The sequence below is a fragment of the Microcaecilia unicolor genome, chromosome 3 (assembly GCF_901765095.1).
Source record: "Microcaecilia unicolor chromosome 3, aMicUni1.1, whole genome shotgun sequence".
Lineage (NCBI taxonomy): Eukaryota > Metazoa > Chordata > Amphibia > Gymnophiona > Siphonopidae > Microcaecilia > Microcaecilia unicolor.
This window is the reverse complement of record NC_044033.1, coordinates 341,575-402,522: the sequence shown is the minus strand read 5'-3', so window position 1 is coordinate 402,522 and position 60,948 is coordinate 341,575. Positions and strand designations below refer to the sequence as shown.

At 43.6% G+C, this 60,948-nt stretch overlaps 1 protein-coding gene across 1 annotated transcript; it reads right to left on the bottom strand.

The window, feature by feature from the left end:
- Positions 1 to 787: 787 nt before the first annotated feature.
- CNPY3 (canopy FGF signaling regulator 3) lies at positions 788 to 36,588 on the bottom strand. The gene is made up of 6 exons (XM_030195680.1): positions 36,408 to 36,588; positions 35,399 to 35,522; positions 25,834 to 25,930; positions 21,195 to 21,317; positions 15,676 to 15,793; positions 788 to 2,966 (listed from the first exon to the last, which is right to left on the bottom strand). Exons 1-6 carry the CDS (start codon positions 36,502 to 36,504, stop codon positions 2,740 to 2,742), a joined length of 786 nt encoding a protein of 261 aa, XP_030051540.1. The 5' UTR covers positions 36,505 to 36,588; the 3' UTR covers positions 788 to 2,739.
- Between the last annotated feature and the right edge of the window lie 24,360 nt (positions 36,589 to 60,948).

Here is a 60,948-nt window from a genome sequence, read left to right as displayed (position 1 = left end):
CAAAATTTGCATGCGTCGCTATAGAATGTGGCCCAGTGTGCATAAATCTACGTACTGGGAATAATGCTATTTTTTATTAGTGTAAATGGATGCACGTAGTTGCATTGGGATATTAACTAAGTGTATTCTATATACCATGCCTAAATCTAGGCATCCCTTCTAGAATATGCTTAGGCAAAAATATTTACTGCGTGGATTTTTTAGATGCCATATATAGAGTCTAGCCCATAATGTCTATTAGACAGAAATTCTTTAAACCATTGTAAAACACGGTCAGAAATTCCAAAAGAATTCAGCATAAAAATAAGAATATCATAATTCACTGTATTGAATGCAGCTGTGAGATCAAATTAGAGTAGGATGAGAGCTGTACCTCTGGCCAGAAAAGACCTAGCATTTGAAACTAGGGAATGTAAGATCGAAATGAAAATGTAATGAACTTACAACTGTTTATATCCAAATAAAAAGTTAATTGAGAGGCCACAAGAGCCTGTAGGAGTTTAGCCACCGGTCTAAAATGAATTGGAAGCGTAGGATCTAAATTAAACCACTTAAGAATAGGGGTAAGAATGATTCCACCTAATTCAACAGAAGAAAGGCCCTGTTGTAATAGAGAATGTACTAAAGATGTGAATGGATACTATAGCGTAAATAATAAACGGACATTTCATTTAGTTAGTCGTGTGTTTATCTGTTTACCCACCGCTGTTCCCCAGTAGTCAGGAAGTGACCATCATCTTGCTGATCTGGGAACATCCCAGTCATGGATGGTACAATTGATTTCTTGTTTTGAATTCTGAGCCTCATCCGAGACCAGCAAGACATGTTCTCATTAATTGCCAGCAGCTTAGCTCATGTTTATCTATTAACTGGCTGTTAAATTCCATCTAAAAGAATAAATCCTGTCACCTCACTGCCTATACTGTTTTATTATACCAATTAATTAAAAATCCACCCCAGTACCTGTTCATACAGCTCATCTCAAAAAAAAAGATACAGTGGAAATAGAAAAGATTCAAAGAAGGGCAACCAGAATGATAGTGATGAATGGATCTCTCATGAGGAAAGTGTGGATATGGAAAAGAGAACAAGAAGCATCTTAAAATCATGTGTGGACTGGAAAGGGTAAAGCATACAAAGGCAAGTGGTAGTACATTTAAAACAAATTAGAGACAGCATTGTATTTCTTTTTCACTCAATGTAAAAGTAAGCTGTGGAAGATGTAGGTTTAAAAAGGGTCTGGAAACGTCCATAAGCCATTATTAACCATGTAGACCTGGATAAAGCAGCACTTCTCTCTGCGTGAACAACAATGCATAGATGTACTTCTCAGGATCTTTGCCAGGTGCTTGTGATCCAGATTGGCCACTTTTGGAAATAGAACGCTGGGATTTACTAAGCTTTGGATCTGACCTAGGATGGTGCATCTTCTGTTCTTATGTAATTATTTCAGAAACCACGAGAGAGCCATACAGTACATCAGCATGGGCGGTAGCAATGTCATCCTAAGAGAACAGGAGTCTACTCGCCCAAACTTCCAATATTACAAAAACAATAGAAATACTGTTAAATACAGAGAAACCTCAGCTACATGAAACATACTGAGAAAGAATCTGACGAGTTAGGAGATATGAACAATGTAACGCAGGGAATAATCCCAGGATATGAAATAAGGGTGCCAAGGAGGGTCAGGCCAATGTTCTAATGTATTTATTTGTTAGGATTTATTTACCTAACGTCAGACAGTGGCCATTACTGGTCATCTGTTAGCTGCTGCCATATCCAAATGCTGAATCCCAGAAATAAGAAGGGGGGGAGGGGGGAGAGATTCACAGAGCCTTTAAGCGGAAATGTTACAGTGCAGCAGTCAATTAAGAGAAAACACAAAAAGGATTATGGCACATGGATTGTTTTGCCTTCCTTTTTCAGGGAGGGAAATACAGAGCAAAAGTTACTGAGAAGACTAAAGGTGCATGTAATTGAAAACAAAACCAACTCTCTTAACCATTAACTAGTTAGACAGGAACTGAAAGTATTGTAAACAGAGCCACAGAAAGAGCAGTGGTTCCTGGCTGGTAACACAGAAGCTCAGAGCCAGCATAAGTCAAGAACCTGACGGGGAAATGCTGATTTATGAAACCAGTCTTCCTGGCTAAACAGCAAGCGAGTCAGTCAAGGGTTAGAAATGCTAGAAAGGAAGGTGGTCTTGGCTTTAGGCTTTTGATTTCTCTCCTTACATTCTATCCAAGCACATGTACTAGGAAGAAACTGTTCTAAAGCAGTAAAAAGTAAAGCCATGAGATCGCACACAACCTAAGTGACAAAAGAAGCTTTTCCCCAACATACTGTCCAACGTCATTTTTGGGACCAGCAAAATTTTAAAAATGAAGACGGTCATGTATTAATGACAACACAAAGATCAGTTCGCCCAGCTGTCTTCCTCTCGGCACATGAGCACATAATTTCCATCTTTAAACCCACATAAAATCTCTTACTTGATGTTACAAACTTAAAAGCTGGAAGAAATATCCACAGCGCTGCCTGCCACGTGGGAATGAACTTTTTTAGTGCACAACGCGGAGGATGGCAGGACACGCTCTGCAGAAGGGATTACGTCACCACACAACTACTTCACTGTAGCTGCCTGGCTACTTATTCCGAAGAGCGATTAGACAGCGCACAAAGCAAAGGTTGCAATGCTGGGTCACATGATCTTGTGAGCAGTTCCCTTTTCCCTTTTTATAGCTCATCATTGGGGTCATGGAGGAGAGGCACTTTCTTCTGCACATCTTCTTTCAAGGTCTCTGCCCTAACCACACTGTCTTCTGCCTTCCCAACTTTTGCTTTCTTGGTTGCCCTGTTTCCTGTAGTCTCTCCCTCTTGGTCTCTCTTTTTATTCTTTTTCTTCTTCTCATCCACAGAGGCCAAGTCACCTTTCTTGCCTTGCCATGATTCAGTCAGGCAGCCTATGAAAACCAAAATAAAACATACAGATCAAAATATGTTACACAGAAGGCCCCAATTTTCCATTTTTTTTTAAATTGGATTTTTCCCCCAAACAGGAAGGAGATTAGTGCAGTACAAGGACTAAACTTAGTGCAAGGACTAAACTTTCTGGACAGATAGAGTTGATTGTCATGAAGAGATGTATGAAACACTGCTCAGCTTCAGCGAAGTTACTTACCTGTAGCAGGTATTCTCCAAGGACAGCAGGGCTTATATTCTCACGAGTGGGTAATGCAGCACCGCGTTGCTCAGTCCAGGCTTTTGTGGAGCATGAGACACGTTCCACCGTGCATGCGCAGGTGCCTTCCAGCTCGTGTGCGGCTACCGCAGTTAAATACTACAGCAAGAAAAAATAAAAATAGGAGACAACTCCTAGGGGAGGTGGGAGGGTTTGTGAGAATATAAGCCCTGCTGTCCTCGGAGAATACCTGCTACATGTAAGTAACTTCGCTTTCTCCAAGGACAAGCAGGGCATTCATTCTCACAAGTGGGGTATCCCTTGCATCCAGGCTCACAGAAAACAACAAACATTGGTCAACTGGACCTCACAATAGCAAGCACATAACTCAGATCAACCTGAAACTATATACAAACCGAGTGTGTGTGTAGCCTGGAACAGAATAAAACGGGCCTAGGGGGGCTGGAGTTGGATTCACGACACCAACCAGATTCTGCAAGACTGTCTGCCCAAACAGACTATCGCATCGGGTATCCTACTCAAGGCAGTAATGAGATGTGAATGTGTGGACTGAAGACCACATTTAAGCCTTGCAAATTTCTTCAATGGAGGCTGACCACAAGGGGGCTATCGACGCAACCATGGTTCTGACATTATGAACCTTGACATGATCCTCCAGTGTCAGTCCAGCCTGCTGCAACCTGCCAGCCAATAAGAGATTGTGCATTTCTCGATGGTGACCCCCATCCTGTTGGGATCAAAAGAAACAAAAAGCTGGGTGGACAGTCTGTGGGGCCTTGTCCGCTCCACATAGTAGGCCAATGCTCGCTTGCAGTCCAAGGTATGCAAGGTGCTCTCGCCAAGATGGGCACAAGGTCAGGGGAAGAATACTGGCAAGACAATCAACTTATTCAGATGGAACTCCCACTACCTTTGGCATGAACTTAGGGTGCGTGCAGAGGACTACTCTGTTGTGATGAAACTTAGTATAAGGTGCATCCACTACTAAAGCCTGAAGCTCAATGACCCTAGAAGCTGAAGTAACAGCCACCAAGAAAATGACCTTACAGGTCAAGTACTTCAGATGGCAGGAATTCAGTGGCTCAAAAGGAGCTTTCATCACATGGATGAGAATAACATTGAGGTCCCATGAAACAAGAGGAGGCTTGACAGAGCTCTTTGACAAAAGCAAACCTCTAATGAAGCGACCAACTAGAGGCTGTCCAGAGATGGATTTACCCTCTACAAGTTGATAAGAACTAATTGCACTTAGGTGAACCCTTAAGACCAGACTCAGAAAGATGCAGAAGGTATTCAAGCAGGGACTGTGTAGTACAGTAAACAGGATCTAGGGTCTTGCCCTCACACCAGATGGCAAACCTCCTCCATTTTAAAGAATAACAACTCTTGGGAAACATCCACCGACAGACCGAGAGAAGCAAATTCTACTCTCTCAACATCCAGGCCAGAGACTGAAGACTGGGATGTAGAAGAGATCCCTAGTTACGCATTGAGGGTTGGAAAACACTCCAATCTCCACGGTTCTTCGGAGGATAACTCCAGAAGAAGAGGGAACCAAATCTGCTGAGGCCAGTAAAGTGCGATTATGGTCCCATGGTCTTGCTTGAGTTTCAGCAGAGTCTTCTGCACAAGAGGAATGGGAGGATACGCATACCTGACCCCCAATGCAGGAGGAAGGCATCTGATGCTATTCTGTCGTGGGTCTGAAGCCTGGAGCAGAACAGAGGGACTTTGTGATTCAGTTGAGTGGCAAAGAGATCCACCAAGGGGATGCCCCACTCTCGGAAGATCTCCGGGCAATGCCCATACTGAGAGACCACTCATGCGGTTGTTTAACCTGCTCAGTCTGTCGGCCATACGGTTGTTTTTGCCTGCCAGATAAGTGGCTCGGAGGAACATGCCGTGATGGCGAGCCCAGTACCACATCCGGATGGCCTCCTGACAAAGGGTGTGATCCTGTGCCTCCCTGCTTGTTGGTTTAATACATTGCAACCTGGTTGTCTGTTTGAATGAGCACAATTTGGTTGGCCAGCCGATCTCTGAAAGAGTGTTCCAGATTGCCTGGAGCTCCAGAAGATCGATCTGAAGACCATTTCCTGGAGGGACCATGCAGCCTGAGTGTGAAATCCATCTACATGAGCTCCCAAAGCAAGGAGAGATCCATCAGTCATCAGCACTTTTTGTGGCTGAGGAATTTGGAATGGAAGTCCCAGGGTCAAACTGAATCAAACAGTCCACTACAGCAGAGTGTGAACAAGGTCTGGAGACACTCAGATGACATCTTCCAGCTCTTCCGTAGCTTGGTACCACTGAGAAGCTAGGGTCCCATTGGGCTGATCTGATGTAGAGGTGTGTCACGGGTGTTACATAAACTGTGGAAGCCATACAACCTAGACATCTGCCAAGCCATGACTTGCTGACAGGCTCAAACCTGAGAGGCCAATGCAACTAAAGTGTCTGCCCTCTAACCTGAGAGGAAGGCTTGAACATTCTGCATATCGAACAGGGCTCCAATGAATTCCAATTGTTGTACAGGGTGAAGGTGGGACTTGGGGTAGTTTATAACAAACCTAGTAGTTCTAAGCACCTGAATAGTTCTCCTCATGGACTCCCAAGCACCGTCCTCCGATGTGCTCTTCACCAGGCAATCGTCGAGGTAAGGGAACACATGGACTCCCAGTCTGTGTAGCGACTCTGCGACTACCACTAGATATCTGATAAAGAACCTGGGAGCTCACGTGAGGCCAAAAGGCAACGTGCAGTACAGGTAGTGATGTGTTCCCAGCCGAAACCAAAGATACTTCCGGTGGGCTGGAAGAATCAGGATGTGATTATATGCATCCTTTAAGTACATAGCCAATTGTTTTCCTGAATCATGGGGCAAAGGGTGCCCAGGGAAACCATATTGAACTTTTCTTTGACCAGGAATTTGTTCAGGGCCCCTAGGTCTAGGATGGGGTGCATCCCCCGTCTTATTTTGCACGAGGAAGTACCTTGAATAGAATTCCTGCCCTTCTTTCCCTGGTGGAACAGGTTCAACCGCATGGGTCTGTACAAGGGTGGAGAGTTCCTCTGCAAGTACCTGCTTATGCTGAGAGCTGATGTAATGAACTCTTGGTGGACAATTTGGAGGTTTTTAAAGTCAATTTAGTGCGTATCCGAGACAGACTATTTGGAGAACCCACCATTCAGAGGTGATAAGGGGCCACCTTTCGTGAAAAAACTTCAGCTTCCCCCCGACTAGCAGGTCAATTGGTACAGACACTGACAGCGGCTATGCTCTGCTGGAGCCACTCAAAAGCTTGCCCCTTGTTTAGGCTGGGGAGCAGCAGGGGCCTTAGGCGCACACTGTTGACAAGAACGAACATGCTGGTGAGAAGTGACATACCTACCTCTCTGTGAGTAGGCACCCCTCTTTAACTTGCCAAAAGACCTCCTAGCTGAGGAGGCTGGTGCAGCAAATGCCCGGGAGAGAGAAGAGATAGTATCAGTATACTTTTTGATTTGGTCAGCGACCTCCTCAACCTTCTCTCTAAAAAGCTTATCCCCCCAGCATGGGGCATCCGCCAACCTCTGATGAACTGACTGCTCCAAGTCAGAAACATGCAGCCATGACAGTCTGCACATTGCTACTTTGAGCAGAGATTCTGGAAGCCATGTCAAAAGTGTCATAGATTCCCCTAGTCAAAAATTTTCAAAATGCCTTCTGCTGCTTGCAGTAGCGTACTAAGGGGGGGGCGGTCCGTCCCGGGTGCACGCAGCTGGGGGGGTGCCGCGCGTCTGTCGGCAACTCTCGTTCTCTGCTCCCTCTGGCCCCGGAACGGGTTATTTCCTGTAAGGAGGCAGAGGGAGCAAGGAACGAGCGTTACTGACAGACGCGCGCCGCCACCCCCCCCCCCCCCCAGCAGGTAAAGATGCACCGGGGGGGGGGGGGTGTCGTTTCGCTGGGAGGAGCTGCCCCTTTCTCGTCCCCTGTCCCGCCCCTTCCACGCCCTCACCTCCCCCCGTCATCTCTCCCCCCCCTCCCCTTACTCTGCTATCTCAATCCCTGGTGGTCTAGAGGTACCTCTTCGGGGCAGGAAAGAGCCCCCTCTTTCCTGCCCGGAGCTGCTAGCTGCCCTGCATCCTTCTGTCCTGTGGTGAGTCCGGCTCTTGGCGTTTCAAAATGGCCGCCCAGAGTTGAGGTCTCGCGAGGCTGCGTCAACTCTTGGCGGTCATTTTGAAACGCCGAGAGCCGGACTCACCACAGGACAGGAGGATGCAGGGCAGCTAGCAGCTCCGGCCAGGAAAGAGGGGGCTCTTTCCTGCCCCGAAGAGGTACCTCTAGACCACCAGGGATTGGGATAGCAGAGTAAAGGGAGGGGGGATAGTTGCGTTTCGCCGGGGGGGGGCACTCGGCGATCCGCCCCGGGTGTCAGCCCCCCTAGTAACGCCACTGGCTGCTTGGCCAACTGGCACACTGACTTGGCCTGCTCCAGTGGGAAACAAACGAAGCAGATCGCAAAAATAATACAGTAATTTATTATTAAAACCTGAAGTTATATATACATAAATAGCCCGACACAGGCCGTGTTTCGCCCGACAGAGCTGCTTCAGGGGCTACAAAATAAATATAAAACACTTGAAACAAACCACATATATTGTTTAAATATAAAATAATACCAAATAACAACATATAAAAAAATAATAAAATAATATATATCATCAATGACTACATATAAAAATGTATGTATAGATATCAAACTTAATTATAAATGCATTAAAAAAAAAAAAAAATATATATATATATATATAAACACATATGATACCAATATCCCATGATAAAATTAAAAATAAAAATAAATTCCAAATATAATATATGTTATACCAAAGTCCCACAAACAGAATGATCACTTCTAAAAGATTGAAAGATATATTCTCTATGTATATTAGCCAAAATGATACAGGAACATTTCACTCAGGATATCTGTGCTCAACTATAAATACTATTAAATAACATTCAATAACTAAAACCAAATGAAAATTAAAATTGAAAGACACCCACCTATACAACAATCCTTTACTCACAAGTTTAATTGATAATATTGGATATGTGCTGAGATGAACTGAAATTTCCTTAAAAAATGAAAAAATGATGAAAAAAATATTTTAAACAATGATGGATGAATGACAGAAATCACCAAATTAAATATTATATATATATATATATATAAAAAAAAGAAGGATGAGTACTCACATACATAGGAGATCACCTTGATTAATTTAGAAAAACAGCTGTATCAGAGATGCCAAAAGAGTATTGACCTAAATGTAAATATATATAATATATGTGTAGTGGTGCAGGATAACTCTCTTACACTACCAGTTCCCCTTAGCTGTGGAAATAGAATGTTTACTCTTCAACACCTAAGAAAGCTATAGGCTGCCTAGTGACTTCACCACAGCTTTTTCCTCTGTTGATGTATCACATCTGACAGATATATAATGATGATGTTAGCACCTCTTTTTGGTATACATGATACATATATATTATCTATATTAATAAATCCCACCTTGAACATTCTGAAGCTCACTCCAAGGCAGAGAAGCACAAAAATCCTGTAGTCTTCATAGGCTAGGACCAGTCACCCTCACTCATAGACCCGCCCTCAGCCACGCCCCATCTGTACATAAAACGCTACCTCAACATTCTGAAGACAACCTGCTGAAGCCATCTGCAAAATCCCTAAACAGTTCGTAAGTTCATGGTGGTGAAGCCATCCAACTCACCATGTCTCTCTGCCCCGCCCTCGAGGGCGGAACACAGAGAGTAAAGGGATCCATAAAGGCACCCCTCCCAACTGGCAACCCCCTCCAACAAACAACGACCCAGGCAAGGGGGAGTGTTTCCGTACTCCTCCCCCTGCCTAGGAATCGCTACAGACTGCTGGAAAACTCCCCAACCACACGACCACAAAAGCCACCCGCAACCCCCCCCCCCCCCCCACACACACACAAACAAACACACACAAACGCATACACAAACACACACACACACAAACAGCCTCGACGGTGCACCTCTAAGTGCCCCCCTGCCGCATCGCCACAACAACCCGTGCAACGGGGCATCAGAAAGCCCCTATCCCCCTTCCCTCCTCGCCGCATCACCCAACCCCTCCCCTGCCGCTTCACCAAGCCCCCCCCCCCCACATCGACTGCCTTGCCACCCGCGACCGCTAATACAAACTCTGTCCGGCGGCTGCTGCTGCTTCTATTCAGCAGCAGCAGCCCGTACATAAAGAAAACAAACAAACAAACAAAAAAACAACCTCCTAAAACGCACCTCCGTGGAGAACCATCTCACATTGGCTGACGTCTCTGCAGCCGCTCCTCCTCTCCCCTCAACGTCAGAGGGGAGAGGAGGAGCGCATGCTGAGACTTCAGCCAATGTAAGATGCTTCTCAATGGAGGTGCGTTTTAGGAGGATTTTTTGGGGGGTTTTCTTTATGTACGGGCTGCTGCTGCTGAATAGCAGAAGCAGCAGCCACCGGACACAGTTTGTATTAGCGGTTGCGGGTGGCGAAGGGGTAGATGAGGGGGGGAGGGGCTTGGTGATGTGGTGGGGGGTCGGGCGATGCGTGAAGGGGGGGACAAGGGGCTTTCTTTGGGTGCTGCGCCGGCTGGGGGGGAAGGGGGGGTCACTGCACATGGGTGGCTGCAGGGGGGGCAGGGAACAGGGAGATAGGGATGGGGCTCCACACACCACATGGGTGCCTGCAAGGGGGACAGGGGATACAGAACGGACACTGCAGGGCGGGCAGGGGGACAGAAGGGTTGGTGGTCATCAGGGGGGACAGGTGGGTCGATGGACATGGCTGGCCACAGGGGAGGAACAGGGAAAAAGGAGAGGAGTGTCCTCAGACATGGGTGGCTGCACAGGAGAGGCGGGTCGCTGGACATGGGTAGCTGCAGGGGGGGCAGGGGGACAGAAGGGTCGCTGGACATGGCTGGCTGCAGGGGGGACAGGGGATAGAGGAAGGATGCTGCACAAGCGGGCCTGCAGGGGGACAGGAGAGATGCTGAGGGGGGGGGGCCTGAGACCACATGGGTGGCTGCAGGGGGAGCAGGGGAGACAGGAAGGACGCAGCAGGGGGAGAGGAGGGTTGATGGGCATGGGTGGCTGCAGGGGGAACACGGGGAGAGGAGGGTCGCTGCACATGCCTGGCTGCAAGGGGGCAGGGGAGAGGGAGGGGGTGAGGGGGTTCCTCACACCACACACGCAGTCACTCATTCTCTGTCTGCCACATACACTCTCACACTCACTGTCTTTGTCCCTCTCTCTCACACAGTGTCACACAGAAACACAAACACTGTCTCTCACAAACACATACACTCTGTCTCTCTCTCTCTCACATTGTCTCTCTGACACACACGCTCCATCTCTCACACACGCTGTTTCTGAAACATACACTCCAAGGAAAACCTTGCTAGCGCCCGTTTCATTTCTAACAGAAACGGGCCTTTTTTTACTAGTATATATATATTTTTACATTTAGGTCAATACTCTTTTGGCATCTCTGATACAGCTGTTTTTCTAAATTAATCAAGGTGATCTCCTATGTATGTGAGTACTCATCCTTCTTTTATATATATATATATATATATATATATATATATATATATATATATAATATTTAATTTGGTGATTTCTGTCATTCATCCATCATTGTTTAAAATATTTTTTTCATCATTTTTTTCATTTTTTAAGGAAATTTCAGTTCATCTCAGCACATATCCAATATTATCAATTAAACTTGTGAGTAAAGGATTGTTGTATAGGTGGGTGTCTTTCAATTTTAATTTTCATTTGGTTTTAGTTATTGAATGTTATTTAATAGTATTTATAGTTGAGCACAGATATCCTGAGTGAAATGTTCCTGTATCATTTTGGCTAATATACATAGAGAATATATCTTTCAATCTTTTAGAAGTGATCATTCTGTTTGTGGGACTTTGGTATAACATATATTATATTTTGGAATTTATTTTTATTTTTAATTTTATCATGGGATATTGGTATCATATGTGTTTATATATATATATATATATATATTTTTTTTTTTAATGCATTTATAATTAAGTTTGATATCTATACATACATTTTTATATGTAGTCATTGATGATATATATTATTTTATTATTTTTTTATATGTTGTTATTTGGTATTATTTTATATTTAAACAATATATGTGGTTTGTTTCAAGTGTTTTATATTATTTCATATTATTTATTTTGTAGCCCCTGAAGCAGCCCTGTCGGATGAAACACGGCCTGTGTCGGGCTATGTATATATAACTTCAGGTTTTAATAATAAATTACTGTTTTATTTTTGCGATCTGCTTCTTTTCCATCTTGGAGCTTGCAGACCGTTTGCCCTTGTGTTTTCTTGGACTGCTCCAGTGGGAAACAGTCTGTCAAGTCCATTAACTTGCGCAGAGTCCTGCAGATGCTCGTAAACAGCTGGTACGATTGTATATGGGACACATGCATTGAGGCCTGGAACATCTTTCTCTCAAAAGAGTCCAAGGTCCTAGCTTCTCTGCCTGGAGGTGCCGAGGCATAATCTCCAGAACGACTGGCTCTTTTGAGAGCAGACTCCACCTCCATGGACTTGTGAGGAAACTGAGGCCTATCAAAAACAGGTATACTGTGGATCCGGTACTGGGTGTCAATCTTCTTGGGCATAACAGGGACCAACCGAGGGGACTCCCAGTTCTGATCGAATACTTCAAGTAATTTGTGGAGAGGGACAGTCACAGCCTCCCTAAGAGATGTGTAGTCCAGGACCTCGAGCATCTTAGCCCTGGGCTCGTCCTCCGCTTCCAAATGAAATGGAATAACCCCAGCAATTTCCTTTACAAAAAGAATGGGACAAAAGGCTTGATGGAGGAGCCTTTCAAGTGGAGGGAAGGGTTCAGAGGGTATACCATAGGACTCATCTGAGAAGTACCATGGATCCTACTCAGTCTCCTACGAGCATTTCTCATTGGTGTCAAACTCCTTGTGGAAGGGTTGAGATCGAGCCTGCCTAGACTTTGAGGAGCTATGTCACCGAAAGGGGCATCGAGGAGTCGTATCCCGCCTTGACTCTGGCGAAGCTTCCTCAACAGACATTAAGGGGGTAGCGTCTTGGGTGGCAGTCAGTACCAGGGCCGCACCGCACCCTGAGGGCCAGGTGGGGCCATAGTGGGCTGTACAGCAAGCACTTCTGACATCGATGCACAACACTGCAAGATGCCATCTAGCAGCTCAGGGAGCAAGGTCCAGATACACTCGTTGAGGGCTGACACTGGGAAAGACTGGGGTGTCCACTCCGAGACAGGCTGCAGAACAGATGGGGCCAAAACAGGAGTCGGGTCCTGGGTGCCTGGAGACAGGCGGACTGGCAGCTCCAGGATAGAGGGGGAGCCCTTGATGCCCTGGTGCTCCCGGCACCACTTGATGAGGATGACCGATGCTAATGCATCTTGGCCTTCGCCTGAAGTTCAGTGTCGAAACTCTTTAGTGCCGATGTTGAATCCTCATGTCACCTCGGGGTCGGGTCCGACACTGGCCGGTCCCGAAGGCCCTGTCCAGCAGTCAGCATCAAGATAGGTATAGACTCACTTAAACTACTGCTCCCAGTGTATCGAGGCAGCCATAGGGACCAATGCTCCTGGTCTTTGACGTAGCTGGCCTCGATGCTGATGCCGACACCAACGACCCGGACTTGGCTCCAAAAATCTTCTTGTTAAGTCTCTCGGGACAGCTGCGTCCTTTTCTTCATATGAAGACAAAGGACATAATTAGCAGGGCTATGGCTGGGCCCTAGAAACTGCAGATGGGTGTCCGTGCCATAGACTGACCGATTACACTGGGTACAGCATTTAAAGCCACTGGGAGCTTTAGAGGACATGGACGGAAAAAATTCTGATGCTAAATCAAAAGACATGATGGTGCCTTTAAAAATGGGGCAAGGCACCAAGAAATAAAATGGGAAAGACCTGACCGGAGACCAGGCCTAAATGCGGCCTAGTGGACTGAAAAGGAAACTTAAAAACTGGACAAAATCAACTAAAAAGGCATGGGAAGAGAAGGGAAAACAAATGTCCAAAAAGGCACAGCGAAAAACCGCTGAAAAACCGACAAACGGCACCAAAAAACTAACTCTTCAGACCAGGCATGAAGAAGTCAGAAATGGAGTCTTCTCCTCATCACGGAAATTTTTTTTTACGGTAGCCACGCACAAGCGGTGGGTGGGAAGGCACCTGCGCATGCGCGGGGAGTGTGTCTCGTGCTCCACAAAAGCTCTTATGGCTTGTTATAAAGCCCGGACTATGCAACGTGGCACCGTGTTACCCACTTGTGAGAATTAATGCCCTGCTCTGCTGCTGTGCTCCTGTAGACATGAAAAATTAGGATATCTTAATTGCACTACTTCAAGCATGTGCAAAGTTCAAAGAAGGAGAAATTAATCTTATCTGATAATTTTCTTTTCTTTAGTAAGCAACAGTGTTATCCCTTCTTACCAGCATGTGGAGGTAGAGAAACCTGAATTCTGTCAGTGACATCAGCAGCATAAGAACATACTTCACAAAAGTGGCGATAGAGAAGAAGCTGGAAACTACAGGCCGGTAAGCCTCACCTCGGTTATTGGGAAATTAATGGAAGCGATGCTGAAGGAAAGGATAGTGAATTTTCTGGAAACCAATAAGTTGCAAGATCCGAGACAACATGGTTTTACCAGAGGGAAATCGTGCCAAACGAATCTCATTGAATTCTTTGATTGGGTAACTGCAGAATTGAATCATCGACATGCTATAGACGTAATCTACTTAGATTTTAGCAAAGCTTTTGACACGGTTCCCCACAGGAGGCTCTTAAATAAACTAGATGGGCTGAAGAGAGGTCCCGAAGTGGTGAACTGGATTAGGAACTGGTTGACGGACAGACGACAGAGGGTGGTGGTAAATGGAGTTCGCTCGGAGGGAAAGGTGAGTAGTGGAGTGCCTCAGGGATCGGTGCTGGGGCTGATTCTGTTCAATATATTTGTGAGTGACATTGCCGAAGGGTTAGAAGGTAAAGTTTGCCTATTTGCGGATGATACTAAGATTTGTAACAGAGTGGACACCGGGAGGGAGTGGAAAACATGAAAAAAGATCTGCGGAAGCTAGAAGAATGGTCTAAGGTTTGACAGTTAAAATTCAATGCAAAGAAATGCAAAGTGATGCACCTAGGGAGTAGAAACCCACGAGAGACTTATGTGTTAGGTGGTGAGAGTCTGATATGTAATGGGGGGGGAGGGGGAGGAATCTTGGGGTAATAGTATCCAAGGAACTGAAGGCGACAAAACAGTGTGACAAGGCGGTGGCCGTAAGTAGAAGGTTGCTAGGCTGTATAGAGAGAGGTGTGACCAGCAGAAGAAAGGAAGTGTTGATGCCCCTGTGTAAGTAGTTGGTGACGCCCCACCTGGAGTATTGTGTTCAGTTTTGGAGGCCGTACCTTGCTAAGGATGTAAAAAAAAGCGGTGCAAAGAAAAGCTACGAGAATGGTATGGGATTTGCGTTCTAAGACGTATGAGGACAGACTTGCTGACCTGAACATGTATACCCTGGAGGAAAGGAGGAATAGGGGTGACATGATACAGACATTCAAATATTTGAAAGGTATTAATCCGCAAACAAATCTTTTCCGGAGATGGGAAGGCGGTAGAACGAGAGGACATGAAATGAGATTGAAGGGAGGCAGACTCAAAAAAGATGTCAGGAAGTATTTTTTCACAGAGAGAGTGGTGGATGCTTGGAATGCCCTCCCGCAGGAGGTGGTGGAGAGGAAAACGGTAACGGAATTCAAACATGCGTGGGATATACATAAAGGAATCCTGTGCAGAAGGAATGGATCCTCAGAAGCTTAGCCGAAATTGGGTGGCGGAGCCGGTGGGGGGGAAGAGGGGCTGGTGGTTGGGAGGCTAGGATAGGGGAGGGCAGACTTATACGGTCTGTGCCAGAGCCGGTGGTGGGAGGCGGGGCTGGTGCTGGGCAGACTTATACGGTCTGTGCCCTGAAGAGCACAGGTACAAATCAAAGTAGGGTATACACAAAAAGCAGCAAATATGAGTTATCTTGTTGGGCAGACTGGATGGACCATGCAGGTCTTTTTCTGCCATCATCTACTATGTTACTATATTCCTCCCAGTATTTGTGACCTGGATTGGTCACTGTTGGAAACAGGATGCTGGGCTTGATGTACTTAACTACCTTATCAGGCAGGCTGGATGAGCCACTTTGATCTTTATCTGCCGAATGCTACTATATTACTATGTTATCACCCGCTAGTGGAACCGATTCATCCTGCCATGGAGAACAGATATTACTTAACTTCCCATAAATGACTGTACAAGAAATTGGGATATATTTATATGGAAGTTACTATGCAGAATGAAATAGTTATACCTTTCTCAGATTCCTTTAGCACATGTTTGGCACAGAGAAAGCTGGTCAGGTCCTCCTCCTGGTGGTTTTTATACCAGTCTTCAATGATCTCTTCATATTCTTCAACCAAAACATCACACTAAGAAAAAAAACATTGTACAGTAGCTGCATTTTCTGATCACATACAGCTAGAGGTGTGCAATTCAAGAACATAAGATGTTTACTGTATAATTAAAGCATTTTGAAAAACTGTGGATTTGGTCAATTTACTATTATGTTAAAAAAAAGGTAAGTTTTATGTCAACCTGTACACTGCCTTGGGTGAATCTCTTCATAAAGACTGCTAATAAATCCCAAGAAATAAATAAAATATAGACATGTACAGCAGTGGCCAAAAAAAGCAAATATTAGGATTATGTAGAAAAGAAATAGAGAATATATTATTACACTGCCTCTGTATCACTCTGTGGAGGCGTGGCCTAGTGGTTAGGGTGGTGGACTTTGGTCCTGGGGAACTACTACTACTACTTAGCATTTCAATAGCGCTACAAGGCGTACGCAGCGCTGCACAAACATAGAAGAAAGACAGTCCCTGCTCAAAGAGCTTACAATCTATTAGACAAAAAATAAATAAAGTAAGCAAATCAAATCAATTAATGTGAACGGGAAGGAAGAGAGGAGGGTAGGTGGAGGCGAGTGGTTACAAGTGGTTACGAGTCAAAAGCAATGTTAAAGAGGTGGGCTTTCAGTCTAGATTTAAAGGTGGCCAAGGATGGGGCAAGACGTAGGGGCTCAGGAAGTTTATTCCAGGCGTAGGGTGCAGCGAGACAGAAGGCGCGAAGTCTGGAGTTGGCAGTAGTGGAGAAGGGAACAGATAAGAAGGATTTATCCATGGAGCGGAGTGCACGGGAAGGGGTGTAGGGAAGGACGAGTGTGGAGAGATACTGGGGAGCAGCAGAGTGAATACATTTATAGGTTAGTAGAAGAAGTTTGAACAGGATGCGAAAACGGATAGGGAGCCAGTGAAGGTTCTTGAGGAGAGGGGTAGTATGAGTAAAGCGACCCTGGCGGAAGACGAGACGGGCAGCAGAGTTTTGAACCGACTGGAGAGGGGAGAGGTGACTAAGTGGGAGGCCAGCAAGAAGCAGATTGCAGTAGTCTAAACGAGAGGTGACAAGGGTGTGGATGAGGGTTTTGGTAGAGTGCTCGGAAAGAAAGGGGCGGATTTTATGGATGTTGTAAAGAAAGAAACGACAGGTCTTGGCAATCTGCTGGATATGAGCAGAGAAGGAGAGAGAAGAGTCAAAGATGACCCCAAGGTTTCGAGCTGAGGAGACAGGGAGAATGAGAGAGCCATCAACAGAAATAGAAAACGGGGGGAGCGGGGAGGTGGGTTTGGGGGGGGGGGGGGGGGGGGAATGAGAAACTGAGGAACTGAGTTCGATTCCCGGCCCAGGCAGCTCCTATTGACTTTGGGCAAGTCACTTAACCCTCCATTGCCTGCCGCATTGAGCCTGCCATGAGTGGGAAAAAGTGCGGGGTACAAATAAAAAAAAAAAAATAATAAAAAAATCACTCCATAGTGGACCTCACTAGGTTTGTAATGTGTGCAATTCTGAATCTGGAATTACAAGAGGTGCAAAGAACAACCAAAATGATTCAGGGACGACTCTCGTATGAAGAAAAGCTAAAGAGGCAGGGGTGGCCCAGGTCAAGGAATGAGCCGCCGCCAGTCCCCCCAAGGTGAGCAATAAGCTGCTGCCTCCCCCCCCCCCCCCGAATCAAGGTATGAGCCACCACTGCTGCTCTCCCCCCAAGGCAAGAAATGAGCCGCCGCTCCCAAAAGACAATAAATGAGCCGTTCTGCTGCCTCCCCCAAAGCAAAGAATGAACCCCTGTCGCCGCCCCCAAGGCAAGGAATGAGCCACCACCGTCCCCCCAGCAAGGAATGAGCTGCTGCGGCCACTCCTCTGCCATCTTTCCCCTTCCACCAACCTACCTTTTCTTTCTTGTTTTTCCAAAGGCGACAGACAGAGATTCCCAGAGGCTGCCCTGCCACTATTCCCTTCTCTCTATTACAGCCCACCTCTCTGATGTAACTTCCCCTTTCCTTGGAGGTGGACCACAGTAGATAGAAGGGGCCTCTGGGAATCGCTGCCGCTGCCTTTGGAAAAATGAGAAAGAAAAGGTAAATGCTAGGACTAGGGGACATGCAGTGAAGCTACAAAGCAGTACATTTAAAATGAATCCGAGAAAATATTTCTTCACTCAACGTGTAATTAAACTCTGGGATTCGTTGCTGAAGAATGTAGTAAAAGCAGTTAGTTTAGCTGGGTTTAAAAAAGGTTTGGAGAGCGTCCTAAAAGATAAGTCCATACATCATTATTAAAATGGACTTGGGGAAAATCCACTGCTTTTTTCTAGGATAAAACAAACAATTGTGCCTGTGCTCTGTCGAGCATCAAAATATAACAAAATGTTTAAACACACATGAATACAAGTGTATTGCTTCTTCAGCTTATTGAGAGTGGAGTAGTCTCATATGTAACACACGATAAAGATTATTTGATTTTTCACCCAATGACTGGGTGTATTATCTGTGTGTATTGTCTAATCATTGACTGAACCTCCACCACCCTTTGCTAATCTTATATATAAAGATATATTTCTGTTTGTCAATATGCTAACATCTAATTTTATGTAGCACTTAGCTTGAACAAGTTGGTGCTCTTAAAACCCCGACAGGTCCCCAACTTGTTCAAGCTAAGTGCTACATAAAATTAGATGTTAGCATATTGACAAACAGAAATATATCTTTATATATAAGATTAGCAAAGGGTGGTGGAGGTTCAGTCAATGATTAGACAATACACACAGATAATACACCCAGTCATTGGGTGAAAAATCAAATAATCTTTATCGTGTGTTACATATGAGACTACTCCACTCTCAATAAGCTGAAGAAGCAATACACTTGTATTCATGTGTGTTTAAACATTTTTCTAGGATAAGCAGCATAAAATACATTGTACTGTTTTGGGATCTTGCCAGGTACTTGTAACCTGGATTGGCCACATATATAAAAAACAAGGTATAATTTGTAGATCTGGAGGCAAGTGACTGATGAAGTTGAAAGGAACTTGGATTTGAAATAGCTTTGTGCTATAAGAGATCCAATAGCTCATTTATATATATGTATCTGATGCCTCCAGGCTTTTTCTTCTTTAGCAATTTATAGTTGAGTATTTTTGAAAAAGATTATTAGAAGTTGTGAATAAAAATAAGTTACTTGCTTTTACTGCCATGTTTGTCCTACTCCTCTTTCTCATTTTCTGATATTAGCATCTGGGGACTAGTCCTGGTTTCTTTTCCCCCTTTTTTTAAATTTGTAGAATCCCAAGTAGTAGCATTATTCATGCTACTGATCCCAAGACAAGCCCATGTCTATCTCAATAACAGACTACGGACCTTTCCTCCAGGAACTTGTCCAAACCTTTTTTTAAACCCAGATATACTAACCGCTAATACCACATCCTCTGGCAACGAGTTCCAGAGCTTAACTATTTGAATGAAAAAATATTTCCTCCACGTTAAATGCAGTACCATGTATTGTTCAAATAATTTTTGTCTTGATTCTAATAAAACTTCTACAAAAAAAAAAGTACTACCATGTAACTTCCCCGAGAGTCCCTTGGAGGGGCATTTTTGAAAGAAACGTCCAAGTTGCAATTTGGACGTCTTTGCAAAACATCAAAATTCAGGGGCGGGGGGAAACTGTATTTTCGAAAAAAGATGGACATCCATCTTTTGTTTCAAAAATACCGTCAGAGACATCCAAATCCTTAAATTTGGACATCCCTACAAATGGACGTCTTTGACTTACGGCGATTTTTGAAACCAAAGACGTCCATGTCAAAACGTCCAAATGCAAGCCATTTGGACGTGGGAGGAGCCAGCATTTGTAGTGCGCTGGTGTCCCCCCCCCCCCCCCCAAACATGCCAGGACACCAACCGGGCACTGCAGTGGACTATATATGGGTACAGTGGGTTTGTGGTGGGTTTTGGAGAGCTTGCCGTTTCCTCCACAAATGTAACAGGTAGGGGGGGTATGGGCCTGGGTCTGCCTGTCTGAAGTGCACTGCAGTACCCACTAAAACTGCTCCTGGGACCTGCATGCGCTGTCATGGACCCGAGGCTGGCACGACATATTTTTAAAGATGTTTTTTTGAGGGTGGGAGGGGGTTAGAGATCACTGGGGGAGAAATGGGAGGTCATCCCATCTGGTGATTTCGGGCACCTTTTTGTGCTGTATTTGTAAAAGAAATCATGTCTGGGTGAAAACGTCCAAGTGTTCGTCAGGGACGTCCTTGCTTGTTTCGATTATGGGTCAAAGACGTCCAAGTGTTAGGCACGCCCAAGTCCCGCCTTCGCTACACCTCCGACACGCCCCCTTGAATTATGGACGTCTTTGCGACGGACTGCAGTTGGAGACGTCCAAAATCAGGTTTTGATTATACCGATTTCAACGTTTCTGTGAGGACGTCCATCTTCCGATTTATGTCGAAAGACGGACATCCTTCTCTTTCGAAAATGAGCCTGCAAGTCTCTGTACTTTTTGAAAGCGTAAAAACATTGAATTACGTTTACCTGTTCTACACCACCAAGTATTTTGTAGATCTCTATCATATCCCTCCCCCCCACTCAGCCATCTCTTCTCCAAAATGAAGAGCCCTATCCTCTTTAGTCTTTCCTCATATGAGAGGAGTTTCATCCCCTTTATCATTTTGGTCATTCTTCTTTGAGCCTTTTCTAATTCCACTATATCTTCCTTGAGATACGGTGACCAGAATTGAATGCAATTCTCAAGGTGAGGCTGCACCATGGAGTGATACAGAGACATTATAGTATTCCTAGTCTTATTTGCTATCCCTTTTCTAATAATTTCTAGCATCCTGTTCATTTCTTTGACTGCCGCCACACACTGAGCAGAAGATTTCAGCATATTGTCTACAATGACACCTTGATCTTTTCCTTGGGTGCTGACTCCTAAGGTGGACCCTAACATCAGGTAACTATGATTTGGATTATTCTTCCCAATGTGCATCACTTTGCATTTGTTCACATTAAATTTCATCTGCCATTTGGATGACCAGCCTTCCTATTTCCTAAGGGGTCTTCGCAATCTTCCACAGTTTGCATGTTTTAACAACTATGAATAGTTTCGTGTCATCTGCAAATTCAACATCACTCATTGTTCTGATTTTCAGATCATTTATAAATATGTTAAGTAGCGCCGGTCCCAGTACAGATCCCTGGGGCAATCCACTATTCACCCTCCTCCATTGAGAAAAGTGGTCATTTAACCCTACCCTCTGTTTTCTGTCCAAAAACCAATTCCTAATCCACACAGAACACTGCTTCCTATTCCATTCTAATTTTGAATAAGTTATTGAAAGTGCAGTTTGTTAACTTTTATTTATTATCATGCTACTCCCCATACCTGATGCTTCAGTTTTGTTTACCCCATTTGCTCCCTTTACCTGTTTCTTCAGGTCAGCCACTTCAGCAGATGTCTCATTCCACAGCTCATAGGGAATGTCCATCACCACGTTTACTCCTTTATGAACCAGGTTATGTAGCGTTTCAAATGTCTCCGATATTCCCTGGTGGATAGGAAAGCAAATGGCTCATGTTGATGCAATAGTAGAATCCTCCACGATTCCTACTTAATCTTCTGGTAATAAATACAAGTAAGAGAAAAGAGACAATGGTGGCATGGTTGCACTTCATTCACAGTACAAGCACAGCAACAGTCATGAACGAAATTCAACCACAAGAGTCAGTCTTGCTTACTACTGGTGACCATCATGCCATGAACAATCTTAAGCATTGTCAGAGAACGGCAATAGATTGGTGTAAAAACATCCAACTTTTCAGACAATGTGGGATGTGCTCATATACCTCAAACATTGCTTTGAATTTGAAAAATCCAATTTTGTACTCCTAGGGGAATACCAAATAATTTCAGGTGTATAGCTAGAGGGAAGAGAACGTGTGGTGGTTTATAGAAAGAGCTGATTTGAGGATGGGTCAGTGGTCTCTCTGAAAGTCAAAGGGAATCCTACTCCCTGGCAGTGGGGGGTCTGGATTTTTTCTTATGTTCTGAGTTTTATTTTTTTATCCATATCTTTTTCTTCTTTTAAATTAACCGCTTTATATATTACCTAGCATATAAAAATTGAAGACCACTTTTCCAAAACTCACTCAATCCAACAGTAGCAGTTTTGAGAAAAATAGGCAGCAGTTTTTGAACTGAATGAGTTTTACATAGAGCATTCAACACAAAGTCATTAAAATACCATGGACTTAGTGAGTTGTAGCACAGGAACAAGCTACAGTAAATACATCTTGCCTTGATGAATAAAAATTAATTGCATAAGCCAAAACTGACAAAAAAATGGATTGTGTTGGAAAAGTGCTCTTCAATTGTACTGCTAATAAAAGTTTCTTAACATTGAATGATGTGCAGCCAGCACTGAAAGGGGGGGGGGGGGGGCTCTCTTTCAAGGATGGGGAAGGATATGAGGTACAACCAGTACCTTGGGAGAAGAGTCCCTCCATCAAAGATATGGGGGGGGGGGGGGGGGACGGGTGCTGCAGCCCTGTGGAAGTGGGTCTCCCCCCTCTGGGGGTGAGAGTACATGGGGTAGATTTGGAACTGAAGGAGAAGGGATCTTTTTAAGTCTGGGGAAAAAGAATTTGATACAGCCAGTGCTAAGGAAGGGGCTGTTTTAGGGTTGCAGGATGCAGTGAGATGCAGCCAATACTACTACTACTACAACGTAACATTTCTAAAGCGCTACTAGGGTTACGCAGCACTGTACAGTTTAACAAAGAAGGACAGTCCCTGCTCAAAGGAGCTTACAATCTAAAGGATGAAATGTCAAGTTGGGGCAGTCTAGATTTCCTAAATAGAGGTATGGTGGTTAGGTGCCGAAGGCGACATTGAAGAGGTGGACTTTGAGTAAGGATTTGAAGATGGGCAGGGAGGGGGCCTGGCATATGGGTTCAAGGAGTTTATTCCAAGCATGGAGTGAGGCGAGGTAGAAAGGGCGGAGCCTGGAGTAGTCTGTGTCAGTGAGACAGGCTGTAAATTCATAGCAGTACACCACTACTTCAAAAACAGCACTGGTTATGTTCTCTGGACTTAGGATGCTTATACTCATATTTAGATAGATAAGTCTAAGTTACAGGAACTGAGAAGATTTGTCATAGGAAAATACTATCATCAATTTTGCATACTGCCCTTTGGTTTTGAGTCAGCTCCTCACATGTTTACAGAATGCCTGGTGGACATAGCAGCAAATCTATGTAAACAGGGAGTGCATGTATTTTCCTATTTGGATGACTGGCTGGTAAAGCACGCATGAGGAGGAGCAGAAGGAACAGTGTGCTTACTAATTCTGGTGCTGGAGTTACTAGGGTTCATCATAAATTATCCCAAATCTAAACTATGCCCATCTCATCAACTGGAATTCATAACAGCCCTGCTAGACACAACCTGAGTGTCATCTTTTCTTCCACAACAATGATAGCTGCCTCAGTATCCAATGCTGGAGAATGAGGGTGTATCCCTTAGGGTTGGAAATTGGGAGGAAGGAGAAATGAGGTGCAGCTTGGCTTGGGTCGGTGTGCTTCTTAGGAATGTGGTGCAGCCAGTGCTGGAGACTTCTTTTGCAGGTACAAAGAGTCGGTTGGAGGGTCTTGGAGAAAACTGTGTCGTCAGGCTTCTCTATCAGCAACCCCTCTACCAACGTCTCTTTACTGGCTTTTGTCAGGTTTGGCACATTATCCAAACCCTTTAAAAAAAATACACAAAAAACAAACAAAAAAAGAATGCATTTATGGCTGGGCTCTTTGATTTGCTCTACTTTTTGAACATTGCTGTGTACTGTTCAGTCTTAGAGGCCAATATAATAACCATGTGTTAGAAGGAAAAATTAGTTAATTACCTGATAATTTTCCTTCCTTTAGTCCCAATGGATCAGTCCAGATAAATGGGTTGTGACTGTCCACCAGCAAGTGGAGATAGAGAACTCCGAGCTGTGCCTCAAGCTCTTGCACTTAGCAACCAAGCCAGTCTTTGATAACAAAACAGTGACAGAGAGTGACTTCCAGAGAAAAAGCTCCAGACTCTAAATAGAAAAAGAGCTATAAAATAAAGGGCAAAACTTGTACCTCAGAAATAACGGAATCAGAATGTAAACACAGTCAGAATACACAGATAAAACTTCCTTCGAGTCCCAAGGAGGAGCATTCTCCAAATACTGCGAAATTGGAAAGTTTTTGTTTCTTAGGAAGCTGCTCCTCAAAAGCAATGTAAGGGGAAGGAGGAGAGGCAGCTTGAGCAGACTTTAATAAAAAGCCTGATGTAATAAAAGAACAGATTCAGGCAAAAATGGCAAGGTAGAGACTTCTACCCCCGCAAAATCAACATCCTGGGACACGGTAGCAAGCGAGGAACCCACTGACAAAATGGCCACCGAATCCTCGCGGACTGTAGGAGCAGCTATCCCATCTGCTGGAGATAGAGAATACTGGCTTGGTTGCTAAGCAAAGGAGCTTATAAGGCACAACTCATTAGAGTTCTCTATTGCCATCTGCTGGCAGATGGTCACAACCCATTTGTCAGGACTGATCCTTGGAACGTAATGGAAGTGCGTATTAAAGCTCAGTACATGGTTTCCTATTGCATGCATTAAAAAAAAGAAGAAAAAAAAAAAAAGAATATTTACAGCCAATGGTGCAAACAAAGGATAGCAAGCCGGTCAAACAGGCATGCATTAGCAGCAGAACTGAGCATTATGCATAGACTATGCTTTCACTTAGAGAAGCTGCATACGCAGACCGCGAGAGTAATTGTATAACAGCTATGGCACCTACTGGAAGCCTATTGTGTAAAGTAGGTGCTTCCTTTTCTATGTGGAATACATCAGTCCATGGTGCATACTTTTCTGGTTCTCGGTCTGCTATAAGAGGTCATTTACATATTTAAAGTGGTCTCATACCTCCCTCTTTATGTGCCCTCCTCTGCTTAAAACTAGGTGGCTCCTATTTTACATACAATTACTGGTAAGAGACTATCTAAATTTCTACAGCTGTGTGCCTTACCCACCATTACACAGCCGTGACAACTACACCTTAGCCACAGTCTGTGACATGATCACCTCAGCTCCTTAACACCCTACTGTTTAAAATTTGTTCACCCATCCCCTTGAAAGTGCTGCAGGCACTCTACACTGTCATGAGAAAAAAATGGCCACAGAAAAGCAAGGTAACCTTTTACTCTACCTCAGACCATGACCTAAATCCCCAGCGTTAAACCTTCATGCATCTGACCGCTTCTTTGTATCTGGGTTTGTAACAGATAAAGCCTTCATTAGGACTGATTTAAAGTCAGCAGTGCACTGATGTCTATGTTTTACCATTCCCACTGTAACTCCCTTATCTCTTATTTGTCCTGTTTGTCTGTCCTAATCAGATTGCAAGTTCTGTCAAGCAGGGACTGTCTTTTTATGTCCAGTGTACAGCGCTGCGTATCTCTACTAGCCCTTTAGAAATGATAAGTAGTAGTCGCTTTCTTATGTGTTGAACTCCTTGCACAAACTTGTGTGCAGAACCTTTGCTAAGTTTCCTGACAGTTATTACATTGGTCTCTCAGTCTGGTAAACTACTTATCCTCTTTACCAGAAGTTCTCAATTCAATCCTCAGGACACACTAAGTCAGTCTAGTTTTTGAGCTATTATATGCATGAAATACGCTTGCATATAATGAAAGCACTGTGGGAATCCTGAAACCCTGACTTGTTTGGGTGTCTCTCTGTCCTCAGGGCCTTCTCACTGCATTAAACTAACATGGGATCACCTTAACTCTTCACCTTTGCAGGACAGCACACACAGACAGCTTAAGTCCCCCAGGCTCTCTCTCTCTTGTTCACTATTAGGTTCTGTTGGTGATTATTTGCTTTTCTGATGCATATGAAAACTGAAAATACCTCCATTTCATTTGCTGTATCAAACTGTGTTAGAACAAGGAGGAAAGGACAGGCTTTCAAAAGGGAGGGGAAGGGGGCAGAATGGAGAGCCAAAGGTGTTGACTGACATTTCAAAACTGCTAACCTTTGCGAATCGATTGCTTCCACTTCGCTCCTTGTGTAGATTGTAATCCAGCAAGCGCTTGCAGATATTCTCCGTCACTTCAATAAGACGAACATCACTAGCCAGGAACAGAGAAAGACAAGGATCTTATCTTCTTTCTTGAAGTTGGGGAGAGTTCATGGATTTGATATCTCACATTTCTATGGTAGGCTTTCCTGACTGACCTGTCTATGCCTGCATACTTCCCCAGCCTTCACCTCAAATGTCAGTCAGCAGTGTCATCAGACTGGGCTTAAAGGGGCTTGGACGAGTTCTTGGAGAACAAGGTCTATAAATACTTAATCAGCCAGGTAGACTTGGGAAACTCACAGCTTATCCCCGACTGTAAGCAACAGGGAATATTTCTACTTTTTGGGACTCTGCCAGGTACTTGAGACCTGAATTGGATACTGTTGGAATCAAGATGCTGGGCTTCATGGACCTTTGGTCTGCCCAGTATCGTAATTATTTTCTTATCCATAATGCAAAAATGCTAAATGTAGCCTCACAAATTTTGGTGGCTGTGTGGATTGTTACCCAACTTGGTGGCATGACATGAGATGGGTCTGGGTGTTGGATTAAGTATCAGTGTTGAAAGACTCAAAGAAGAAAATAAGGGCTGATATGGTCTACCAGAAGAAGTGGCAGAGGCCAGAGATAGAAACCAGATTTAACAGCAGAGTAAAAAGATATGGGGGAAAGAGCAGAGAAGGTGAAATGCATTCTTATCTGTTAATTTTCCTTGAATCCACCTTGATCAGTCCACACTTATGGACTATGTCCCCTTATCAGCAGATGGAGGCAAAGAACCAGAAGATTCTGATGATATAATTCATATAAGAAGAGGTGCAGCTAGTAACCTTCCAGTATGCCAATACCAAAGCAACTTAAAAGAAGGTAAAATAAGCAAGAAAAAAAGAAAATTAACTGAAAGATGGTGTAAGAAGGCCTCCCTTGCAAAACAGACCACATACAGATAAGTGGCAGAATAAGCTTGAGGGATGCTAGAAAACTCCTAGATTCAAGGAAAGGAAACTAGCAGGTAATTTTTTTCCTTCCTTTTTCATCCTGCCAGACCAGTCCATATCCATGGGATATACCAAAGTTCTAACCCCACAGGACAGGAGGAAACACGGTCCCTTTCAAGATGACCTTGCCCAAACATCAAGCTTATAATATTTAACAAAAGAATGCAGAGAAAACCAGCAAATATCTTCTTTATCACTCTAGACTCTGCCCAGAATATAGCTTGAGATCTGGTCAAATGGGTCTCCCAAAGCCCAAAGGCACTGGCTTCCCTCAAAGGTGGCCAATGTAATGCCGATTTTTTAAAAAAAGATTCCAGAAGTGATCTGGGAAATTTTAGACCGGTAAGTCTGACATCGATGCCAAGCAAAATGGTAGAGGCTATTATAAAGAACAAAATTACAGAGCATATTCAAAAGCATGGATTAATGAGAAAAAGCCAACATGGATTTAGTGAAGAGAAACCTTGCCTCACCAATCTATTACATTTCTTTGAAGGGGACAACAAACATGTGGATAAAGGGGAGCCAATCGATATTGTGTATATGGATTTCAAAAGACATATGACAAAGTACCTCATGAAAGACTCCAGAGGAAACTGGAGAGTCATGGGATAGGAGGTAGCATTCTATTGTGGATTAAGTACATAAGTAATGCCACACTGGGAAAAGACCAAGGGTCCATCCAGCCCAGCATCCTGTCCACGATAGCAGCCAATCCAGGCCAAGGGCACCTGGCAAGCTTCCCAAATGTACAAACATTCTATACATGTTATTCCTGATATTGTGGATTTTTCCCAAGTCCATTTAGTAGTGGTTTATGGACTTGTCCTTTAGGAAACCGTCTAACCCCTTTTTAATCTCTGCCAAGCTAACCGCCTTCACCAAGTTCACAGGCAACGAATTCCAGAGTTTAATTATGCGTTGGGTGAAGAAAAGGTTTCTCAGATTTGTTTTAAATTTACTACACTGTAGTTTCATCACATGCCCCCTAGTCCTAGTATTTTTGGAAAGCGTGGACACTTCACATCCACCTGTTCCACTCCACTCATTTTATATACCTCTATCATGTCTCCCCTCAGCCGTCTCTTCTCCAAGCTGAAAAGCCCTAGCCTCCTTAGTCTTTCTTCATAGGGAAGTTGTCCCATCCCCGCTATCATTTTAGTCGCCTTTCGCTGCACCTTTTCCAATTCTACTATATCTTTCATGAGATGCGGTGACCAGAATGGAACACAATACTCAAGGTGCAGTCGCACCATGGAGCGATACAACGGCATTATAACATCCTCACACCTGTTTTCCATACCTTTCCTAATAATACCCAACATTCTATTCGCTTTCCTAGCCACAGCAGCACACTGAGCACCCAGATCCCTTTCTTGATCTGTAACTCCTAACGTGGAAACTTGCATGACGTAGCTATAATTCGGGTTCTTTTTTCCCACATGCATCACCTTGCACTTGCTCACATTAAACGTCATCTGCCATTTAGCCACCCAGTCTCCCAGTCTCTTAAGGTCCTTCTGTAATTATTCACAATCCTGTCGCGAGTTAACGACTTTGAATAACTTTGTGTCATCAGCAAATTCAATTACCTCGCTAGTTACTCCCATCTCTAAATCATTTATAAATATATTAAAAAGCAGCGGTCCTAGCACAGACCCCTGAGGAACCCCACTAACTACCCTTCTCCATTGTGAATACTGCCCATTTAACCCCACTCTCTGTTTCCTATCCTTCAACCAGTTTTTAATCCACAATAGGACATTTCCTCCTATCCCATGACCCTCCAATTTCCTCTGTAGCCTTTCATGAGGTACCTTGTCAAACGCCTTTTGAAAATCCAGATACACAATATCAACCGGCTCCCCTTTGTCTACATGTTTACTCCTTCAAAGAATTGAAGTAAATTGGTCAGGCAAGATTTCCCCACACAAAAGCTGTGCTGACTTGGTCTCAGTAATCCATGTCCTTGGATGTGCTCTGTAATTTTGTTAATAATAGCCTCTACCATTTCCCCAGCACTGACGTCAGACTCACCGGTCTATAATTTCCCGGATCTCCCCTTGAACCCTTTTTTAAAAATCGGCGTTACATTGGCCACCCTCCAATCTTCCGGTACCACGCTCAATTTTAAGGATAAATTGCATATCACTAACAGTAGCTCCGCAAGCTCATTTTTCAGTTCTATCAGTACTCTAGGATGAATACCATCCGGTCCAGGAGATTTGCTACTCTTCAGTTTGCTGAACTGCCCCATTACGTCCTCCAGGTTTACCGTGAAGTCAGTAAGTTTCTCCGACTGGTCCGCTTGAAATAACATTTCCGACACCGGTTAAAGAATAGAAACAAAGTAGGGTTAAATGGTCAGTATTCTCAATGGAGAAGGGTAGACAGTGGAGTTCCCCAGGGGTCTGTGCTGGGACAGCTGCTTTTTAACATATTTATAAATGATCTAGAGAAGGGAGTAACTAGTGAGGTAATTAAATTTGCTGAAAACACAAAGTTATTAAAAGTAGTTAAATCATGAGAGGACTGTGAAAAATTATAAGAGAATCTTATGAAACTGGGCATCCATATGGCAGATGACAATCAATGTGAGCAAGTGCAAAGTGATGTATGTGGCAAAGGGAACCCGAACTATAGCTGCGTAATGCAAGGTTCCACATTAGGAGTCACCGACCAGGAAAGGGATCTATGTCATCACTGATGATACGTTAAAACCCTCTGCTCAGTGTGCGGCGGTGGCTAAGAAAGCAAATAGAATTTAGGCATATTAGGAAAGGAATGGAAACAAAAATGAGGACTTTATAATGCCTTTGTATTGCGACCGCCCATCGAATACTATGTGCAATTCTGGTCACCGCATCTCAAAAAAGATATTGTGGAATTAGAAGAGGTACATAGAAGGGTGACGAAAATGATAAAGGGAATGGGACGACTTCCCTATGAGGAAAGGCTAAAGTGGTTGGGGCTCTTTAGCTTGGAGAAAAGACAGCTGAGGGGTGATATGATAGAGGTCTATAAAATAATGCGTGGAATGGAACGGGTACACGTGAATCGCTTTTTAGTCTTTCCAAAAATACTAGGACTAGGGGGCACGCAATGAAGCTAAAAAGTAGTATATTTAAAAGAAATCGTAGAAGATATTTCTTCACTCAACGTGTAACTAAACTCTGGAATTCTTTGCCAGAGAATGTGGTAAAAGCAATTCGTTTAGTGGGGTTTAAAAAAAGATTTGGATAACTTCCTAACAGAAAATCAATAAAAGCCTACACATCATGAACACATGGGCAGATGCATTCCGTCTGAAATTAAATGCTGAAAAAACTCAATGCCTGATACTCACCTCCCAATACAACACAAAGGAATTCACCGCTATAAACACACCAAACCTAAACCTTCCAATCTCAGAAACGTTCAAAATCCTTGGAGTCACTATCGACCGCCACCTAACACTTGAAACTCACGCAAACAACACAACTAAAAAGATGTTTTACTGCATGTGGAAATTGAAAAGGATAAGACCATTCTTCCCAAGATCTGACTTTCGCAGCCTAGTGCAATCCCTCGTACTCAGCCACCTGGACTACTGCAACTCACTATACGCAGGTTGCAAAGAGCAAACACTGAGGAAACTTCAAACAGCCCAAAATATGGCAGCCAGATTCATCTTTGGAAAGCCAAAATATGAAAGTGCAAAACCATTACGAGAGAAACTGCACTGGCTTCCACTCAAGGAACACATCACTTTTAAAGTATGCACATTAGTCCACAAAATCATCCACGGCGAAGCCCCAGCCTACATGTCTGAGCTAATAGACTTACCACCCAGAAACGCCAAAAGATCATCCCAAACCTTCCTCAACCTCCACTTCCCCAATTGCAAGGGCTTGAAATACAAGATGCTACACGTGTCAACCTTTTCTCACATGAGCACGCAGTTTTGGAATACACTGCCGCGCAACTTAAGAACGATCCACGAGCAAGCTTCCTTCCGCAGATTATTGAAGACCCATCTTTTTGAAAAAACTTACGGAACTCTCATCCCCCGTAATCTCACATCACTCATACCTTTACTCACAGAAATTTGTTTACCGTATGTCTTTATGCCTTAGTATGGCCCTTTAAGCTCCCATTGTCTCCTTCCAATGTTCAATGTTTGTGTTCCATTGTTGCACTCCTTAACGACACTTGATTGTCTCGCATAATTCTGCACAATGTAATCCATAACCAATTTGTAACAAATTGTACTTCCATCATTCATTTCTTATTGTAAGCCACACTGAACCCGCAAAAAGGTGGGAAAATGTGGGATACAAATGCAATAAATAAATAAATAAGTCCATAAGCAATTATTAAAATGGGGAAAAGCCACTGCTTATGTCTAGGATAAGAACATAAAATGTATTGTACTGTTTTGGGATCTTGCCATGCAGTTGTAATCTGGATTGGCCACTGTTGGAAACAGGATACTTTTATGGACCTTCGATCTGTCCCAGTATGGCAACACTTATGTCTTATGGTGCACTGCCCTGACACCGGTTCCCACACCAGTAGGAGTAAAAGCAGGAATCTGCCACACGCAGCATGGTCTACTGGAACTACTGCAACCAACTGAGTCACCTTTGAGCAAACGCAGCTGTCCCAGCACATGGCAGGGAAGGGGGGGAAGGCACAACATAGGTGCCGCAGAGTCACTGACCTGAGAATATGCCCTGCATCGCAATCCTACGAAACTCCAAGCCAGCAGAAACGCACCCTGGAGAGGCCAGAAGCAGCCTAAGGGCCATGGAGAACAAAACCTGGACAACTGTCCTGAGAAAAATCACTTGCAGCGCAGTGAGAGTATTGGGTGTCACCCAGAACAGCTCGCTTACCCCCCGGTCTCCTGCAGATGCGCAGACACACATTGCCCATACAGGACCCTGCAGAATGAGGTGGCAAAAGAGAGCCAGTGACCCCTCAGCAGAGCCTGACCCCCCCCCCATTCCCGCTGCGAGTAAGGAGCCAGGCAAAGAGGCAGAAATCAGTAGCAACCTGACAGAACAGTCAGTCCTGGCAGTCCCAGCTTGTGCACTAGCAAAATGGCCACCAAAGCCCTGTTAGCACCACGAGGAAAAACCATTGTGTGCTTCCCTCGTGCAGGAAACGGAAGAGGCCTTCACAAGCACACTCTTGGGACTCTGATGCGAGCCTGAACCACCAAACAGAGAAAGAGTTGCTGCTGCGTGCCAAATTCAACTGCGGGAGCAATGTGTAAATACCTTTGAAGCTATCCCCGTGAAAATAAAAGGAAAACCACGGGAAGCAGCACAGCAAATTAAAGGAAAGTGAACATTCACCCCAAGGCGTCATAAGAAGTCCTGCCTGTGTCCCACTGCACCCGGAGACACACGGCCAACCTCTCCTCTAACAGCTCTGATGCTGAGGAGGGGGGGGAGGGGTCACCAGTATAAAGCTGGCACCACTCAATCACAAACTCCATTGCTCTACTGAACTGGGAGACATAGAATAGGAGCTGTAATCAGATGAGACCAGGACCTCATGACAGACCGTCCATCCACCTGCTGGAGATAGAAACTGAGCAAGGAGCATTCTGTCCTGTAAGACAGTTCAGATCAGCGTTCTCTATCTCCACCTGCTGGTAGATGGTCACAACCCACAAGTCTCTGTTTTCATCTGTTGCTGATGCTAAGGAACTTGTGCTTGAAGCAGCAGGTAGAAACGTCGTGCCTAAACCTGTGTTGAACATCAGTCCTAGATACTCCAATTTCTAAATCTGTCAACTGACACTTTGCAAAACTGATTACTCAACCCAAGGGCTGGAGAAGAGAGACTATCCTGGACAACATTTCCAAACTCTCCTGATGACATACGAATCAGCTAATTATAGGAACATAGAACATTAGCGTTACCATACTGGGACTGACTGAAGGTCTATCAAGCCCAACATCCTGTTTCCAACAATGGCCAATCCAAGTCACAAGTATCTGGAAAGATCCCAGAGCAGTAAATGGAAGATGAAAGTACGCTTACTTGAGATCTAGAGAGGTCAGATACCTCCCTGGTTGGATCAAGGCTAAGCTATTACCAGTCAATGTTTCCATTCTGAAACACTGAATCTTTAGTGCTCTGTTGACTCTTTTGAGGTCCAAGATAGGATGAAAAGAACCTCCTTTCTTTGGAATCAAGAAGCAAATGGAATATCTGTCCACCCGCCACTTGGCTTGTGGGACCAGCTCTATCGCTGCTAGTGTTTATAAGGTGTCCTGAAAAGCTTGACATTTGGATGGAGTCTAGCATATGGATTCCAAGAAATTTGTGATGGAATGAGAAAACTCTACTTTGAAGCCGTATCTTATGTAACCCAAAACCCAATGGTTTGATGTAATTTTGGCCCACTCCTCATAAAACACAGAGACCCGAGTACCTATGACGAGACCCGAGGAGTGAACCAAGACCCTATCATTGTGAGGTGTGAAAGGCATTGGAAGGCTGGAGTTGGAAGCAGAATTCCAGTCAGCACGAAACAGGGCTTATCTCTGTGAGAAACAAGAAAGCTGGAAGGAAGCTAACCAGATTTCCCTGGTCTATAACATCTGGCCTCACAAAACCTAAGATGAGGATGAGCAGATTTAAGGTGGACTTAGACTTGTCTTCAGGCAATATATGTAACTAATTTCTCAAGGTCCTCTCCCTATAAAAACTTACCCTTAAAAGATAGTTTTGCTAAACACGATTTGGAGGCTGCATGAGCTGCCCAATGTCTTTAGCCAAAACTATCACAAAAATAAAAAGGAAACAGAAAAACCCCTACATAATAATCAATATAAACAAAAAGAAGGGGGAGAACCAATGATTTTCCAGTGCAAACACAGAACGATGACTCCCAAGAACAAAGGATAAAAGCTTTTAACATACAAAAATCAAAAAAGGGAGGTATAAAAGTCCCAATGAGTATTAAACACAAGAGTACTCATAAAAAGATGTTCTTAGACGTACTTGCATGAGTTCATAGACTGGACACAGAACTGTTTCGGCAATGAATGCTTCCATCAGGAGTCAAAACATATCTACTGTGAATCAGACTCCTCATTCTACTATACCAGGGGCAGGCAACTCCGGTCCTCGAGAGCCGCAGGCAGGTCAGGTTTTCAGGATATCCACAATGAATATGCATGAGATAGATTTGCATACCATGGAGGCAGTGCTTGCAAATCTATCTCCTGCATATTCATTGTGGATATCCTGAAAACCTGATCTGCCTGCAGCTCTCGAGGACCAGAGTTGCCTACCCCTGTACTATACTAATGGAGTTTCCTATACTGCTGTTTTTCCAAAAGGATTCAAAGCGGTTTATATTTTTATACAAAAAACTCCAATAATAAGCAGAAAATAATGTAACAATTTCTTCAATAAAATTTAAAATAAAAACAGAACAAGTTCAAATAAAATGAACTTTTAACATTTTCCTAAAGGAAAAATAAGAAGATGCTTGCCTCAGTTCTAGAGGAAGTTTATTCCATAGTCTGGTCCCAGCAAAAGGAAAAGAGGCCTCAAGAATAGATTTGAACAAAAAATATTTTAGAGAATGAAAACCCAACATCAACGTTCTTGAGAAACCTAAAGCTCTCTCTGCAGATGGGAAGACCAACACTTTTGGTAACAAATAAACAGGATTACAATAAAAGCGGCATATGACTTTCAACCAACCAGGACTGAAAACCACCAGCTGTAAAGTCTTTTACTCACACTAGGGCAGCAACAGTTGGACCATTCAATTGAGCAGAATATTTACGTGCTCACTAAAGTCTTTTTTTCCCCCCAGTAATATCAGGTTACAATGTGTGGTCTTGTTTATGTTTGTTTTTATAGGATACAGGCAAAGAATTCCCCCGTAACCTGCACAATTGTCGCTCCCCTACTGTGAGTAGAACACTTTAAAACTGGTGGTTTTCACTAATAGTGTGAACTGTTGTTTTAATTAGGACTGTACGAAATATTCATATTCAATTCATCCCCGAATAGTGTGAATACTAATAAACAGGGGCTCTACTGTGCTACATCCTATTGTAATAAATACTTGTTCTTGGATTTCACTTCTTTTATTATTTGTTATGTTAAAGCTCAATGCCCATTATTCGTATTTGGTATTCTTATTCAGCCAAATAATATTTTTTGTTATTCATATTTGGGCAAACAGTAAAATATGCTATTCAGTACAGTTATAGTTTTAATATTTTTTTATTTGTAAACCACCTAGGTTTGTATAAACTGAGATTCCAGAAGATTTATTCATCTAGATAAGGTTTTTGGAAAAAGCTGCAACTGAAGTAAAAGCAAGTGCAAAGAAAATGGCCCTTAGTTATGGGCTCTCATTCTGTTTTGACCTTTTGAAGGTAGAACTCTTGAAAAAAATGTATCATCTACTGCTCTTTCATGGGTTTTTATTTCTGTGCACACAAAAACATTGGGCAGCAAGAGGATTGGTATTCTATGGCATTCCAAAAGTTACTTACGACTTGGTATACTTTACTCCTGAGCGTTTTCCATCCAGAAATCCATAGCCTGTATCAATTACTTCCTTGGTTTTCCCCGTCTCTTCAAATGAAGATTTTAATTCCACTGCAACGTATTTACAAACTGAAGAAAATATATAGAAAATGGTTCAAGAAGAAAGTTATAAAGCGACAGCACAGCATCCATTCCAGATTTAACACTCCTTTTCCTTCCTCATCTGGTTTCTTCTTCCCCTTTCCTCACATCCCTTTGTTGTCTTCCACTCTGTCCCTGGTGAAGGAGTTCTGCCATTCCTTTCACAGTGTTTTGTGACCCTACAGAAGTCTAACCCTATTACTCCAGGGTCAAAAGTAAAACAAAACAAAACAAAAAAAGCCCAGCCTAAGATTATGAGCCCACTAGGGCCAGAAAAAGTACCAACTGCTTTGCTTATACTACAGAAAGGTAGTGTATCACATCCCTTCCCCTTTCTTCTCTTACACCACACTCCACATGCCTACTCTGCTTACTGTTAATTAAAAAAAAAAACAGCAAATCAAATTCTATTAAACCTTTAATATTGCATCTTCAGGTTCCTCCCTCCTCTCTCATCATTGGGTTCCCTCTTCCTCACTATTCCACCAGCCACCCCATCCCCTCCTCATTGGGTTCCCTCTTCCTTACTATTCCACCAGCCACCCCATCCCCTCCTCTCTCATCATTGGGTTCCCTCTTCCTCACTATTCCACCCCATCCCCTCCTTCCCTCCTCATTGGGTTCCCTCTTCCTCACTATTCCACCCCATCCCCTCCTTCCCTTCTCATTGGGTTCCCTCTTCCTCACTATTCCACCCCATCCCCTCCTTCCCTCCTCATTCATTCCCTCCCTCCCTCCCCCCCAGGCTACAGGTCTCTTCCTGACCCAGGAGCCAGCTGTGGGGGTGCTGTAGAAACTGCTAAGTCTAGCAAGTTGGGTCCTATGAGCAGAGATGGGCCTCCCCTCATCCTCTGGCATCTACAGAGGCTTCACCTTCGCATTTGTTGGGCAGCTTCACCCAGTCTCCGTCCTCGTCTCGGGCTGAGACTAAGAGGAAGAGCAGGAGGAGGAAGGCCAGCAGCGGACACATGTCTGGCAAGTCGCTCCTGACAGTGATCACGACGCCGACCGGGAATCTCCTCAGCTACAGAAGAAGAACTGAAAGCAGCGTAACCGCTAAGCAAACAGGAAGTGACATACAAGACCTGCGACGGGTCGGGGCGGGGGAAAGACTCTCTCCGGGAAGTACCGCCTCCTGCTTGTGACGTCACGAAGAAGGACCAACAAAGCAAATCACTTGAAATGCTTTTATTAATTTATAATGATACAGGCATATATGAAATGCAAAATACAAGGAATAATCAAATAGTCATATCAAAGAATATCAATATATAAGTAACAGTTTTTAATAAGGCAAATCACTCCCCCAATCCATTCCCCTCCCCTAAGCAGCCGTCATCTAGTACACTCAATTCACAGCAAGCAAACCTATGAACTGCTGCCAGGAGGTTTAATAGACAGGAGTGGAAGTGAGCCTAATCTCTGTTTCCACTCCTCCTCGCAGCCGTCATTTCTATACACTCAAAACAAAGCAAGCAAACCTATGAGCTACTGCAAGGAGGTTTAATAGACAGGAGTGGAAGTGAGCCTAATCTCTGTTTCCACTCCTCCTCGCAGCCGTCATTTCTATACACTCAAAACAAAGCAAGCAAACCTATGAGCTACTGCAAGGAGGTTTAATAGACAGGAGTGGAAGTGAGCCTAATCTCTGTTTCCACTCCTCCTCGCAGCCGTCATTTCTATACACTCAATACACAGCAAGCAAACCTATGAGCTGCAGCCAGGAGGTTTAATAGACAGGAGTGGAAGTGAGCCTAATCTTTGTTTCCACTCTCCCGTGTAGCCGTCATATCTAGTACACTCAACACAAAGCAAGCAAACCTATGAGCTGCTGCAAGGAGGTTTAATAGGCAGGCAGGAGTGGAAGTGAGCCTAATCTCTGTTTCCACTCTCCCGTGTAGCCGTCATATCTAGTACACTCAAAACAAAGCAAGCAAACCTAGGAGCTGCTGCCAGGAGGTTTAATAGGCAGGAGTGGAAGTGAGCCTAATCTCTGTTTCCACTCTCCCGTGTAGCCGTCATATCTAGTACACTCAAAACAAAGCATGCCAAACTATGAGCTGCTGCAAGGAGGTTTAATAGGCAGGAGTGGAAGTGAGCCTGTCTAGTCCACTGTAAGCAAGGAAGCCAATTTGGTTAATCTCTGTTTCCACTCCCCCCCCCATGCAGCCGTCATCCAGTACACTCAAAACAAAGCATGCCAAACTATGAGCTGCTGCAAGGAGGTTTAATAGACAGGAGTGGAAGTGAGCCTATCTAGTCCACTGTAAGCAAGGAAGCCAATTTGGTTAATCTCTGTTTCCACTCTCCCGTGTAGCCGTCATATCTAGTACACTCAAAACAAAGCAAGCAAACCTATGAGCTGCTGCCAGGAGGTTTAATAGGCAGGAGTGGAAGTGAGCCTATCTAGTCCACTGTAAGCAAGGAAGCCAATTTGGTTAATCTCTGTTTCCATTCCCCCTGAAGCTGTCATTGCCATACACTCAATTCAGAGCAAGCAAACCTATGAGCTACTGCAAGGAGGTTTAATAGACAGGAGTGGAAGTGAGCCTAATCTCTGTTTCCACTCCTCCTCGCAGCCGTCATATCTATACACTCAAAACAAAGCAAGCAAACCTATGAGCTGCAGCCAGGAGGTTTAATATGTTGGATTATTTGTAGTAAATAATTAGCAGATTTTAGTACACACAGCTTCAGCTTTAGAAATGTTAATTTCTTTCTTCATCTCTCTCTCATTCACCCCTGAATAATTCACTGCTGAGTCACTTTAAAGTTGAAGTAACAAAACATCTGTTTACTCACAGTTTGTAGTTAGATTATAATCAGACAGGCTTATATATACATATTACTATACATTTGTATTATCAGCTCCTTCCATGTGCTTAGATGGTAATGGATGCTCACACCACCATAGATCCTCTCAGGTTAGGAGAGATCATGAGCTCCATGTGCTCCATGTGCTGCATGTGCTGCATCTACTGTGTCTAACCCCCACAGGAAGTTGCATAGCAGTGTGACCTCTCTAAGTAATTCACATCAGAGGTCACAGAGTAATCACAGAGAAATAATAGGTGACAGTCAATGCATGTAAAATACAATTACATTCCAACAAACCCCTTCTCATGCATTACTGTCATGCAATTATTTATTCATACAAAGTCCAAGCTTTATACGCAGATTCACAAAATGTTCTCTGGGTAACGGTTTGGTCATGATGTCAGCTGTCATCTCACTGGTGTGACAATAGTGTAGACTGATGACCCCTTCTTTCACCAACTCTCGCACGTTGTGGTATTTCGTTGCGATGTGCTTGGTGCGTGACTGAACCTTGTCATTCTGTGACAGTCGGATGCAGCTCTGATTATCTTCCATTAACTGGATTGGTCTCTTTTCAGCTATTCCGAAATCCAGCAAAAGTTTTTCAATCCACATCAGTTCTCTGCACGCTTCCGATACGGCCACATATTCAGCTTCTGTAGAAGACAAACTCACAATACTTTGTTTATGACTGGCCCATGAAATTTGTACATTTCCATACATAAACACATATCCACTTGTGGATTTATAATCAGAATGATCCCCTGCCCAATCTGAATCACAGTAACATATTAGTTTTGGATTACTATTGGCTGAAATCTTTAATTTACAATCAATGGTACCCTTTAAATACCTTACCATCCTTTTAACTGCAGTCCAATCTGATTTGGTAGGTGAGCTGACCCTTCTGCTCAAAATTCCTACTGCATTTGCTATATCAGCCCTGTATGTGGTAGTTAGATATAAAGCTTACCTATGGCTGATCTATATTGGATGTTATCTGGTAAAGGTTCTCTTACTGTTTCATCCTTCAGAAAATCAGTGATCATGGGAGTGCTTACAACTTGGGCATCTTGCATACCTAAACTTTCAATAAGCTCATTTATTTTCTGCTTCTGGCTTAGAAGATAAGAACCATCATTTTGTTTCTCAATTTCTATACCAAGATAGTATGACACATTACCAAGTTCTTTTATCTCAACATTCAGGTTTTAAACACTTTACAATGTCCTTGTACTCTTGCTCACTTTCGCTTGCAATGAGCAGATCATCAACAAAAGCTAAAATGTATGCATATTGTCCATTTGTGCACCTAGTGTACAAGCATTTATCTGCTTCACCTTGCTTAAATCCTAAATTTGTCAATATTTCATGCAATTTATCATTCCAACATTTTGCACTTTGCTTTAATCCATAAAGACCTTTGTTTAATTTACACACTAGCTGTCTTTGTTTTGTATTTATGAAACCTGTTGGCTGTTCCATGTACAAGTCTTCAGTTATTTCTCCATGAAGAAACGCTGTTTTCACATCAATGTGGTTGACTTGCATGCCTTTTGAGACTGCAATGCTCAGAAGTGTTCTTATTGTCGTGTGTTTCACTACAGGTGCAAACACTTCATCAAAATCTTCTCCATATTTTTGAAGATATCCCTTTGCCACTAATCTGGCTTTATACCTTTCCACTTTTCCTTGTGCATTCCTTTTTAACTTGAATACCCATTTGCATCCTATAGCTTTCTTGCCAGGAGGTAATTTTGTAAGAATCCAAGTATTATTTTTATCCAATGCATCAATTTCTTCTTGTGCAGCTTTATGCCATTCAGCAGCTTCTTCTGCTGGCATTTTCTCAATCTCATCCCATGTTAAGGGCTCTTGAGCTTCTGCTGACTTTGTTAGGTAAGACAGTCTTGGGGGTGGAACACCTTTGTTTTCCCTGGATGAGCGTCTGACAACAGGTTGGTCTGACCTTTCCGCATCCTCTAAATCTGAGAGTTCTTCTCCAATTGATTCCCCTTCTCCAACTGTACTGTCTTCTTCAATGATCCTTTCTGTGTCTGCTTCCTCTGCCTGTTCCTCGTTAGATACAGATGAGTTGCTTTCAGACATCTGCCTTGGTATGGCATTTATATACACTGGCATGTCTATTATGGTTCTAGTTTCATATTCTGGATGATAAGGCTCATCTGGGATAATCCAGCCTTTATCAACCCTTTTGTTTTCATCAAAATATGTAACATGTCTTATGCCAACAATGCCAGTTTTCAGATTCAAAATTCTATATCCTTTGTGTCCTGGAGCATAGCCAACTAAAATGCCCCTTTCTGTTGTGGAATCCAGCTTATGCCTTCTTTGCTTTGGTACATGAGCATATGCTGTACTTCCAAATGTTCTTATGTGTGACAGGTTTGGCTTCCTACCATGCCATGTCTCATGTGGTGTGCGCTCAGCGCCTTTAGTTGGCATTCTGTTTTGTAGGTACACTGCTGTGAGAATGGCTTCCCCCCATAGTCTTTTAGGGAGATTGCTATCTGACAGCATACATCTGGTCATTTCCACAAGTGACCTAAATTTTCTCTCTGCAACAGAATTTTGCTCTGGTGTATAAGCTACTGTTGTGATATGCTGAATGCCTTCTTGTTCTAGAAATGTGCGCATGCTTTGTGAAGTGAACTCACCACCATTGTCGGTCTGAAGAACCTTTGGTTTTCTTTCAAATTTATTGCTCACCATGGCTACGTATTTCTTCAGCATGTCTGTGACTTGACTTTTCTCTTTCAGCAAATAGGCCACACAGTATCTAGAGAAATCATCCAAGAATATTAGCACAAATCTGTTATTTCCCAATGATGGGATATTAAACGGTCCACATAAGTCACTGTGTATTAAGTCCAGCACTTTATTACTCCTATTTCCTGTGTATGCAGGAAATGAGGGTCTCACACCTTTTTGAGTAACACAGTCTATACATTTCTCCATTTTACCAGCATTTGCACTTATCTGAATGCCGGTGGCCAGTTGCTTACTGTAAAGATCCTGGATCACCTTAGAATCACGATGTCCCAGGCGGCGATGCAAGATTTCCAGACTACATTTACCATCATTCTTCCTTACTTGCGCCATATGTGAGGCTTCACCTGAAATGCTCAGTTTATAAACATCATTATGCATAAAAGCTTCAGCATACACTTCATCATTTTTAGAGATTGTGCACTTACTGTTTTCAAAATGAATCGCAAATCCCTTCTTATCTAATGTAGATACACTAAGCATATTGCAAACTGCTTGGGGAATATACAAGACATCACTTACAGGAATTTCTTTAACTTCATTAGACACTTTGCATTTTAAGAATCCAATACCTTTTGCTTGGATCTTAGCAGTCCCTGCGTTTGCAGTTTTAAGAATACCTTCCTCTGGACACATTTCCTGAAAGAAATCTTTACAATTGGTTAAAGGCATGTGCTCCCTGAATCCAAAATCCAAGTACTTTCATTTGAATTATTATTTACCATAGTCAAAGATTTTTCTGCCATTAGAAAGCCCTTGTGTTTATCTTTGTCCTTCATACATTTCCTGGTTTGAAAATTCTTTAGTTCCATTGGCTTAGGTGAGCTAGAGGGAGTGTTTTGTGTTTCCTTACACCATTTAGATACATGTCCCTCCTTTCCACATGAGTAGCAAATCAGCTTGCCCTTGGGTGGAGTTTTCCCATAGCTCCGCCTTCCTCTGTTCTTTGCCAAGAAATTTGTTTCATTTCTCTCTGACTTGCTTTGAGAACACATCTCCTCAGAATCATTTATTATGCATTCCTGCCTTAGTTTTGATGTTGCCTGTTCAAAAGATTGCCCTTCAATGGCCTCATTTACAGACCTAAAAACATCAAACTTCTTTGATAGTGAGGTAAAAAGAAATGCTCTTTTCAATGCATCACACATGGGAATTCCAGAAAGTTCTAGCTTTTGAAATGAAGACATAAGATGCATAATGTGATCATTACATTTACTTTTATCCCTTAATTTGGTTTCATTCAACTCTGCCAGCCAAATTGGTTGCTGCTTTGCATATGTAGTTGCATACATAGTTCTCAGTTTATATAAAATGTCCTTTGGTGTATCTTTTCCCTCCACTAATATGGCTTGTTTCTCTGAGAGAGCTTCCAAAAGCATGCACTTCACATAATAGTTTGCATTGTCCCATTCAGCCATATTTTCAGCTGTTCTGTCTTGATCTAAGCATATATTTAATCTTTTTGCTCGAAGGAGACATATGAATCTTAATTCCCACTGCCGATAATTAAACTCAGTTAATTTAGGCACCTTGAGAGAATAGAACAATGGTGAATTTCTTCCCTCAGCCATTTTCTTAGCCTTCTGTCTGCTGTGTGGGGGGAGAGAGAGACAGACTGAATCTTTCCTTTAAAACTTAAGAGAAAAATGTGGCCTTTTTTTCTGCCTGGTAATATTTCTCTTCTTTTTTCAATTCCTGGACCCTGGGCCCATAACCCTTTTGTTGGATTATTTGTAGTAAATAATTAGCAGATTTTAGTACACACAGCTTCAGCTTTAGAAATGTTAATTTCTTTCTTCATCTCTCTCTCATTCACCCCTGAATATTCACTGCTGAGTCACTTTAAAGTTGAAGTAACAAAACATCTGTTTACTCACAGTTTGTAGTTAGATTATAATCAGACAGGCTTATATATACATATTACTATACATTTGTATTATCAGCTCCTTCCATGTGCTTAGATGGTAATGGATGCTCACACCACCATAGATCCTCTCAGGTTAGGAGAGATCATGAGCTCCATGTGCTCCATGTGCTGCATGTGCTGCATCTACTGTGTCTAACCCCCACAGGAAGTTGCATAGCAGTGTGACCTCTCTAAGTAATTCACATCAGAGGTCACAGAGTAATCACAGAGAAATAATAGGTGACAGTCAATGCATGTAAAATACAATTACATTCCAACATAATAGACAGGAGTGGAAGTGAGCCTAATCTCTGTTTCCACTCCTCCTCGCAGCCGTCATTTCTATACATTCAAAACAAAGCAAGCAAACCTATGAGCTGCTGCAAGGAGGTTTAATAGACAGGAGTGGAAGTGAGCCTATCTAGTCCACTGTAAGCAAGAAAGCCAATTTGGTTAATCTCTGTTTCCATTCCCCCTGAAGCTGTCATTGCCATACACTCAATTCACAGCAAGCAAACCTATGAGCTACTGCAAGGAGGTTTAATAGACAGGAGTGGAAGTGAGCCTAATCTCTGTTTCCACTCCTCCTCGCAGCCGTCATATCTATACACTCAAAACAAAGCAAGCAAACCTATGAGCTGCAGCCAGGAGGTTTAATAGACAGGAGTGGAAGTGAGCCTAATCTCTGTTTCCACTCCTCCTCGCAGCCGTCATTTCTATACACTCAAAACAAAGCAAGCAAACCTATGAGCTACTGCAAGAAGGTTTAATAGACAGGAGTGGAAGTGAGCCTAATCTCTGTTTCCACTCTCCCGTGTAGCCGTCATATCTAGTACACTCAAAACAAAGCAAGCAAAGCTATGAACTGCTGCAAGGAGGTTTAATAGACAGGAGTGGAAGTGAGCCTAATCTCTGTTTCCACTCTCCCGTGTAGCCGTCATATCTAGTACACTCAATTCACAGCAAGCAAACCTATGAGCTGCAGCCAGGAGGTTTAATAGACAGGAGTGGAAGTGAGCCTATCTAGTCCACTGTAAGCAAGGAAGCCACTTTGGTTATTCTCTGTTTCCACTCCTCCTCGCAGCCGTCATTTCTATACACTCAAAACAAAGCAAGCAAACAAACCTATGAGCTACTGCAAGGAGGTTTAATAGACAGGAGTGGAAGTGAGCCTAATCTCTGTTTCCACTCTCCCGTGTAGCCGTCATATCTAGTACACTCAAAACAAAGCATGCCAAACTATGAGCTGCTGCAAGGAGGTTTAATAGACAGGAGTGGAAGTGAGCCTATCTAGTCCACTGTAAGCAAGGAAGCCAATTTGGTTAATCTCTGTTTCCACTCCCCCCCCCCATGCAGCCGTCATCCAGTACACTCAAAACAAAGCATGCCAAACTATGAGCTGCTGCAAGGAGGTTTAATAGACAGGAGTGGAAGTGAGCCTATCTAGTCCACTGTAAGCAAGGAAGCCAATTTGGTTCATCTCTGTTTCCATTCCCCATGAAGCTGTCATTGCCATACACTCAATTCACAGCAAGCAAACCTATGAGCTACTGCAAGGAGGTTTAATAGACAGGAGTGGAAGTGAGCCTAATCTCTGTTTCCACTCCTCCTCGCAGCCGTCATTTCTATACACTCAAAACAAAGCAAGCAAACAAACCTATGAGCTACTGCAAGGAGGTTTAATAGACAGGAGTGGAAGTGAGCCTAATCTCTGTTTCCACTCTCCCGTGTAGCCGTCATATCTAGTACACTCAAAACAAAGCATGCCAAACTATGAGCTGCTGCAAGGAGGTTTAATAGACAGGAGTGGAAGTGAGCCTATCTAGTCCACTGTAAGCAAGGAAGCCAATTTGGTTAATCTCTGTTTCCAATCCCCCCCCCCCATGCAGCCGTCATCCAGTACACTCAAAACAAAGCATGCCAAACTATGAGCTGCTGCAAGGAGGTTTAATAGACAGGAGTGGAAGTGAGCCTATCTAGTCCACTGTAAGCAAGGAAGCCAATTTGGTTCATCTCTGTTTCCATTCCCCATGAAGCTGTCATTGCCATACACTCAATTCACAGCAAGCAAACCTATGAGCTACTGCAAGGAGGTTTAATAGACAGGAGTGGAAGTGAGCCTAATCTCTGTTTCCACTCCTCCTCGCAGCCGTCATTTCTATACACTCAAAACAAAGCAAGCAAACCTATGAGCTACTGCAAGGAGGTTTAATAGACAGGAGTGGAAGTGAGCCTAATCTCTGTTTCCACTCTCCCGTGTAGCCGTCATATCTAGTACACTCAAACAAAGCATGCCAAACTATGAGCTGCTGCAAGGAGGTTTAATAGACAGGAGTGGAAGTGAGCCTATCTAGTCCACTGTAAGCAAGGAAGCCAATTTGGTTAATCTCTGTTTCCACTCCCCCCCCCCCATGCAGCCGTCATCCAGTACACTCAAAACAAAGCATGCCAAACTATGAGCTGCTGCAAGGAAGTTTAATAGACAGGAGTGGAAGTGAGCCTAATCTCTGTTTCCATTCTCCCGTGTAGCCGTCATATCTAGCACACTCAAAACAAAGCAAACAAACCTATGAGCTGCTGCAAGGAGGTTTAATAGACAGGAGTGGAAGTGAGCCTATGTAGTCCACTGTAAGCAAGGAAGCCAATTTGGTTAATCTCTGTTTCCACTCCTCCTCGCAGCCATCATTGCCATTCACTCAAAACAAAGCAAGCAAACCTATGAGCTGGTGCAAGGAGGTTTAATAGGCAGGAGTGGAAGTGAGCCTATCTAGTCCACTGTAAGCAAGGAAGCCACTTTGGTTAATCTCCGTTTCCACTCCCCCTCGCAGCCGTCATTTCTATACACTCAAAACAAAGCAAGCAAACCTATGAGCTACTGCAAGGAGGTTTAATAGACAGGAGTGGAAGTGAGCCTATCTAGTCCACTGTAAGCAAGGAAGCCACTTTGGTTATTCTCTGTTTCCACTCCTCCTCGCAGCCGTCATTTCTATACACTCAAAACAAAGCAAGCAAACCTATGAGCTACTGCAAGGAGGTTTAATAGACAGGAGTGGAAGTGAGCCTAATCTCTGTTTCCACTCTCCCGTGTAGCCGTCATATCTAGTACACTCAAAACAAAGCATGCCAAACTATGAGCTGCTGCAAGGAGGTTTAATAGACAGGAGTGGAAGTGAGCCTATCTAGTCCACTGTAAGCAAGGAAGCCAATTTGGTTAATCTCTGTTTCCACTCCCCCCCCCATGCAGCCGTCATCCAGTACACTCAAAACAAAGCATGCCAAACTATGAGCTGCTGCAAGGAGGTTTAATAGACAGGAGTGGAAGTGAGCCTATCTAGTCCACTGTAAGCAAGGAAGCCAATTTGGTTAATCTCTGTTTCCACTCCTCCTCGCAGCCGTCATTTCTATACACTCAAAACAAAGCAAGCAAACAAACCTATGAGCTACTGCAAGGAGGTTTAATAGACAGGAGTGGAAGTGAGCCTAATCTCTGTTTCCACTCTCCCGTGTAGCCGTCATATCTAGTACACTCAAAACAAAGCATGCCAAACTATGAGCTGCTGCAAGGAGGTTTAATAGACAGGAGTGGAAGTGAGCCTATCTAGTCCACTGTAAGCAAGGAAGCCAATTTGGTTAATCTCTGTTTCCACTCCCCCCCCCCCCATGCAGCCGTCATCCAGTACACTCAAAACAAAGCATGCCAAACTATGAGCTGCTGCAAGGAGGTTTAATAGACAGGAGTGGAAGTGAGCCTATCTAGTCCACTGTAAGCAAGGAAGCCAATTTGGTTAATCTCTGTTTCCATTCCCCCTGAAGCTGTCATTGCCATACACTCAATTCACAGCAAGCAAACCTATGAGCTACTGCAAGGAGGTTTAATAGACAGGAGTGGAAGTGAGCCTAATCTCTGTTTCCACTCCTCCTCGCAGCCGTCATTTCTATACACTCAAAACAAAGCAAGCAAACCTATGAGCTACTGCAAGGAGGTTTAATAGACAGGAGTGGAAGTGAGCCTAATCTCTGTTTCCACTCTCCCGTGTAGCCGTCATATCTAGTACACTCAAAACAAAGCATGCCAAACTATGAGCTGCTGCAAGGAGGTTTAATAGACAGGAGTGGAAGTGAGCCTATCTAGTCCACTGTAAGCAAGGAAGCCAATTTGGTTAATCTCTGTTTCCACTCCCCCCCCCCCATGCAGCCGTCATCCAGTACACTCAAAACAAAGCATGCCAAACTATGAGCTGCTGCAAGGAAGTTTAATAGACAGGAGTGGAAATGAGCCTAATCTCTGTTTCCATTCTCCCGTGTAGCCGTCATATCTAGCACACTCAAAACAAAGCAAACAAACCTATGAGCTGCTGCAAGGAGGTTTAATAGACAGGAGTGGAAGTGAGCCTATGTAGTCCACTGTAAGCAAGGAAGCCAATTTGGTTAATCTCTGTTTCCACTCCTCCTCGCAGCCATCATTGCCATTCACTCAAAACAAAGCAAGCAAACCTATGAGCTGCTGCAAGGAGGTTTAATAGACAGGAGTGGAAGTGAGCCTATCTAGTCCACTGTAAGCAAGGAAGCCAATTTGGTTAATCTCTGTTTCCACTCCTCCTCGCAGCCATCATTGCCATTCACTCAAAACAAAGCAAGCAAACCTATGAGCTACTGCAAGGAGGTTTAATAGACAGGAGTGGAAGTGAGCCTATCTAGTCCACTGTAAGCAAGGAAGCCACTTTGGTTATTCTCTGTTTCCACTCCTCCTCGCAGCCGTCATTTCTATACACTCAAAACAAAGCAAGCAAACCTATGAGCTGCTGCAAGGAGGTTTAATAGACAGGAGTGGAAGTGAGCCTATCTAGTCCACTGTAAGCAAGGAAGCCAATTTGGTTAATCTCTGTTTCCACTCCCCCCCCCCCCCATGCAGCCGTCATCCAGTACACTCAAAACAAAGCATGCCAAACTATGAGCTGCTGCAAGGAGGTTTAGTAGACAGGAGTGGAAGTGAGCCTATCTAGTCCACTGTAAGCAAGAAAGCCAATTTGGTTAATCTCTGTTTCCATTCCCCCTGAAGCTGTCATTGCCATACACTCAATTCACAGCAAGCAAACCTATGAGCTACTGCAAGGAGGTTTAATAGACAGGAGTGGAAGTGAGCCTAATCTCTGTTTCCACTCCTCCTCGCAGCCGTCATATCTATACACTCAAAACAAAGCAAGCAAACCTATGAGCTGCAGCCAGGAGGTTTAATAGACAGGAGTGGAAGTGAGCCTAATCTCTGTTTCCACTCCTCCTCGCAGCCGTCATTTCTATACACTCAAAACAAAGCAAGCAAACCTATGAGCTACTGCAAGAAGGTTTAATAGACAGGAGTGGAAGTGAGCCTAATCTCTGTTTCCACTCTCCCGTGTAGCCGTCATATCTAGTACACTCAAAACAAAGCAAGCAAAGCTATGAACTGCTGCAAGGAGGTTTAATAGACAGGAGTGGAAGTGAGCCTAATCTCTGTTTCCACTCTCCCGTGTAGCCGTCATATCTAGTACACTCAATTCACAGCAAGCAAACCTATGAGCTGCAGCCAGGAGGTTTAATAGACAGGAGTGGAAGTGAGCCTATCTAGTCCACTGTAAGCAAGGAAGCCACTTTGGTTATTCTCTGTTTCCACTCCTCCTCGCAGCCGTCATTTCTATACACTCAAAACAAAGCAAGCAAACAAACCTATGAGCTACTGCAAGGAGGTTTAATAGACAGGAGTGGAAGTGAGCCTAATCTCTGTTTCCACTCTCCCGTGTAGCCGTCATATCTAGTACACTCAAAACAAAGCATGCCAAACTATGAGCTGCTGCAAGGAGGTTTAATAGACAGGAGTGGAAGTGAGCCTATCTAGTCCACTGTAAGCAAGGAAGCCAATTTGGTTAATCTCTGTTTCCACTCCCCCCCCCCATGCAGCCGTCATCCAGTACACTCAAAACAAAGCATGCCAAACTATGAGCTGCTGCAAGGAGGTTTAATAGACAGGAGTGGAAGTGAGCCTATCTAGTCCACTGTAAGCAAGGAAGCCAATTTGGTTAATCTCTGTTTCCACTCCTCCTCGCAGCCGTCATTTCTATACACTCAAAACAAAGCAAGCAAACAAACCTATGAGCTACTGCAAGGAGGTTTAATAGACAGGAGTGGAAGTGAGCCTAATCTCTGTTTCCACTCTCCCGTGTAGCCGTCATATCTAGTACACTCAAAACAAAGCATGCCAAACTATGAGCTGCTGCAAGGAGGTTTAATAGACAGGAGTGGAAGTGAGCCTATCTAGTCCACTGTAAGCAAGGAAGCCAATTTGGTTAATCTCTGTTTCCATTCCCCCTGAAGCTGTCATTGCCATACACTCAATTCACAGCAAGCAAACCTATGAGCTACTGCAAGGAGGTTTAATAGACAGGAGTGGAAGTGAGCCTAATCTCTGTTTCCACTCCTCCTCGCAGCCGTCATTTCTATACACTCAAAACAAAGCAAGCAAACCTATGAGCTACTGCAAGGAGGTTTAATAGACAGGAGTGGAAGTGAGCCTAATCTCTGTTTCCACTCTCCCGTGTAGCCGTCATATCTAGTACACTCAAAACAAAGCATGCCAAACTATGAGCTGCTGCAAGGAGGTTTAATAGACAGGAGTGGAAGTGAGCCTATCTAGTCCACTGTAAGCAAGGAAGCCAATTTGGTTAATCTCTGTTTCCACTCCCCCCCCCCCCATGCAGCCGTCATCCAGTACACTCAAAACAAAGCATGCCAAACTATGAGCTGCTGCAAGGAAGTTTAATAGACAGGAGTGGAAATGAGCCTAATCTCTGTTTCCATTCTCCCGTGTAGCCGTCATATCTAGCACACTCAAAACAAAGCAAACAAACCTATGAGCTGCTGCAAGGAGGTTTAATAGACAGGAGTGGAAGTGAGCCTATGTAGTCCACTGTAAGCAAGGAAGCCAATTTGGTTAATCTCTGTTTCCACTCCTCCTCGCAGCCATCATTGCCATTCACTCAAAACAAAGCAAGCAAACCTATGAGCTGCTGCAAGGAGGTTTAATAGACAGGAGTGGAAGTGAGCCTATCTAGTCCACTGTAAGCAAGGAAGCCAATTTGGTTAATCTCTGTTTCCACTCCTCCTCGCAGCCATCATTGCCATTCACTCAAAACAAAGCAAGCAAACCTATGAGCTACTGCAAGGAGGTTTAATAGACAGGAGTGGAAGTGAGCCTATCTAGTCCACTGTAAGCAAGGAAGCCACTTTGGTTATTCTCTGTTTCCACTCCTCCTCGCAGCCGTCATTTCTATACACTCAAAACAAAGCAAGCAAACCTATGAGCTGCTGCAAGGAGGTTTAATAGACAGGAGTGGAAGTGAGCCTATCTAGTCCACTGTAAGCAAGGAAGCCAATTTGGTTAATCTCTGTTTCCACTCCCCCCCCCCCCCATGCAGCCGTCATCCAGTACACTCAAAACAAAGCATGCCAAACTATGAGCTGCTGCAAGGAGGTTTAATAGACAGGAGTGGAAGTGAGCCTATCTAGTCCACTGTAAGCAAGGAAGCCAATTTGGTTAATCTCTGTTTCCATTCCCCCTGAAGCTGTCATTGCCATACACTCAATTCACAGCAAGCAAACCTATGAGCTACTGCAAGGAGGTTTAATAGACAGGAGTGGAAGTGAGCCTAATCTCTGTTTCCACTCCTCCTCGCAGCCGTCATATCTATACACTCAAAACAAAGCAAGCAAACCTATGAGCTGCAGCCAGGAGGTTTAATAGACAGGAGTGGAAGTGAGCCTAATCTCTGTTTCCACTCCTCCTCGCAGCCGTCATTTCTATACACTCAAAACAAAGCAAGCAAACCTATGAGCTACTGCAAGAAGGTTTAATAGACAGGAGTGGAAGTGAGCCTAATCTCTGTTTCCACTCTCCCGTGTAGCCGTCATATCTAGTACACTCAAAACAAAGCAAGCAAAGCTATGAACTGCTGCAAGGAGGTTTAATAGACAGGAGTGGAAGTGAGCCTAATCTCTGTTTCCACTCTCCCGTGTAGCCGTCATATCTAGTACACTCAAAACAAAGCATGCCAAACTATGAGCTGCTGCAAGGAGGTTTAATAGACAGGAGTGGAAGTGAGCCTATCTAGTCCACTGTAAGCAAGGAAGCCAATTTGGTTAATCTCTGTTTCCACTCCCCCCCCCCCATGCAGCCGTCATCCAGTACACTCAAAACAAAGCATGCCAAACTATGAGCTGCTGCAAGGAGGTTTAATAGACAGGAGTGGAAGTGAGCCTATCTAGTCCACTGTAAGCAAGGAAGCCAATTTGGTTAATCTCTGTTTCCACTCCTCCTCGCAGCCGTCATTTCTATACACTCAAAACAAAGCAAGCAAACAAACCTATGAGCTACTGCAAGGAGGTTTAATAGACAGGAGTGGAAGTGAGCCTAATCTCTGTTTCCACTCTCCCGTGTAGCCGTCATATCTAGTACACTCAAAACAAAGCAAGCAAACAAACCTATGAGCTACTGCAAGGAGGTTTAATAGACAGGAGTGGAAGTGAGCCTAATCTCTGTTTCCACTCTCCCGTGTAGCCGTCATATCTAGTACACTCAAAACAAAGCAAGCAAAGCTATGAACTGCTGCAAGGAGGTTTAATAGACAGGAGTGGAAGTGAGCCTAATCTCTGTTTCCACTCTCCAGTGTAGCCGTCATATCTAGTACACTCAATTCACAGCAAGCAAACCTATGAGCTGCAGCCAGGAGGTTTAATAGACAGGAGTGGAAGTGAGCCTATCTAGTCCACTGTAAGCAAGGAAGCCACTTTGGTTATTCTCTGTTTCCACTCCTCCTCGCAGCCGTCATTTCTATACACTCAAAACAAAGCAAGCAAACAAACCTATGAGCTACTGCAAGGAGGTTTAATAGACAGGAGTGGAAGTGAGCCTAATCTCTGTTTCCACTCTCCCGTGTAGCCGTCATATCTAGTACACTCAAAACAAAGCATGCCAAACTATGAGCTGCTGCAAGGAGGTTTAATAGACAGGAGTGGAAGTGAGCCTATCTAGTCCACTGTAAGCAAGGAAGCCAATTTGGTTAATCTCTGTTTCCACTCCCCCCCCCCCCCATGCAGCCGTCATCCAGTACACTCAAAACAAAGCATGCCAAACTATGAGCTGCTGCAAGGAGGTTTAATAGACAGGAGTGGAAGTGAGCCTATCTAGTCCACTGTAAGCAAGGAAGCCAATTTGGTTAATCTCTGTTTCCATTCCCCCTGAAGCTGTCATTGCCATACACTCAATTCACAGCAAGCAAACCTATGAGCTACTGCAAGGAGGTTTAATAGACAGGAGTGGAAGTGAGCCTAATCTCTGTTTCCACTCCTCCTCGCAGCCGTCATTTCTATACACTCAAAACAAAGCAAGCAAACCTATGAGCTACTGCAAGGAGGTTTAATAGACAGGAGTGGAAGTGAGCCTAATCTCTGTTTCCACTCTCCCGTGTAGCCGTCATATCTAGTACACTCAAAACAAAGCATGCCAAACTATGAGCTGCTGCAAGGAGGTTTAATAGACAGGAGTGGAAGTGAGCCTATCTAGTCCACTGTAAGCAAGGAAGCCAATTTGGTTAATCTCTGTTTCCACTCCCCCCCCCCCCCATGCAGCCGTCATCCAGTACACTCAAAACAAAGCATGCCAAACTATGAGCTGCTGCAAGGAAGTTTAATAGACAGGAGTGGAAGTGAGCCTAATCTCTGTTTCCATTCTCCCGTGTAGCCGTCATATCTAGCACACTCAAAACAAAGCAAACAAACCTATGAGCTGCTGCAAGGAGGTTTAATAGACAGGAGTGGAAGTGAGCCTATGTAGTCCACTGTAAGCAAGGAAGCCAATTTGGTTAATCTCTGTTTCCACTCCTCCTCGCAGCCATCATTGCCATTCACTCAAAACAAAGCAAGCAAACCTATGAGCTGCAGCCAGGAGGTTTAATAGACAAGGGTGGAAGTGAGCCTAATCTCTGTTTCCACTCCTCCTCGCAGCCGTCATTTCTATACACTCAAAACAAAGCAAGCAAACCTATGAGCTACTGCAAGGAGGTTTAATAGACAGGAGTGGAAGTGAGCCTAATCTCTGTTTCCACTCTCCCGTGTAGCCGTCATATCTAGTACACTCAAAACAAAGCAAGCAAACCTATGAGCTGCTGCCAGGAGGTTTAATAGACAGGAGTGGAAGTGAGCCTATCTAGTCCACTGTAAGCAAGGAAGCCAATTGGCTAATCTTTGTTTCCATTCCCCCTGAAGCTGTCATTGCCATACACTTAGGGTTACCATTTGTCCGGATTTCCCCGGACATGTCCTCTTTTTGAGGGCGCTGTCGGGAGTCCGGGCGGATTTCTTTGTTTGCTGGCTTTGTCCGGGTTTTCTCCTCCTCCTCCGCTCCTCCTCCTGACTTTCAGTCTCCTCCCCTCGTCCGACGTGCAGCGTCCGTGCGTGATGACGTACACGCCCCAGTCAGCTGATTAATTGATCGATCCGCCCTCCCTCCGTCCTCAGTCCTCCTGCACGCACGAGTCAACTAGTACGTAGTGCCGCCTGCTGCTGCTGCTGCTGCTGCTGCTGCTGCAGCCACGAGGTAAATTTGTTTTTTATCCGAGTTGTGTGGGTCTGGCTGGGGTCGGACGGACTGAGCCACTTTCTTGATGTAGCTGCTACTTGCTTCACTTGTTGGCAGGCAGTCGCGGTGTGGGGATTGGGGGGGGGGGGAAGTAATAAAACCGGAGATAGAAGTAATTGTTAAAGTAGAAGAAAACTGGGGCCCGCCTGGGGGGGGAGACCAGAATGGAACTGGCTGGGTAATTCAATTGGTTTCTCTCTCCCCGTTGCTTAAAATAAATCCTCCTGTTCTCGATTTCATTTGGATTATTGGAACAAAGGTGCACAAATGTCGGCCAGCTTCTCTGTGCTATCTTTTTCAACTCAGGGCTTCCTTACTGTTCCTCTCCTCATCTATCTGTACAAGTGGTATCCTCTGCTGTCTAACTTGCCTGCCTGCAACGGGAGCGGAATATACAGAAAAAAAAAATAGAAAGGCTACAAAGGTTTGTTCTAACTTCTCTCTTTCTTTCCTTAAAAGACAAGCGTGTTAACTATGGGCTTAAGATACAATATCTTTGTAGATTCTGACATATTTGCAGTGTTGCTTTTTCATAGGTTGGATTGATGCTGTTTGAGTTCTGGTAATGTTTTTAGGTATTATGTGCAAAGCAACTTAAAGTTATAAGATAGAATAGGGGCGGGGCAAGGGGCGGGGCATGGGCGGGATGGGGCGGGGAAGAGGTGTATCAAGGGGGCGGGGCATGTGTCCTCTTTTTTCTTAGGGCAAATATGGTAACGCTACATACACTCAATTCACAGCAAGCAAACCTATGAGCTACTGCAAGGAGGTTTAATAGACAGGAGTGGAAGTGAGCCTAATCTCTGTTTCCACTCTCCCGTGTAGCCGTCATATCTAGTACACTCAAAACAAAGCAAGCAAAGCTATGAACTGCTGCAAGGAGGTTTAATAGACAGGAGTGGAAGTGAGCCTATCTAGTCCACTGTAAGCAAGGAAGCCAATTTGGTTAATCTCTGTTTCCACTCCCCCCCCCCCCCCCATGCAGCCGTCATCCAGTACACTCAAAACAAAGCATGCCAAACTATGAGCTGCTGCAAGGAGGTTTAATAGACAGGAGTGGAAGTGAGCCTATCTAGTCCACTGTAAGCAAGGAAGCCAATTTGGTTAATCTCTGTTTCCACTCCTCCTCCCAGCCGTCATTTCTATACACTCAAAACAAAGCAAGCAAACCTATGAGCTACTGCAAGGAGGTTTAATAGACAGGAGTGGAAGTGAGCCTATCTAGTCCACTGTAAGCAAGGAAGCCAATTTGGTTAATCTCTGTTTCCACTCCCTCTCGCAGCCGTCATTGCCATTCACTCAAGCAAACAAACCTATGAGCTGCTGCAAGGAGGTTTAATAGACAGGAGTGGAAGTGAGCCTAATCTCTGTTTCCATTCTCCCGTGTAGCCATCATATCTAGCACACTCAAAACAAAGCAAACAAACCTATGAGCTGCTGCAAGGAGGTTTAATAGACAGGAGTGGAAGTGAGCCTATGTAGTCCACTGTAAACAAGGAAGCCAATTTGGTTAATCTCTGTTTCCACTCCTCCTCGCAGCCATCATTGCCATTCACTCAAAACAAAGCAAGCAAACCTATGAGCTGGTGCAAGGAGGTTTAATAGGCAGGAGTGGAAGTGAGCCTATCTAGTCCACTGTAAGCAAGGAAGCCACTTTGGTTAATCTCCGTTTCCACTCCCCCTCGCAGTCGTCATTTCTATACACTCAAAACAAAGCAAGCAAACCTATGAGCTACTGCAAGGAGGTTTAATAGACAGGAGTGGAAGTGAGCCTATCTAGTCCACTGTAAGCAAGGAAGCCAATTTGGTTAATCTCTGTTTCCACTCCCCCTCGCAGCCGTCATTGCCATTCACTCAAAACAAAGCAAGCAAACCTATGAGCTGCTGCAAGGAGGTTTAATAGACAGGAGTGGAAGTGAGCCTATCTAGTCCACTGTAAGCAAGGAAGCCAATTTGGCTAATCTCTGTTTCCACTAACCCATGCAGCCGTCATTGCTATACACTCAAGACAAAGCAAGCAAACCTATGAGCTGCTGAAAAGAGGTTTAATAGACAGGAGTGGAAGTGAGTTTATCTAGTCCACTGTAGCAAAGGAAGCCAATTTGGTTAATTTCTATTTCCACTCCCCCCACACAGCTGTCATCCAGTACACTCAAAACAAAGCAAGCAAACCTATGAGCTGCTGAAAGGAGGTTTAATAGACAGGAGTGGAATCTTATTGTAATCTTATTGTCATAATAAAACTATGTAAGCCATATTGAGCCTGCAAATAGGTGGGATAATGTGGGATACAAATGCTATAAATAAATAAATACGGTGGGCGTGTCAAGATGGCGCCGTGAGCAGACGTGTTGAAGGAGAGCTCCTGCCTTTGCCTGCTTGTAGAATATATAATTATATACCTGCTTTCTTAATGCCGCATACCAAGCGTAAAGGGACGACTCGGGGGATTCCCCTTCACCCCGCGACGTCCACACCGGCAAGCGGAGGTTTGGAACGCTTCTTCCCTGCATTGTCCCGAAGAAGCGGTGCGGAGTCCTTAGCGGGTGGGGTCGGTGAAGCGACCTCCCCGCAGGAAATAGACATTTCTCTCTCCCCGCCTTCTACGACGCCTCCATGCCCTGCAACTGCTCTGAGCGAGTCGGGGTTTCTCGTGGAGCCCGGAAAGGGCTATCCCGGGGAGCCCAGAGGGGAGCCTAGCTCTGTAAAGAGAACTGCAGCTGCAGAGGAGACGGAGGTGAGCCTGGGCAAGATCTGGCTGAAATTATTGGAAATTGAACAAACTTTGAGACAATCTGCTGATGAGGTAAAGACTTTAAATCTTAACATCCAGGAAGTGAAAGGTTCCCTAGATTTGGCAAAACAAGATTTTACTTCAAAGATTGAGGCCTTACAGACAGAGACAAAGCAAACAGAAGAATTTAAAATAGCAGTGGTAAAAGACAATATGGAAATTAGAAGAAAATTGGAGCAGGTAGAGAATTTCAATAGGAGATTGAATCTTCGAATGTTGAATTTTCCTAAAATACTGGGAGAATCTCCAAAGGATTTGTTTCAGAGATATTTAAAAGAAAATTTAAATTTCCCCCAAGAAGTGTTTCCTCCTCTGGATAAAATCTATTATATACCAAGTACGATGAAAAAAGTTCGGACAGGAAATTCTATTGATTTACAAAATGTTACAGCTATTCTGGAGCAAACAATTGAGGAATCACCAGAAAGGGGGACATTGATAATTTCCTTTGTATTTCAACAGGATTTAAACGCAGTTATGCGCCTTTACTTTAAATCTACTAATCGAGAATTTGCAGGCCAAAAGATCTGGCTCTACCCGGACGTGACTAAATCCACACAAGAAAAACGTAAAAAGTTTCTATCTATGAGGTCAAAGGTGTTGGAATTGGGAGGCTCTTTCCTCCTGGCTTACCCATGCAAATGTGTCATCAGGTTGAATCAAGTTAAATATATATATTATATCCCTGAACAGCTTCAGACTTTTCTAGACACTAAACAACGATAGAGTTAGAATTATAATGGGACTGACGGAACCAAATTTTCATTTATAATGTTACGAATTTGTATAACTTCACTATTTCCTGCCCCCCTATTATTGAGGTCTAAGGAAGCCAATATTTGATTTTACTTAGATAATTTGCTGTATTATTATTTTCTAATGGCTGTATTATACTTTTGCAGTATGATAATTTCTGTAAAGTAATGTATAAAACTAATAAAAATTATGAATAAATAAATACAATAAATAAATGAACTGCTGCAAGGAGGTTTAAAATGTTGCAGGAATTACCACTATTGTTAGCAGAATCTGTGGTACTTCAGGAGTCAAACAGCACACACCAGAATGAGGGAGAAATCTTCTTTATTTGCCAGCAAACAAAGTAGAACATCAGCACTAAGTCTCTTCTTCTCTTTCTCAGCTCTCTGGATCTGATGGCTTCTGTCTCAGCTCCTTCTCTTCTTCTTAGCTCTCTCCTTCTTTCTTCTAACGTAAGCTGCTTCTGCTCCCAGTTATATACAGTTTCAAACCCCTCTAGCCCCCCTTACTTTCCAGATGGTAAAGAATAGATTAATTACCCTGCCTTGAACTAATCCTGACTTACACATTACTTAAAAATATCATTTACATAGGTTTGATATTTTCTAAACTGACCTATGACCTGGGGCCTCTCACACTAGACATTATGGCACCTATCTCTTGGCATTTTATTATTCACATAATCAGTTTCCCAATCAACTTCATACTAACTGGGTTCTGGCATTCATTAAGGGGTCAAGGGGCCAATCTTGCTTAATCTCACACAGATATAGTTTGTTATTACTTTCAGGACCAGTCCTACACTTAGCTATTCATCAAGGAACAAAGTTGACTTTTCCTGACCTCTTTCACCTAGCTAGGACTGTGGATAATTCAAACCAGATGATCTATTTACACTTGTAGAAATATCACTTGAAAGGTCAGACAAAGTTGAATTGAAAAGATATTCTACATAGAAATAGAACTTATTAATTGCACAGAATAAAACATATTCTAAAATAAGCAGAAATCAGAATTCCTTATAAGACACAATCTAACTCATCTAGAATTATTTAAATGTACTCTATTTTCTTCTAATCAACATTAGCCTAATCTTTTTAAAGCTATCTTCTAACACTGCTTGCTTGTTGATCCCTGGAGATTATCCACTATGCCCAATGGCCTTCAGATGTGGTAAATAATTACTTCTCTCTGACCTTTTAAACTCTAGTCTAGCAAAAGCTAGACATTCTTGAGCAATTGAAACCAGAGGGCATTCCTCCATCACTTGCAGAACTGAACCAAACTTTTAAACACCAATTAATATAATTTCTCTGCCCATGCTGCCTCAAAAAGACAGGAGTGGAAGTGAGCCTATCTAGTCCACTGTAAGCAAGGAAGCCAATTTGACTAATCTCTGTTTCTACTCCCCTACACAGCCATCATAGACATTCACTCAAGACAAAGCAAGCAAACCTATGAACTGCTGCTGCAAGAAAGTTTAATAGACAGGAGTGGAAGTGAGCCTCTCTAGTCCACGGTTAGCAAGGAAGCCAATTTGGTGAATCTCTGTTTCCACTCCCCCATGCAGCCGTCATTGCTATACACTCAAGACAAAGCAAGCAAACCTATGAGCTGCTGCAAGGAGGTTTAATAGACAGGAATGGAAGTGAGCTTAATCTCTGTTTCCACTCCCCCACGTAGCTGTCATATATAGTACACTCAAAACAAAGCAAGCAAACCTATGAGCTGCTGCATCCACATTGTCGTTTTTTTGTTGTTGGTCCATCTGTAACAAGTCTAAAGCTGTTATTATTATTATTAGCATTTGTATAGCGCTACCAGACACACGCAGCGCTGAACACCTGATACAAAGAGACAGTCCCTGCTCAAAAGAGCTTACATCTAAATAATACAGACAGACAAGACAGTTACGGGTGAGGGAAGTAATGGGTGAGAAGGGAGGAAGGGACAAGGGGAGGGCAATTGTGGCTAGGAGCTAAAAGCAGCACTGAAAAGGTGGGTTTTCAGCATAGATTTGAAAACAGGTAGAGATGGAGCTAGACGTATAGGTGCAGGAAGTCTATTCCAGGCGTAAGGTGCCGTGAGAGAAAAGGAGCGAAGCCTGGAGTAAGAAGTGGAGGAGAAGGAGGACGTTACAGTTGGATAGGCCGTGCCTTAAAACGTGGAGGACAAAAGGGTTTATTTTGTTTATTTTTTTACTTATTGGGATAGCTTTTTCATTTATTTGAGAGCTTCCCATATGTAGATATAAATATCATTACATAACTATTGAATATCACTAAAACAGCTTTAAAATTATTATAGCTGATAGAAACAGCCATTTTAAACTCTCTATTTTTTGCTATTTTTTCTACACTAAAAATTAAATAAATACACTGTATACAATACAGATGGCCAAATTTCAGTGAGGATATCCTGTTTCCTGATAGGTTCATCTTAAATGTTGCAATCTGCCTTGAGAAGCCTGGTGTTATAAAGATGATGGAATATATTGAAATTAAATGGAAGTAGAATTAAACTATCCTTTCATTGGGGCACATGGAATCACATCTTCATCTGTTTTGTAGACATTTACCTTTTAGATACACAAATGGTTTATTCTGATTTATTTATTATTATTTATTTATTAGGATTTATTTACCGCCTTTTTAAAGGAAATCATTCAAGGCGATGTACAGTAAGAATAGCTCAAACATGAGCAATAGACAATTACAGCAGTAAAAATATTCAAAAACAATACAAAGTATGGCATTGTATACGATTTACCATGTCAACACTACTACTTATCATTTCTATAGCGCCACTAGACGTACACAGCGTTGTACACTAGAACATTAAGTGATAGCGAAGGGTAAAGCAAAGATGTAACATATAGAAGGGTAAGAAAGTAGGAAGAGTTAGAAAGTAAGGTAATTGATTGCGCAGCCTGAGTACTCGTGTGTGTGAGTGAGACTAAAGAGTTAGTTACTTCTTCCAGTAAAGGCCTGGTTGGAGATCCAAGCTTTTACCTTCTTCCTGAAGTAGAGATAGTCTTGTGTTAAGCGCAGTACATTCCAGAGTGTGGGGGCTACTCCAGAGAAGGCTCGCTTGCGGGTATCACATGATTCACATCGTGTAATGTCCTTTGGAGAGGGTATGGTTTTGATCATGTTTCAGGGACAAGTGGTTTATAAGTCAAAATAATAAAAATATTTTCTGTCAAACAGATCTCTCATTTGTTGAAATATAACTAATTGGTGCCAAAACTGGAAATACAGTGAGACAGAATAATAGAATTCATTAACATTCAAAACTTATCTACTATAATAAAACTCACCCTCAACGTTCTGAAGACAACGTTCTGAAGTCACTCAGTCACTCCCTGAAGGGTTCATGGATTCATGGTGGTGAAGCCACAACACTGACCATGTCTCTCTGCCCCGCCCTCGCATGACGGACCAATCAGAAAAAACACCCTCAACATTCTGAAACACAAAGGACCATCACAACACCGTTCCCAGGCAACACTAGGCAACGTAACATGGATCAATCAGAGGAAACTACGTGACAATAAGGGAGGAGCATTCCCCAGCAGAATGGCTCATTATCTGTGCAGCACGGAGAGCACAGAACCACCGCTGGAACGAGAGAAGAATATTCCTGCTGTGGGTATGTGCAAAAATAGACCGGAGGAGGGGGG

Coding starts and splice junctions, on each gene's coding strand:
- CNPY3 (XM_030195680.1), bottom strand. CDS start 36,504: ATGTGTCCGCTGCTGGCCTTCCTCCTCCTGCTCTTCCTCTTAGTCTCA. Junction 25,931..35,398: donor GGAGTAAAGTATACCAAGTC/GTAAGTAACTTT, acceptor GTTCCTGGCTAG/TGATGTTCGTCTTATTGAAG. Junction 15,794..21,194: donor TGGCTGACCTGAAGAAACAG/GTAAAGGGAGCA, acceptor TTTTTTTCTTAG/TGTGATGTTTTGGTTGAAGA.